The 72089-nt window shown below is 33.0% G+C and overlaps 1 long non-coding RNA gene across 1 annotated transcript; it reads right to left on the reverse strand.

Moving 5' to 3' along the window:
- Positions 1–23188: 23188 nt before the first annotated feature.
- Positions 23189–56034, reverse strand: LOC116668305. Its single transcript, XR_004325427.1, has 3 exons — positions 56025–56034; positions 39134–39262; positions 23189–23199 (listed from the first exon to the last, which is right to left on the reverse strand). It is a non-coding gene; the product is annotated as an uncharacterized LOC116668305 (long non-coding RNA).
- Between the last annotated feature and the right edge of the window lie 16055 nt (positions 56035–72089).

The following is a 72089-nucleotide window of genomic DNA, read 5'->3' on the forward strand; positions in this document are numbered from 1 at the left end:
GAAAAATTGTGCTGAACACTGGAATTTGACACAACATTGTAAAATGATTATAAATCAATAAAAAATGTTAAAAAAAAAAAAAAAGTCCAGATGAAAAGTGTTTAGGGTTCTGAGCCATTTTTCTTTTTCACAACTCTCCAACTCCACCATTGTAGTGTGAAAACAATCATAGGTGACATACAAAGAAATATGTGTGACTATTTTCCAATAAAAAAATCTGTTAACACTTAAATTTGAATTTTATATAATTTTTATTAGTCATAAATATCAATCTTCTTTTGATTCATTTTCAACTATTCAAAATGTGGACACCATTCTTAGTTTGTGAGCTATATGTACAAGCGATGGCCTGGATTTTATCCTCAAATTGTAGTTTGCTAACAGTATAGACATGTAAGTAATAGAAATATGAAAACAGTTACATAATTTAATATGTACATGAGATTATAATATAAAATGCAGAAATTTTTAACCATTGTTTGAGTTAGTCAGAGATCGATTACTGGAAAAAGTGAGATGATAGGCACTTAAAGTAAGTCTAATTAGGGATAGAGGACAAGGAATTGGAAAGCAATAGAGATAGAAACAAGTTGTTAAGTAAGGGATCCAAAGCAGAAATGAATGAAGTGTGTCTTGGTGATTTGGAACTTAACATTTTATCATTGATTTGGATATTGGTAGTGCTTACCAATGATCTCTTTCATCTGTTATTCTATAAATTTCTATTTTTTAAGCTTATGCTGACTGATATAGTGCTCATTTTAATGATTTAATATTATATACAGTCTTTCAATATAAATATAGTTAATAATTTAAAAATATCTGACTTCAATATTCATATTAAATGTGGACATTTCATTTCTTTTATGGAAATCTTTGTAGAAAGTTGTCTTTTTTTAACCATGATTTGATTGCATCTGTCTTTTTTATGGTTCTTAACTCTAAAATTGAAAAAAGAGACTATTTAAATCAAACATGCAAATAAACAGTATGAAAGTAGTACCTCTTCTAAGGTAGAATTCTCGGGCCAATGATCCCTTCTTGGTGCTGGCTTCAAAGATACTGAATTTCTATTATAACTTGTAAGATGAGAACATGACGACTTAGCAGACAGAATCCCTCTTTAAGTACTGTATCTCCACATAAAAACTGTGTGTTTAAGCCTCCAAACTAAGTAATTTTATTGAAAGAAAAACACATAACTTGTGTGGCAAGGATAAAATTAATTAACCAATTAAGAGAAGTCTTCTCAAAAACTGATTACAGTATCATGTGAGCAAATCAAATCATGAATCTCCTCAAGATACCAGCATTTAAATTTGTATATTACAGATAGTCATGATGATAGATTTTTATTTTCAAAGAAGTTAAACTTCTTGGTGCAGGATGCGGAAAATATTTTCTCAACCTATTAGCAACACTAACTTCAGTATTATAAAAATGGTTTGGTAGTATCATACTTGAACAGATGTCCCCAGGCCAATATATACTGAAGGCAAAGGAAAGCAAATTATTCATAGTTTGAAAGGTATCAGCTAAAGAGTAATAATGAATCAAATCCCTGCTCTCAAAAAACATTTCATTTAAGACAAGGCTGTGCACAGAGTGTTAAATTGTCATGCCAGGTTTCCAAGCCATACAGCCTGATCCAAGAGTCCACACTCTTCACCACTATATAAAATATTCATTACTCCAGAGTGAGTTATACCAAGTTGTTAATTCATTGTAAATTTTTCTAGTGAAATATTCACATAGCAGACATTCTGGCAATTAGCGGCAAACACTACTGAATCTGATTAATTTCTGCTTCATTTGCATTTCAAAATTTATTTACATTGAGGTAGAAATATTTTGATGTCAAAATAATATGGTAAGAGTGTGAAAGTTGAAAAAATGGTCTTACCAGAAAGAACAAATAATAATACGTTGAGAAATGAAGAGGGACACAATCTTGTCAGAACATTTTTCAGTCATCCAAGTATTTTTACTAGTCATCTAGTATATTTTACTAGAGGGTGGGAAACACTGAAAATTCCATGATGGCTTAGTTGTCTTAGTATCAGTAAACTCTCTGTAACATTAGGGTTCTGAGTCAGAGAACGCCGAAATATCCTCCATTGGTGCCAAAGTGGTTATGAAACTATTACTGCCTGGTGACCAAGCAGGTTTACTGGCTTATAAAAATAAGCCCAGCTTGAGGCAAAGAATAAAGACGCTCTTAGATTTTGCTTCTTCATACTAATGTAGCTATTAATGTACTGGCCTGAATGATTTTTCTTACTTACCTTCTTATACCAATATATTACTTTCTTAAGAAAATTATAAATATCCTAGAAATACTAATTTAATTTTGGTCACAAGCTTCATGTGTAGTGAATATTCATTCATTCAAGCATACTTTGATTCATTCTGTGGTGCTTCAGTGATATCTATGAATGTATCTGACTGATATATCTGAATGAATTTAAATTATAGAAAAATGACCTCATATAATTACCACCTTCAATTCCAAACCATTCTGGGATTATTTTTCAAGACTTCTAGATTTCTGGGTAGGACTTCAGGGAGATAACATACATTTTAGATGAGTCCTATATCCCTCTATATTTAATGCTTCATACTCTCCTTTTTTAAAAATTTGTTTTTATTGAGATATAATTGATAAATAACATTATATAAGTTTAAGATATGCAATGTGTTGATTTAATACATTTATATATCACAGTGTGATTAACACCATAGCATTAGCCAACACCTCTCTCGCATCACATAATTATCATTTCTTTTTTTGTGCTGGTAACAATTAAGATCTAGTCTCTTACCAACTTTGAAGTTGATAATACAGTATTGTTGACTGTATAATCACTGTGCTGTGCATTAGACCTCCAGGGCTTATTTATCTGCAATTTGCACCCTTAAACAATGTCTCCCCAGTTCTCCCACCCTGTAGCCTCTGGTAACCACCATCCCACTCTGTTTTCACGAGTTTGAGTTATTTTAGATTCCACATATAAGGGATGTCGGGCAGTGTTTGTCTTTCTCTTTCTGACTTAAATTACTTCATAATGTCTGTCTTAAGTCTGCTTCTCCCTATATATTATATGTACTATATAAAATGAATAAAATTATTACATTGTATATTTTTAAAATTATATGTTTTATGAAAACACATTATATAATTACACATATAATATGAAAATTAGCTCATACTGAATTGCTAGATTGTTCATCTACTGGTTCACTTAAGTACATTTTAGAAAGTTCTTTAACAGCCTACCCTTTTCTGAAAGCACTCTAAATATGGAATTTTCATCGAGTACTCTGAAGAGATCTCTCTGATGTGCCTAATTGAGTGCCAGCTGGGCATGAAGTGGGTCTAATTGTTCTTTATAGCATTTAGTGCATTGTTGATGCTCAAAGCATCTTTAAATGATGACAATAGAAACAGTGTTCCCTGGCCTCTGGATAGAATGTTTCCTCCCTTGCTATTTTCTCTCTACTGGGTGTATTACAAGACCCAGTCTCACAGTCCAAATTGCTTGGATTGTGATCGTTTGTTTCCATGCTTTGGCATTGTTCTTTCACTGTATTTATTGGTATTTTGGCATTTCTTCCACTCAGGAGATACGGGAATTGGCTTGTCTCTATGTCTTCCTTAACCTGTGAAAAATACCTCATAGAAAACCCATCTAAAAGTTCTTAATTTTTATTATTTTGATCAGGGAATTCATAATTTGAAGTAAAAGTATAAATTTTCTTTTTCTCCAAGGAGGAAAAAAGTCACCAAATGAAACTTGGAGATTTTATTCAACTCCAGTATCTTGAGATGTTACTCAATTTCTATGCCCAGTGTTATACATCACAAATACACTTATCTTTGCATTCCAATGGATCAGCAGAAAACTGAAGGGAAGCTTTTAAATTATTGCAAATTCCCGATAGTTTCACCATTATAAACCTTTGTCCACTAAAAATCTCTATTGCTTTCTTCCACAGTCTGACATGGTTGCATTATCTAATTCACGCAGTGGTTGGAACAGGCCCTCCTCACACCCCACATCCATTTTTCCTGCATCAGTTCTTGAGATGTGGCAGTAGCATTATTTTATTTTATTACTTAAGAATAATATAATAGCTTGCATTCCTAGAAAGCTCATTTTTATTTCAAAATTAAAATATTTTCCTTTTATTTTAAATGTTACTAATATATAAATGCACCTTTTGGAAAACATAAAGAAAATAATATATATGTGTATATGTTTCATAAGTAACACATGCGCACCCCTCCCACCAAAGTTCTAGTAATAAGCTAGAAGTCTTCTAATATTTCCATACTTAAGTCATGCAATTCAGTCTTCTAATCATGTGAGAACAAAAACTTACTCCATGAACTCAACTTGCAGATCTGTAAGAAGGCCTGTGTATGGATTAAGAAAAATTAGGCCTTGTCTCATTCTGTGTAGATGATTGAAATTCTGTGTAGATGATTGAATAATGTATTTTGTGTAACTCAAAGCATTGTTACAGTCACTGGTATTTAGTTTGTTCGTAGGATTCCCAAACAAATCTCATTCATAGTCTCCTGACATCTTTTTAAATAATGGAAAAAATTAACATGCAGAAAATGCATTTAGTGAAATGAAACTATTATTTCTGGCAGATACTTAAACTCTAAGCCCCACTGTAATCCTCTGGTGGCATAAAATGAAGAAAGTGGAAAACTAAGTTAGATTAATTGTAATGAGCATAACTAATATTTATTGAGTGTTACAGACACTATACTTGGACATTTTACATCTTATTTAATCTTTATAGCAACTGCAAGAAGTGTTACTGTCACCAGTTTACAGGTAAAGAAAATAAGCATAGAGAGATTTGTAGACTTGGGCAAGGTCATTTTGCTAACAGGAAATAAATGCAAAGTTCTAATTCATGTAGTCAGATAGAGAATGCATAGAAATGGTTTAAGTGATTTCCAATACCTAAAAAGAGTTAGCAGTTTCCTTTATTTATTTATTTTTCCTGTGCAAGTCTGTATCACTATTGGAATCCTCTGTATCTTACTCCTGTGATGGCAGGAAAAGTCCCAGGTAACTCAGGGTAACAGCAAATCAAAAGGCATTTACTCCAATAAAAGATAGTTGGTTCTCATTCCGCCATTACTCTTTTACCAAGTCTTGGTGTCCAGATAGTATCTTTGCATATGACACGTTCTTTCATGCATTCTTTTTATGTGGATATGGAGTTAGAAAAGGAAAATGCTAGATAATGGGCTGGGACAGTAAAGATGGGGTGACTTAAGCTGTTCCAAGTGACCAATAGCTGTTAAATATGTTATGCATTTATTAATTTATTGAGTCAATACATATTTATTGAATTTCAACTAGGAATTGAAGTCTGGGGTAGATACTGTGGCACATAAGTAAGAAATATGTAGTTGAAATAATTGAGCAAAAATACAAGGAATTGTGCTACACCATGGGACCCAACACATCAACTTTATCACACAATCCTTTTTTGAGATATTGATATATATATATATGCATATATATGTAAACAAATTTAAATTCTCATTCCCCAAAGTATCAGAAACATTGGTAAGTATTATTATTATTATTATTATTATTATTATTATTATTATTATTATTATTATTTTAATTTTTAAACTGTATATTTGATCATGGGAAGTAGGTATGGCCTACTTATTCTAATTTCAATAAAACATCTTACAGAGTCTTTCTCACATCAATTAAGAGATTATTTCCATGAATCCAGTTTTAAAAACTAAATTAGGGCAATCTGGTGTATGAATTTTGTTACAGAGCTTTTTGGCTCTCTCCACAAGCATATTGTATTGCAGTCTTCCCAAAATATTCCATTTGAAAACTAAGAAAATAGTAAGTAGGATCTGGGAGGAATTCAATTCAGTATAGTTTACTGGATTTTTCTTACAAGAGTGGCTCATTAAGCCTGATTGCAAAGAAGAAAACTAGAAGTGGTTAGAGGAACACCATATCTCAGTATTGTGTGATCTTTAAAATTTCTATTCAACAGACAGACCTGAAGCAGCTGTTTTCTGCTACATTTCCTGGATTCTTGCCCTGCTTTTTCCTAGCTTAGTATATGGTCAATATCTAAGGAAAACCTCTGTGTAACATAAAAACCTGTAAACCTGAATAATTTTTTTAGCTATTTTAGTGGAGTGATAGATTTAAGCTTATAGTCAATGTTATTTACATTTAATATAAAATTGAATTCTATTTGTAAAATACATTAAAAGAGGAATATTGTAATGTTTACAATAAAATAAAATAATTTGAATTTCAGATAATAAAATAGAATTTTTAAGAATATGTTAGAAGTAAAAAGGTGTATACAATTTATGAAAAATAATGAAGTATGTATTAATGATGTTCTTAATTAAAATTTATTGAAGGTTAGCAGTATTATCATTTTATCTCAATAATTCATTTTAAATATTGAAATAGTCTTTGATTTTGACTTTATAATAAATATAACTTTACTTATTTTTGATATAAAAATTATCTCTGTATTAATGACTAACTCTTAGCTAAGATTTCTTATCTCATGGGAATATGTGTAATAAAAGCTGGGTCATTGGTGTTGAATCCTTCAAGTTGCTCTGTGACAATACAAGGGAAAAGAATTGTTGAGTGAAATAAAACATTAGATGGGAAACTTAGGTTTATATCTCACTCTCAGAAAGGCATATTTCAATACCTTCTTTAGTTTAAAATATGCAAAGTAAAATTTGCCTGTACAGATTCTTTTTGTTTCTGTAAGAATAACAATATTAAGAAGAATGAAAAGAGAGAGGTATAAATGTTTCTTGAGGCTTACAGTATATTGATATTTGTTTTGTATTTTTGAATTCTCTTATATTCTTAATGCAGCAAGACAGTGTATTCTACTAAAATATTTGTGAAGAATTAAAAACATCACATAAAACATTATAAAATGTATTTGTTTTGATTGATTTCTGTTGCATTATCCACTTTTTTTTTTTTTTTTTTTTTTTTTTTTTTTAGTATTCTGGCTAGGTTTAAAAAACAATCTTATTCTATTAAGTTGGGAAGAATCTCTGCTTTCCAAAGTGGATTAACTTCAAGGAGTTTGCACAGGAGTGTGTCCAGAATTTACAGTGTGATGTTAAACTAAAACATTTTAATTTCTGTATTTTATAATTTAGTATAATTTGTGGTACCCCACAGCATTACCTAAACCTTAATAGAGAATAAGTCTTTACGATTCGCTTCAAGTGAATGCTTCTAAGCAGGTGAAAATGAGGAATCATTATATGCACTGGTGGAAGCATACTTTTAAGCTGCAGTTTTGTTTAATTCCTGTCACCTTACTCATGACAGCTATAACAAATAAAGAAACTGAGGATGAATTCATAGGGATAATTAAGCAGTGTTGATCTTAGGACAGTTGTCTTTTCAATGAAACACTGATTGCATTGTTCTTAACAAAACTATCTCTGCATGACAGAACTAATTACTGACCATCTGAACTTACTTAGCCAAACGAATAAAGCAATTAAAAACACCATCATCACTGAATCTACCATAGAACAGCTGGTTATATTGATAAGCAATCCAGCAAGTTAAAGCTACTTTAGAACACAATGGAACATAATCTGTTTTCTCAGTAGTAATTAGAGAGCAATAAGAGAATATGAGATTACTGTTGAGAAATTGTAATTGTGATGCAAACCACTTTTAAAATACATTTTTCCTCCTGAATTGACATAATAGGCAAAAAATTTGATGTTCTTCAAAATATTTTATTTTCCCATGGGATTTACAGATCATATTGTAGGATTTATCAATAATTAGTCATCTGTTTAAAACAGGATAAATTTTTATGACATTGCAATTCGATTTACCAGAGCAAGTAAAGACAGTCTTTACATAGGAATCATTGTGACACTTAAGAAATTGGAAGAGAAGTTACATGTCATTGGGATTCAAAATTAGTTTTTGCAGAGGCAGAGAGACCAGTAAGATCTCTTTAAACTCATTAACAAAATTGTCTTTTGATGCAGTTCCTTTGGGTAAACTATTTTTATTCATCACCCAATGAAATAAATTCAACAAAATGTATATAGTACTTCGTTTGTCAGGAATTTTGCTAAGTTTTATTGTCACAGTCAAACAGGACACTCCTTTTCTCTCTGTTTTTGGCTACTAAGTATTTGATCCTTTGCCTTTATTAGTAAAAGTACTTTTTTTTTTCTGGATTTGCTTAAAACAAAAATAACGTTAGATTTACTCTTCTTCAATAAAGGGATGCTAAAACAGTGAAAATGTGTTAGCAGAATATATTTCCTTCTCCTGTAACTTCAGCATCATCTCTTTGCCAAGAACTATACATCTATTGACAGTCTTGATGTGTAAATCACAGAGGAGTGAATAAAGGAGTCTAGAAATTGGTATTCTTATGGTGATGTGACAAAGACTTACAGTGCCTGACTCTTGGCAACTTCAACTACTCCTTCATTTGGGTGGGTTTTATGATTTCAGCTGAACTGCAGGTCCCTCAAAAAGGATCGGCCTTTGTGGGCAGCATAAGCATGAGATAAAAGCTCTTTCGGTTGCTAGCAAGCCAAGATAGGTTAGTGAGATCAGCTTTTGGCTAAACTTCAGTCAGATAGTCTACATCACTGATTGGCATCATAAGCTGATAAAAGGAGCATGGTTTCATGTTGCCAAGGAACAGAGCATTTAGGGGAGAAACACATGCCTACACTTTAATCTGTTCCCCAAGACATTTTCCCAATATCTCTTTGGAATGAAAACCAGGGCCATTTTCCTTACAAATTCAGGGTAATTATGTCAACCAGGGAAATTAGATGAAAATGCTAAGGTTTTTTTAGGATTTGAAATCAGCTCTTGTGGATTGCTTTAGTTTCCACCCTCTTATTGTCTAATAATATTTCTCTTTTACTGTGTATCCTAAGATATTACATTGGTATTTAATTTTACCTATAGTATTTGAGTTTTATTATAAATGCTATCATTAAGTCATTGTTTCCCTACTTAATGCTTGTTTTCTTAGCTATAAAAATTTGTTTTAACCCTAAATGTTCAAAAAAGCATTAAAATTATAAAGTAGAGTGATGGATACTATATTTTAAAATATATAATGAACACATAAGGGTTGAAATAGAATTTATTGTATAAATTATAAATAGCAAATAATAGAACTTGATTATTCAATCCTAATCTAATTAATACTTTTGAGGGAATTTTAGCTGATTTATATGTACATTTACATTTGGCTCTGTGTTTTTTACCTAACAATTTCTGAATGCCTTATGTATTTTAATCATTCTTTATAAGACTCTTGGATGTTATACATTATTACTTCCACATTATAGAGCATTAAATGTAAGTCTTAGGAGTGACAAAGATTTAAGTGTCAAAATGTCGGACAGCCAAATGTATTATTTAGTAGACTATTCTTGATTCTGTAATGAATTTTTTCTTTTTTTCCTGAAGTACTTTTGTAAATGCAGTCATTTAGACTTTTAAAATTTCTATTTAGATGTTTTAAATTTTTAGATTTATAGATATTAAATATCATTATATTAGTTTATTCCTTTCACTATTTGGCATTTATATCATAGTTTTTCCTTAATAAAATGCTCATGTCTCTGTGTGTGTCTGTGTGTATGTGTGTGTCTCTATCCAGTGTATACTCCCTCTCTCCTATATTCTCCCAGTGAATGGAGTAAATTTCTATTTTGCCTCCATTGTCAACCTTTGCCTACTTACTCTCCCTACTATTTTCCTGTGTTGCCCTGTCTTTTACTTACATGTATGTATGCATATTACATGTCTGAACCTATGAAATACTCTTAAGAATTCAAAACAGACATTCGGGAATTAAAGCAAATGAACCATCCAAAAGCAACAGTAGAAAAAGTAGTGAGTTGCCTATGGTTTTACATCAAACTTGTAAACTTATGAGGAAAAGTGTTTCAGACTTTTGATTTCTAGTCCAGTATATAAGGAGCTTGGAAATCATCACTCCCATCCATATAATAATAATAATAATAATAATAATAATAATAATAATAATAATAATAATAATAATAATAATAATAATAAAACTTAAAAATAAAAATTCTTAGATCTATCAGGGAATTGAGGTTGCAGGGCAAACTGCTGGCCCCCAAAATTGGAAAGATAGACAGGCAGATACAGAAAATCACAACTTAGGCAGGTAGAATCCCATGAGCAGAAACCTTGGTGGTAACCTGCATCACAGTAGGAAGGTCTAGATAGTAACTGACAAAATGCTGGAGATACAGTGTGGACAAGTTTGCGAGTTCAAAACTCTGGAGTGACCCAGTCCTCACAGACCACACACTTTTTTGAGTTTTACCTCCTTGAACTGAACTAGATTCTGACACTGAAAATGGGAGAAAAATCTCCTTGTACTTCTGGCAAAGGGAGAAAAATAGTGGATATTTTGAAAAAGCTCCAGATTATTCTATTCTTCTAACAAGCCCTGCCTTCAAAATAAACTATTTCATTGTTGGTTAAAAAAGCTTGGCTTTTACCGGAGTCTAATTGACTTGAGAGAAGGGAAATATTCAGCTCTAGCCCCTCTAGGGTTGTTTTGTTTATTTATTTCTTTTTGTCTCACCTAAGTTGAAGAAAACAGAAGCAAAAACAAAAACTGAAGAGCATTGTGAAGTTTACAGTTTAGAAGGAGCACAGGCTCAGTAAAATACTGAGACCTAATCATAGGACTACAGGACTCTTCCTGCCCATGCACACAGCTTACACCACATTGGCAGGGCTCTTGTATAAAACAAGGGACTACAACAGGGGAGACAGAAATAAGACTTAAGAGGAAATTTTAGCCGGTAAATACAGCTTCTCTTCAGAAACCATGCAGATATGAAAAGAGGGGACTGAAATGTTTAAAGTGTTGAAAAGAAAAAAAAAAAAAGCCTCATCAACCTAGAATTCTGTATCTAGTAAAATTAACTTTTGAAAGTGAAGGGGAAATGAAAACTTTCAAAGAGAAGCAAAAATTGAAGAAAATTGTCACAAGTAGATCTGTCTTGTAAGAAATATTAAAATAAATTATTCAGAAAGAATGATATAGGTCAGAAACTCAAATCTGCATAAAGAAGAGAAAAAATTAGAGAAGGAGTAAATGAAGGTAAAATAAAATATTTTATTTTTCTTTATTCTTAATTGATCTGCACAGATAGAACTTTCCTAAAAATAATAATACCAACAATTATTAGGTGATTGTAGCTTATGGATAAGTGAAGTGAATGGTAAGTGTTATAAAGGTTAGGAAAGAAGAATTGGTATTACCATGTTAATATGGTGTTTGCATTACCTATGAAGTAATATAGTCTTATTTGAAATAGGACTTGAATTAGTTATAAATGTATACTACAAACTTAGGGCAACCACCAAAAGAAGTAGTTAAAAATTTGGTATGCTAAGAGAAGAGGAAAAAAATAGAATCATATAAAATGCTCAATTAAAACCAAAGCAGAAATAGAGTAGAAGACATTAATTAATTAATTAAAAGATACTAAAGACAAGGGCAATGAATAGAAAACAGTAACAAATATGGTAGACATTAATCAAACTGTATCCATAACCACTTTAAATAATCTAAATATACCACTTAAAAGAAACCATCAGAGTGGAAATTTCAAAAAAAAGGACCAGTTATATGACATTGTAAAAAAAGCAAAACTATGGAGGCAATAAGATCAGTGGTTGACAAGGGAACTGGGGAGAGGTGGGGATGATTAGGTGGAGAAATGATGTCTTGAGAGCAAACTATTCTGTATGATACTATAATGGTGAATATGTGTTGTTATACATTTAATAAGACCCATCTAATGTACAATGCAAAGAGTGTACCCTAATATAAACTATGGACTTTCATTAATAATGATGTATTAATATTGTCTTATCAATTGTAATGAATTAACACAGCAATGCAAAACATTAATAATAGGGGAGACTGGGAGAGGAAAAGAAAAAATATATGGGAACTCTGTACTTTCCACGTATTTTTCTGTAAAGCCAAAACTGCTTTAAAAAAAAAAAAAAAGATCATTTTAAAACGTTTTACTTAATTTTTTTTTTTTTTTTTGCAGCTGAATAGTCTGTAAGGGATGTAAAACTTTTTTTTTCTTTTTAAATTCCCCACTCTCACTATCCCTTATCTGAGTGTTTGCTTTCTGAGATCTGAGCTTTCTTGAGTCAAGTGATTGCTTACAACATTCTTGCTGGGAGGACAGCTCTTAGTCCATTGAGGTGAAGTCATGTAAACTACCTCTGGAATACAGAAAGCGAAATTCAGATCTTTGAACTGAAGAGAGGGAATGCTTTACTGAGAGATGAGAGCTGTCTTCAAGAGTTAGAAAATCACCCGTAATTAAAAGAATTAGAGCATACTTAAAAATCCATGGCATTTCCACTTTTCTAGACCACCACACTCATCAGTGTGGAAAGTTGTTGAGAACATATCAATCAAAGAGCACAGTTTGGGGGCATTTTAAAAACAAGCCCAAATAGCCATCCCTTGGTTATTGATCTTTAAGCGCTTGATACAATTTGTTATGTTTTACTTTAAATAGTGATTTAATATTCTTGTGAATCTTTATAGGACTTTCTTTTTCTTTCTTTCTCATATCTTCCTGCATTAAGAAATGGAAAGAGTGATCAGAAATTTAATTATTTTACCTGATAATACATCCTACATAAAGAGGGCTTGAGTTTTCTTTCAACAACTTTCTCTTTTGCTTCAGACGCTTCATATTGACTTGCGGTCACATATAAAACAATTAATGGCACCCTGGCCTTTGGGTGGTATTGTACTTAGGTATCTAGTAAATGTGAATGTCTTCTAAATTGCTGATATTTTTCATACTTTTCTCTCTTTAAACAGTGAAGTATTTAACTTGAAAATTGCCAATGAATAGATCACTCTGAACTGTTGTTTTTCTAAAGAAGAATCACGTTGATTTATGATCAGCTTATGATATCTGAGTATAAACAAAAGGTCATTGATGCAGCTCTGACCTTAATCCTTCAGGCAGGTTTTCTGATTAACACCTGCCTACTCTGATGTCTCCCCTTTCTGATCTCCATAGCAATCACCATCTGCCTAATGCTTCAGCATTTGCTTAATTACTATTTTGTACCTATATTACTATCAATAATTGTTTTTGAATTTTAAAATAATTTTTTGTCCAAATTTTATGTCCTCAAGCAGATTGTTACTATTGAAATGAAAATTCTATATACCTATTGTGACATGTAAGAATGTTGTTAAAGCCCCTTGATGTTTAGAAAACCCATTAAATTTAGGTCCTGTTTCACTGAACTTCAATTACCAGCTTCTCCATGTTTTAACTGTGTGTTCTTAGGAAAGTAACTTAACTGTTCTTTGCCTCAATATCCACATATGTCCAATAACAACATAGATACCAAATTAACCTTTGTCTTGTGAGAACTAAATCAGATGAAACATGCAAAGTGATTGACTCATAGTATGCACTCAAAAATTCTTGTTTTTCTTTAGCAAAAATTTAGAATTTACTATTCTAATAAATGCTGTATTTTAACTGGTGTGTTGAATTTTAATATTATTGTAGTGAACATACTTGCAAAGGTGAGATTTATATTGTAGAACTTTGTTTATTTGTTTGTTTTGCTCTTTTAAAACAAGGAAATGAAATTAGGAAGTAATTTTAAAGTTACCTAGTTTAAAAAATTTACTTAAAGCAGAAATTTCTATAACCTTTCGAAAAACCTCAAACTAAAAGTCTCTAAGTGACTTCTTTTACAACTAGGAAATCTTGGCTTTTCAAAACATCCCACCCTGCTCTTTGATGACTCTAATTGTTGGAATGTTCTTTTTCATTTTGAACTAAGAAAGACTTTTTCTCCCTTTACCTTCAAATAGTAGCATAGTATTCTGCTTTCTTAAGCCACGTAAAATAAGTCCATGTCCAATTGTAAATGATAGCCTTCCGTGAAACTGCAAGAGAAATTTATCAAACATCTGTGGATAAAGATACTTAACTAGATAAGAATATCTCTAATTCTGCTGCCATTGACCCATATCTCTTCAGCTTAAATCCTAAATAATTTGAGAGTCTGTGAAATGAATTACCAAAGGTAAACATATCTCAAGTACATTATGAAAAAAATGCTTTGTCACATTAGGTAAATATCTGTAGCATCACCATATTATTCTAGCTAATAGCACTATCACAAATTAAAATGAGGTTAGCTTGGGCTGACTTATTTTTAGAATATACAAATTGAATTTTAATAATATTTTCCATTCATTGTTGTTTCTTAATGGTATTTCAAAGACCTTTGACAACAGTTCTGAGATTACATTGTAAATTTGTTGCAGAATAATAGGTGGAGAATTCCATCTAAACAAGTGAAGATGATTACCTTGAGGCATCATTCATCTTAAATATTCTTATTTTCCCTCTTTTTTTCCACTTCAGTTTATATTACTCAGTTCCAGTTCAAAGACTGTTTGGCAGGTAAGAGTTGAGTCATTTTCCTAGTGCTTTTGGAGGGAAGATGGAAATAATTCATTTTGATATAAACACAATTCTAATTGAGCTAACAATTCCTTTCCCCTATTAGAGTATAGACATTTGGATGGCTCTGAAAGAGGATCAAAAATGGAAACTTTTATTTGCCAAACCAACAGAAAGAAAGGATGAATAATGATTTACAGGCAAAATTATAAAATTTTCAAAAATTGTATACAGCAACAAGAATTAGTTTTAGTATCTTCTGACTTTAGAAGTTTTGTATATGCAGATTGATACTTTTATGTATTTATAATTTATGTTATTTTTTTCTCCTTAGTTTAACACTGAATTTTAACATCTAGAGTGATAAGGATGTTGACTCATACTTAATATATTCAACAGGGTCAACTAGAATGGATACACTTTTAAAAATGTCTTTATTTTGTATTTGTTTTTATATTGAAGTAACATTATTTAATATGCACTGGCCAATTGTTAAAACTTTTGCTTATATTGTTTACTAATTTTTTTGTTCCAGATGTATATTTAAAAATTTAATTTTAATATCTGTTTTCTTGCTCTGCTTCAAACAGGGCACAATTACTGCTTCATAGGTAATGTGAGATAGAATTAAAATAATTATAAAATGGATTTCTTTCTCTCTGCTCCATCTCTCAATTACCAATGTCTACTAGACTTCACGTTAAGTCTTATCAGTCAGACCCCTGATATCTGATAAAACATAGATTTTTACATTGCTGGTGCTCAATAGAAGGTTATTACATTGAAATAATATTTAATGTAGTGTATTTAGTAGGTACTTCAGCTATTGAAAATTTTGGTTGTTTTATTTTATAATGCTCTTTATGAATAAATGAAAAGTAGGCAACTTTATTCAACTCAGCAATATTTGTTGAATGTTTACTCTGGGACTGCAGTAGGCATTACTTGGGATATTTAACTCAGTAAGATTTGTACCTTCTTGCCTCAAAGATTTCTGTTCTATATCCAGGAAAATTATGTTGGCCAAAGGTTTCTTGTTGGGTTTCTACACTGTTAATCAGCCATTTCACGAAAAAAGAGCACTCACTGACTTCTTTAAATGGAACTTCCTTTTTTTCTTTGCCTAAGACCATTTAACTTGCCCCAGACCCTACCGATTCTATACAAGGCATCTTTCATGTCATTCTCTCATCCTCTGGTACCCTCCTATTCTCCGGTAACTAGGTTAGTGTCTCTTGTTATATATTTTCATAGCACTCCCTACTCATTGTGATTTCCATAGTTTTGTTTGTTTGTTTAATGTTTGTCTTGCCTACTGGAGTGTATGTTACCAGAAGGCAGGACCCATTTTCATTTACCTCCATATCTCCAGTGACTAGTGAATGTCTTACTCAATGATAATGGTTAAATAAATAAGGAGGAGGGATTGGTTAAGACTCATAGATAATACTATTTTTGTGAATTCTTTATTTGGAGAAAATTGAAAGTTAAAGAAAAGCTATACTGCATCCTTTTACTAGATTCAACATATTATTAATATTCACCATGTTTGCTTTTCTCTCTCCCTCACCCCTCCTTTCCATATCACCAATAAACAAGGACACCCTTCTACCAAACCACAATATGATAATTTCCCCAGTGAACTTAACACTGATGATATAGTGTTATCTTTCTAGATCCGTATTCAGATTTACCCCACTTGTTCCTATAATCCTTGATCCAATCAGGTATCATAGATGTTTTAAGTTCTCAAGCTACATTTATTTTAAGTATTATTACTTAGTATAATAATTTTACTTGATTTTTTTTTGAAACGTAACACTCAGCTTACTTTTACTTTCAAAAAACATGGCTTACTTAAAACTTTTGAACTATTTTAGGTTTTCTGGTATACAAATTATCAAATGAATGAGTGGCCTGAGGGCAAAATTTACATATGTCTTTATTTATCCTGCATGAGTAGGAGTATTTTAAATCTAGGCTCTTAAAAAGCCATTACCAATGGTATAGCATGTCAATATTAAAATGTGATTTCAAAAAACAGGACTCTCAATGCTGAACATTTACATAGTTCTGAAGAACAGATTAGAAAATTTTTCAGTCTTTAATTTTCTCCTTGAATTACCTTCTTCATGAATTTATGTTTACCCACAGAGCCCTAAAGAAAATGAAAAAAAAAAAAAACCCTGCCAGAAAAACATATAATATTAAAAAGTATTACTTTTTAATGTTTTATTTTCAATACCATGGAGCTTTCTGAGAGAAATCAGTGTTAGAGAAGAGATATAACAGGGACTGCAAAGAACTTATGCTTTCTAAACTCAGCACCATCTTTTTAAAAGCTACGAGAATAAACATTGTTGCACTGAAGAAGAGTCTGTAAGAAGTGTGAATAGATGTTTCAGTCTAGGCCCATTTCGCTTTCACTGTGAACAGTTGGGTATTATTGAACAGGCTTTGCCCTTTACTAGTAAATTCTGCAGCTAATCTTATTAGAACCAGTGGAAGCAGAAGTTATATAGAAATCAGAAGTCTCCTCTGCAGTAGAAGGTTCAAAGAGGTTCTCTGTCTCTCTCTCTCTTTTTTTTTTTTATTAAATGCTTTTTCTGTGTTTGTTTATGGAAGTTATCTTATTGAATTAATTAAATTTTGAACATTTTCCAGTATAATCAGGTGGGTTCCACACTGCAGTCCCTCCTTATGAACACATTCAAACACAGACCAATTTGTCTGGATCATTCTTTTAGAAGGCACTTTGGAGATTCTTTGAAGAATATAGACTATTTCTTTAAAATGATTTCTCTTTACCTGTTAAATAAGTCTGATAGAGGAGGAATGACTATGTAGATTCTCAATAAGCTTTAAAGTCCCCTAAAGTATAATATCTAAAGGATGTGACCATTGTGGTTTTGTCACCAAGTAATTTATGCCAAGTTACTAATGGTTGGAAGATAACAGATTGCAGACTGTTGTTTTGTTTGGGAGCAAATTATGTGCAGAAACTGAGATTGCCTTTGCCAATAGTTTATTTAGCACAAATAGGTTCACTGTGAGATTTATCATAATTTCACGAGCCAGTAGTATATAGGGTAATGTCTCTTAAGCCAATAAAAATTAACATACTCATAACAATAGATTAATCATACTGTTGTTTCAGGCAATGGGAGATGACAGAAATAAAGTTCAAATTTAGTTTGAGCTGTACCTTTTCTACAAGTTTTGGTTTCTTGGGAGAAATGGCTTTGCCAACTGGGTGAAGCCTTTCAGTTGCCAGTGTAGAAGTAAAAGTTCCTTGTTGCTCCATGGTGCTGGAGAATGATGGTGCCAGTGTTGGTGACCAGGCTGGGATTCTCCAAGGGTCTTCAGGGATCTGTACATGGTTTGTGCCACTGTCTACGAGGAATACCTTGCTCAGGCAGGAATAGTTAGATGTCCCTTCTCTTCCTGAGGCTGGTGCACAGTTTAACACCACTGCCAACCAAGAGTAGCCTGGTCATGGCAGGAGCACGTACCTTGAAATCTCTGGAGTTCCCCTGACTGAAACTCTCAGATACTCTTCACAAACTCTCAGTATTATCAGCATCTAAATATCCCCTTGCCATAGTTGCTTCTCCACATATTCTTACTGATAAGGTTCCGGGGTTCCCTTAGCAGCTGAACTACAAGTCCTTATTAAGGACAACAAATAAGATGATGACATCCTGACACAACTTGCTTCATTTTATGTCAAAACAACTGTGCCTCTAAAAATAACATTTTGTCTTTATCATAAACAAGTGGAATATAATAACTCTACTTGTTATTAACAAGTGGATTTGAAATAGTGTCAAACCAAAACAACAACTGTATTCTGTTTATGACTCTGACACTGGTCATTCTTGTAACTTGGACCCACCCATTAATCATTGACATTTTACAAGCCTTGGTTATATGCTAAGGATAGACTAGGATGATTTGGTAAAATGTAAAGGATTATATTATATCGGATTATATCAAATTCTTCTTTTGCTTATGACCTTTCAAAGTTTCTCCTTTGCATTCAGAATAGAATAAAATGATCATAAAACAGCTCCCAGGGCCCTTTGTGATATGACCCCATTTACATATCAAAACTTGTCTGCATCTACTACACCCCTTTAGCTACTGTCACTTCTGTGTTTCAACTTCTGCACTTCTCCAAAGCTTTTCCTTAAATGCTGCATTCTCACTGAGGGCTAGCTATGCAAACATCCTTCTTTAAACTTATAGTTGTTGCCATCTGCTCTGTTTTTCCCCAGAGCATGCATTGTATCTGTGATACATAAATAAGAGTAGATTAAGACAAAGATGGTGACTGAAGTAGTTAATTAACTTGATGGTCATTTCTACTATCTTATTTTTGAATACATCACACATAGTGGGAAAAGTTGGAAAATTGCTGGTTTGATCATCATCAAAAGGATAACAATTTGAGAAAGAAATACTGATAAAGAGATAGATTGGCAAGTTGAATATGGTGTAGAAAAATTATATAATTACCAATAAATTCAATTCAATTACTGTTTAACATTGGAATGGTAATTGGATTTATGTATTGTTCTTGCATAATGCAGATGCATATCACTAAAAAGGTACTTAGAGTAACTTGGAGGAAAACCCTTCTCAATAAATTGTACATGATGTCTCGAAACAGAAAGTCTCACTCAGCATTTGGATAAACTGCTCACCCTAACTTAAAATAGTTATTCATATCTGAAGGTTCTAATAATTCCCTTGGTAAACTAGATAATAAGTGTGCCTACAGATAAATTATTTAAATGACAGCTATGAAAATAAAATTGGGCTATTAGGAAACATATTTTGTTGATATTGTAGATTGGTCCTTAGGGGTGGTTAAGAAAAAAGGATGAATATAATAGTAGGCATTATCATTAAAATAACTAAAGTTAAAATTAAAGGTATAGTTTTACCTAATTTAGAAATACAGCTTATTTGTCCCTAAAATGTGCTATACAGTGTAGTAGAAACTAAAATATGCCTAAAATTATTTAAATTTTGGGAGGTAAAATCTACTTTCTGCTAATACTTTGCAAGGAGGAAGATTAACTATGATGAATTTATAATACCATGAGAATTACTGTTCTAAGGGAAGAGGTACAGAATTAAAAAGTTAAACTACACTTAGTGGCAAAATCCAGAAATTCTGGAAAAATTGAGCAGTCTATATATATCATTAAGGATGAGTAAAAAATGCTTATTCATTAATTTCTGAATTTCTGCAACATTTGAATAGAAGGTCCATTAATACTGATTAGAAGGACCATTTTGGGGACTCTGTGTGTCTGTGCTTGTGTGAATGGGAATTTTGGAGGGAGAGAATTCAACAGTGAGGTAGGACTATTGTAAAAGGTCTACCATTTATATTGCAAGCATACCTCAAGTTGAACCTACAAATGGAGTCTAACAGTATCATAAATATCTCAAGAAGTATTATAATTTGCTAAATGACTAAAGAAGAAAGGATCTCCCAGAATATTTTCAAAATTCAGGTTTCTACTTTGAGTGCTCCCCAGTTTATTAAGTATGAAAACTGTCATGGTTCTTCCCTATTTTGTGAACTTAAAATCAATATATATTCTGAATTATTTAGTTTTAAGTAACAACTTTGGTGTTTTTATTATACTTACAATAATATATTCATGTACACACATTTTCTGTGAAGTATTTCTTCTTTGAGTGCCTTGGGTGCTTATATTTACCATTTTTTTTTTTATCACAGCCTTCTTGTTAAAACTTCATATCACCTACCAAAAAGTCCTGACCTCAAGCATTGAATCGCAAAGACCACACTCCATCTGGTTCATAACAAGAATTCAGTTAAGGTTTAGTTAAAGCAGACGGTAAGTACAAGAAACTATCTACATTTCTCTATATGGAGACAACATATTCATATTTTGCCTTAACAGGCTTCTTTGACTTCCTCAAATTGACCTTCTCAACCTCAGTCAAACCACTCTCTTCCTCGTAAGTCCTCTGAGCACATCTTTGCCTTGGTGTTCAGGTTCGATTGCCCTAAAAAGAGAAGAATATTTACCCTACATTAAATCCTTGTTTCCATCTTCATTTCCTTCCTCAAAATGGAATTCTTTGAAATGATTTATAGTAGGAATACCAGTTGCTTCATGAAAAATTGAATCTCCTAATGAAAATTTTAGAATTTTCTTATGGCTCAAAATAGGTCAATTATATCACATGTAGTTTAACAATAATCTAATCTCTCCAGTTTGAGCTGAGACGCTCCCAATTTGAGATTATTATTAGTACCTGAAGTTTCATCCTACAATCTTCTATTTCAATTCACTTCACTTGAGCAGCTATTCAAATAAAAAATATGTACATCCTCAAGTATACACAATTATTTTAGAGCCATAGGAAAAACTAAATGCATGGAGGTAAGAGAAATCTTCCCTTTTTACTGCATTGTTACACAAAGACTCAGAGATGTCGCTACTACTCAAGTAAAAAGAATTAATAATGTGATCGAACTGTGATTTAACTTCATCTAAGTCTCTATTGATTACTTACCATTTCAAATAAGAAAAAAAATGTTTATTTTTGTGGGAATAATGACCTTATTTGCAATTTCTATAAAAGAAAAAAAAAGGAAAAAAATAATCTGTCCCCAAAACACACTCTTGTAGGATTAGAGGGAAAAAAGAGGCGTTAGCTGTGATTTTTGTTAAAATTTCAGAAATCTTAAGGCACACTTGTAGATTCTTATGTTCATGATGTTATTACTGAGATTTCTAAAATATATCTTCTCCAAATATTCTTTATTTTTTATAGGCCTTATTGTTTATTTGGCTCATAATTTATAATTATATCAAGATAATCTCTAGTTTCATATATATGTGTATGTTTATTAACGAAGAAAAATTTCTAAGAATTCAAATTTGAATTTCCATTAATAAAAGAGAAGATTAACATTATATTGTATACTCTACTTTTTTCTGTAATATATGAATTTGTTTCTGTAAGCATAAGTATATAATCACATTAGACAGCTTATAATTTTGTATTTATTACTTAACAAATGATGAAAAATTTGAGTAATAGATCATAAACAATTTATTATGTATATTAGGTGCAATTTTGAATATTGTACAGAATTTTATAATTTTGATTTTGTTCATTATTAGTTGCTGTTATGAATTACTATAGTACATAAGCCTTTTATAAATTCTCATAATTTCCACAGATTAAGTTACTTAAAGAGAGTTGACTGGATTAAAAAGTACACAAAGAATTAAAGTTTCAGCTCCTTTAACACTCTGTACAGTTACAGCTTCATCAGCAGCACATGGCAGTGCCTATTTCCCCATAAGTACTTTACATGGAGAATTATATGGTTGTATTTGGTTATGTTAACATGATTAGAAAAAAAGATAAGCTGTCACATTTCAGCTTAAGTGTGGAATCTTATGCTAGTTTTATGTGAAGTTAGGTCAATTCAGTGAAGAAACTGATTTGAGTAAAGCTGTGTTTCCACCCCTTTCTCAACCTTTTTTTCCTACCATCAGTCCTCTCCTGCCCCTACACATGTGTGTATGCACACACACACACACACTCATATATGAAAGAAATATGCTCCATTCTACTAGATAATTCACTTGAAAATGGTTGTACTGGAAATGGGTAAACCTACGTCTGACAAAATTGGAAAACTTCCTGATAATTTATCTAGGAAGAGTGAGTTATATATTCTTTTGTTTGTTTTCTATTTCTGTTTAAAACATGATTATTAAAGGTTTCTATTAAGCCTTTTCATACTTGTGCAGTGCTCTATAATTCATCTTATTGTTTATTCTTTACCACATTTGAAGTCTAGCTTTTAACTCTAGCTTTATACTGAAGTTCCCTCGGTAACACCAAAAACAAAAAATGGCTACACTCAGATTCCTCAGAGATTTAAATATACGTATGTATACGTCGTATCATTAATTTTATGTTGTATGTAAGTTTTTAGATGATGGTTAAAATCCCCACAGGTCCGAAAGATATCCTTCAATTAGCTTGTGAAAAGGTAACAAAACAATAGAACAAAAGCAACACTGAATATTAAAACTAGAAAAGAAACTTGAATATCTGCCAGTATTGCCTTTTTTATTTTGAAAAGGAAGGAAAAAGGTACTAAGAAGTTAATTATACTGACCTATAAAACCAGGAGGAAACTAGCCCTTACATATATTTCTTCTAACTTGAGTCTAAATACCCTTACTATATACTGCATACAATGTACTAGTTTATAGAAAAAAAATTGGCATGTATAGTATTAAAGTCTAAACCCATATATATCTCTACATAGGAGCAATAAATTAATCTAGGTAGCATTTTAAAGATTGTGTTTAAAAAAACAAAAGTTAAATAATAATCTCAAAAAATCTTCTCATTTGAGTATTTTTAAAGACCTCCATTTGGCTTGAAAATATAACGATGTTCTCATGTTTTTAAAATCATATCACATATTTAAATTTTGCTGCCATAAAGATAGCGTTCCATTGCCTAGAGAATTATATTAATTACCAAGTTTCAATTGATCATATGCTAATACATTTTAATGCTATAAGGAAAGCCAGTTGATCCTGAATATTTTCAGCTGAGTTTTCTGTCTTAGCTTTCCTCCTCTAATGCCTAATAAGAGGGTATTTGTTATTAAGAAATAAGGAATCTGGGAAAGATATGTAAGAATGGAAGTGTCATGCTCAGAATCATCTTCTATCTTCTGCTTCTATCAGTTTTTGATTTTATTCTAAGTATCCTAGGGTAACTTTCTTTTCCTCCGTTCTCTGCTTAATAACAAATAGGCAAAAGCCAAATGGGAATGAGAAATATGAGTCCTGGGTATAAATGCTGCCTTAACCCAAAATCAAATAGATCTCTTTGGAAGTATCATTTACCAAATCAGGACTTGAATCTCATCTAGATGTAAGTTACAGTCATAGACAAGCTGATTATTATATAGGAAATAGGCTAATGGTTTTAAATGATTAATATTTAATCCACTATTTAAGTGATTAATATTTAATCCACTATTATCTTTTTGAGAACAAGTCCTTTGACCCAGTTGGCCAGAGGCAATCATCTTTCTGGAGAGTGTGGCAGACTAGGATTTATTACAGAATGAATTTTTTAAAAGTTACATTCAGTTTTTGATATATATAATTAATGCAACAAGACTATAGATGTGAGGAGAATCATATAATTTGGAAGATTTTTTTTTCCAAGTTAACTTAGCTCTCTTACCTCCTCCAAACTGGAAGACTCTTGCCCACAGAGATGATACCCTTTATATTCATGACATTGAGGCCTTGAGGCTGTGTTACTGTATAGAATGGAAAGTTTTAACAAGAGCAAAAAAAAATTTTTCTAAGCATTTATCTTTTCCTTCCCTTGAGAAATAGTGCAAAGAAAGAAAAATATAAACAATCAGAAATAATTATCCAATACCACATGGGGAATATAGCCAATACTTTGTATAACTGTAAATGGAGTGTAACCTTTAAAATTGTATCAAAAAATAAATAATTATCCATTTTCTCTTTTAAGGCATTTGTTTGGTAAGAAGGATATGTATTATATATTGACGGTAAGAGAATGAGCAGAAGGAAACGTAACATCTTCTTTAATGTTCAGGTGGTAAACAGTAAACTCTTGGGTCTTTTCTGAATGAAGCTGAAACGTAGCAAAAATGATTTGGTAAAATTCCTTGGACCCAAGGTTAATTTCCCCAAGTTACCTTCAGTTTTCACAAGGTATAGATGCTGAATTACTAGGCAGTTACCTTTCATAGGACCTTTTGTCAGGGAATATTACCTTACAAAGCAGGGAGAAGACTGCCCAGCAGGAATAGACGGAGCATTAGGAATATGCTCTCCAGCCTGAGTCAGGGGGGACTGAAATGGAACATCAGCCAGAGGAAGTCATTGGGCTCTGTCTGAGCCATGAGTCATGTCTGCTACAGAGCTCAGCCATGTCTATGGCAGTTAAGATGGCAAATGCATGAAAGGAATCAAGATTAGTTTAGTCATAGGTCACAGTATAAGTCTCCACTGCTGCTTTCTCCCAAAGAAGAAGATGAGAGGAGGCAAGCTGCCCATTTTAAATTCACACCAAATTTAGCAAGAAATATGGCATTGTTTATCTGAACCTAGGTTACAGCCCTTTCCACCGTGCTTCAGTTAATTATAAGAACCTAGATTATCTCAAAATGTTTGTTTTACTTCAAATGTCTAATAAATATTTTATGTAAATTTGTTAGGGTTAAAATGAAGTATTAGATATAACTCTTGTTCTTATCAGTTTACAGGTTATTTAGGAAAAAGCTAAAGGCAAAAGTAAAATGCAAAGTAAAATATCCATAAGCATCATAATCAATGAAACTTGAGATAGTAAAGTGTAATTGTTTAACATGAAACACAAAAATGGGTTTTAATATTTTAATATAGAAATACTTTATTAACATTTGAAATTACTATATAAGGCATTTTGGGGAGAATAGTCTTAAGATACATCTTGATATATTTGTTCATTTATGTAACCAAATACTATATAATAGAAAAATCTGTTTTGCCATGAGGGTACAGAAGTAAATAAAACAAAAGTCTGATCCTCAAGAAGCTTACAGTATAAATTTAAGAAATAATAAATAAGACAAATACAAAATAGAAGGATTAGTTTGTTTGAGGAGACTTCATTACAGAAAAATGTCTTAAGCTAAATAGTAATAGATAAGTCTGGAAGTTTGGGAGACTAATAATGAATACTAGGACAAAAGAGAGTTTTTGAGTGGCAACATTGTGAGAAATTAAACTGCAAATATTGATGATGGCCACATTTTGCAATGTGTTGATTATCATGCTCTGTAGCTTGGATTTTGTATGATAGGTAGACTGGAACTGCTGAAAATTTCCAATCATGGGAGTGTCGTTTAAAGTTTTTCTTTAGGAAGTAAAATCCATCAAGGCCAACAGAGTGGAAATAGAAGCCTGTGTAAATGACTGGAGTCCTGTGACTCAGTTGAAGTTGCATAGCAGTACACATGTTAGATAAAGATCTTTGGGTGCTTGGCATTATCAGGAGGCCCCTTAAAAAGTTGCTATAGAAGAGGAACTTGCTCTGTTTGACCCCAGTTCTTGCAGAGGTGCTTGCAGTTTGGGCAGATGAGTAAAAATAAGGTAGATAAGGAACCTCACTGGTCCCCTATTTATTCATTCATTTCATTCACTTATTCATTTATAAATTTACTCACACAGTCCTTTTTGAGTACCTTTAATGCACCAGGGATATAGTCCATGGTAAGTATACATGACTAAAAAAACATGATGCCTTGTACTAGAGGCATAGAATGGACACAGTTTTTGTTGTTGTTGTTGTTTTTAAGTGGGATAAAGAAAAAGGAGAAGGATGTGTGGAAGCAAAGGAGGCAGAGAAAAGACGTGATTCACTGTGCCTCTGGAAGGGAAAGGAGAACAAGAATCTTCTCTCCTAGGAATTCAGATTAAACTGAGTCTTTAAAAACTATTTTTTCAAAAAGTAGTAAAAGTGAGGGGATAAAAAGAACCCCTGGGGGAAAGAGATCAGGTAGGTAGGGAACCAAGGGGTTAGGAGAGGGCCTAACAGGTGAAAGGAACCATGAAGACAGAGCTTTGTAGGTTTATATCCCAGGTGTGAGAAGGTAACAGGTTTGTCTAAGATAGTTGTTGAGGGAATGGAAAAGATAGCCTTTCCAAGAAAGCACTGATAACACGTGATGACTGACTCCTACCTAAACACATTGAAGTAAAATTTATGGCATACCTATCTAAGTGAAGGCCTTCAGCCTACACTTGAAGTACAAAGACTGAATCATGGAAGAGGGATCAGGCATAGAGATTTAAATGTAAAAGTCAATCATGCATGGAAAGAACAAAAGAAAGAACATTTTTCTTTATGTTTAGAATTAAGTATTTTTAAACTCTTTCGTTCCTTCTACAGTCAAAAGAACGGAATTAAAATTATGTGAAACTCCTAATTAGACTTGACAATGAAATAAATGAGCTGTATCTCATTTGATATTGTTATATTTTCTTTTACTTTTTTTAATCAGAAAAAAATATGATTATTACTATTTTTTTCTAATTCTACCACCAGGTCTGTTTAAATTATGCTGTTCTCTTTTAGATTATAAATTTATCCCTTTGAAAATCAGTACTTCAGCCCAGAGCTTTCACAGGATGGTAAAGTAGGAAGACTCTAAACTAACCTCCTCTCATGGGCACACCAAAATTACCACTTACAGAGCAACTGTCTATGAGAGTGATCTGAACACTAGCAGAAATGACTTTCCACAACTAAATATTTAAATAAGGAACCAGAACAAGACAAACAGGAGGGGCAGAGATGTGGTATAGTCAGGACCCATACCTCAAGGTTGGTGACCCATAAACAGTAGGAATATTACAAGTACAAAGATACTTTCAAAGGAATGAGGGATCCAAGCCCTATATCAAGCTCTCTGAATCAGGAGACTTGTACTGAGAAAACAAGTCCCCAGAATGTCTGGCTTTGAAAAATCCCTGGGGCTTATGTTCAGAACAGCTGGAGGGTTATAGGAAACAGAATGCTCTCAAGGATATGCACACAACCTCACATGAGCTGAATCCCATTGCATACGCATTAGTTTGAAAGAAGCCTGAGGCAGACCAACTTGCTGATCTTGGAGAGCCTTCTACAAAGATAGAACTTCCACTAGGGATAGAGATGTTGGTAGCAACCATTTTGGGGAGCTCATTCAACTCCAGTGACAACTGTAATGCCATTTTGGAATCCTTCCTGTAGCCTATTAGTCCATAGACATGGCCCTATCCACCAGTGGACCCACAGTAACCACACAAATATCTTTGTTGACAAGGATGTGGAGAAAAGGGGACACTTGTGCATTATTGGTGAGATTGTAAATTGGTGCAGACACTATGGAAAATAAAATGGAGTCTTCTAAAAAATTAAAAAATAGAACCTACCATATGATCCAGCAATTTCACTCCTGGGTTTTTAACCTGAAGAAAACAAAGACACTAATTTGAAAAGTATATGCACCCTGATATTCATTGCAGTATGATTTACAATAGTCAAGATATGGAAGCAACCTAAGTGTTCATCAATAGATGAATGGATAAAGAAAATGAGTCATATACACATGATATTACTCAGCCATAAAAAGATCATATCTTTCCATTTGCAACAATATGGATAACTCTAAAGGGTGTCATGGTTAGTGAAATAAGTCAGAAATAGAAAGACAAATGCTGTATGATCTCACTCTTATGTGGAATTTAAAAAAACAAAACAAAGCAAAATGAAAATAGACTCATAGATACAGAGGAAAAATGAGCAGTTGCCAAGATGGGAGGAGTGTGAAGGATTGGGCATACTAGGTCAAGGGGATTAAGAAATACAGACTTCCATTTATAAAATAAATAAGGATGTAAATGTACAGCATAATGAATATGGTCAGTAATATTATAATAACTTTGTACAAGGACAGATGGTTACTAGACTTATCATGGTGGTCATTTTGTAACATATGCAAATGCCAAATCACTATGCAGTACACCTGAAACTAACATAATATTGTACGTCAACTATATTTCAATAAAAATAAAATAGTTGATTTCATATTTGATCACAAAGAAAATTTTGATGCATCTTGTTGCTTCAGTTTTTGTAATAATCATGTATTACTTTTATAATGCAAAAAACACTAAAATAAAGGAAAAACTTTAAATTAGTACTTCAGAATATCCTGTAATATGAAGTAGCCAAGATGAGATTTTTTCCTAGATATTTTTGACTTAAATTTATATTTTACAATTCAATATTTTCCTTGGCAGTAATCCTTTTAACATTGAATGAAATTATGCTTTCTTAACATAAGAAATAGAAGACTAAAGGAGGTCTCTTAAAGATGTTTATACTGGAAGAAAACTTGAATAGCTTTTAAAGTCTTCATATTATGATCATAAGATTGTCCAGAGTGCATTCTATGGGTTAGAACTGTTCAAAGGTGGAATTGGGATTCTTCAGAAGGCAGTGAGTTACACTGCAGGGAGAAACAAGATGAATTTAAAACATATGGTTACATTTAATAGAGGAGAGCTCTAAGTGAAATTATTTGCTCAGCATAGGTAAAGTGTCTTGGACTTAGGTCTTTTAACTACCTGAACTCTTGTCTTTTATCTCTTAAATCTTTTATATTCATCAAAGTTGTCATGCCATTTTTCATTAGACAATGCTTAGCAAGCAAAGGTGAATATCCACCCTCAAATAAACAAAATAGTCATCTTTCTTATCAAGGGGTTCTGCGAAGTTTGAAATAAGGCATAATTGTTGACTGAACATCCCATTTGTCTTTATGCTAGAACCTGTTTTGTGTCTAGGAGTCAAAGTGCATTAATTAAAACAATCAATCCAAATCTAGATTTTACTCTTGTACCAGGATACTGAGTGACTACAGTTATTCTTTCAGAACTTGGTACCTTGAAGCAGAAGTTTTTGAAACTGACCTGTTCAGAGATGTCCTTGGGCTGACTTATACCTCCTGAGGTTAATGTAATGGGAATGGATCTGCCTCAGGACAGCTAAAAGTGCCACCTCCAGCTGTTTTTTTATTGGTCAACTGCTAGCTTGAGAGCAGAATAAATTGTTCAGCAGATGCTTAGAATCTTTTACCTGCTCTAGTGTAATGAGCAATGCAGGACTGAAACATGCTAGGTCAGTTGATAACTATAGGAGTGGTCTTGAAATATAATTTTCAAAAAATTTTAACCTTTTTTATATTCATCCAGCCAACATATATTTATGGATCCTCTTCCAAGACTGGGGAATACAGTGGTGAAGCATGCCATGCTAAACAGGGATAAACATCTAAAAGCATAGAAACAAAAATTAGTAGTAAGTGATCTGAAGCATGTAAAATAGGGTGACGTGAAAGAGAATGTCTGTGGTTTGCTTTAGCTGGACTATCATGAAAGAATTTCTTGATATTTGATTTGAAACCAGGATAATAAAAAGAAAGCAGCTGTGTGGAGACCTGGGAGAGAAGTGTTGGAGGTTTCCAAGAAATAGGTATATAAAGTTCAAAAACTATAACACAGAAATGCACTTGGTCATTTTCAGAGACAAAAAGGCCAGCTGATCTGTATCTTAGAGAGTTGAAGAGTACTTCTTAGAGAACCTTCTAAAACATGGTAGATAACTTCAAATTTTATTTATATTTTAACAGAACATTTTTTTAAAAATTTGAGCAGTGAAATATGATTTGTATGGTTTAATGAGAGTTTAATTATGTAAGGGATAGAGTGGAGTCAGAGTTTAGTACAGAAGCTCCTGCAGTATTTCAGGGGACAGCTGACGGTAGCTTTGATAGGTAGTATTGTAACATTTAAGAGAGTAAAGGATCTGATTCAGAATATATTTTAGACACTGAGCCAACAGGACTTACAAGTTGAATAAGGAATGTAAAGAATAAAGCAGAATGACTCCAAGATTCTTGGCTTAAAAAATCAGGTAGTGCCAATCTGCAGATAAAGTATGGGTGAGGGCAGGAAAGAATCAACAAATGAAGAGCTGAGATGCTTGTTAGACTTCTCTGTAGTATAAACTGACTCTTGGGTATACTACTCTGGAACTCAGGGGACAGTCCAAACTTGGTCATCTGAAAGTCATCAAAAGCAGAAGACATTCTAATATTTACTTGTTTGATAGTGGAGTAAGGGACTGAAAAGAAACACATGAAATAGAGAATGATTAAGAAGAAACAGGTCTATCATGAAGTCTTAGACAACTAGAAAACACAGTGATCCAAGAAAGAGGGAATGATCAATTATTGATATGTAGTTGATAATTTGAGTAAGAAGAGGAAACAAAAATTGCTCATTTCTCTGGCAAGATGTAGTCATTGGTGACTCATTGACCCTAATCAATAACTCGGCTACACTATTTTGGACTAAATTCACCTTAACCTTTTTATTATTATCAGTGATGTAGTAATAGTAATGTAATCACTAGAATTACTTAAAAAATCTTCCCTGAAGTGACATAAAGATTCTAAGAACAGTACGGTCAAAGAGAATGGCTGTTACCAGGTTCTGACATCCACAGTCACAGATACCAGTTTATCTTCTTTCTAATAGACTCACTATTATTGTGCAAAGCCAGCAATCCAGCAAGTACAACCAGTTGTGGAGCCTCTCTGTCAAGACTAGACATCATATTCGATTTGATTGATGTGAAAGCTTTTGAAATTTGGAACTTAAGATAGCAACTGGCTGCTCTGAATTCAACTTACTGTCCAAAGAGGGGAGACTTGTACTTGTTAGGCTTCTGAATTTTTTTTCCATATTCGTGTTCTATTATTTATTATATCTGATGGTAATTGTAAAGGGCAAAAGAATAAACTTACTTTCTTCCTAAGGTAAGATAGCAAAAACATAGGAGAGTAGATTCAATTCATTCTGAACATCAATCAATACACTATCTGATGTAGAATAAACCCTAAGTAAACATAGCTGTTTCTAACATGAAAAGACATGGTGCCTATCTAACCAACATTACATTGTAACTAAAGAGATTAACCTCTTGGTAGATGCTGATCAAATATTGTTATAGTTAATTACCACTTGTAAAGGATCCTGGAGACCTCTATACAAATGCAGCATAAATAAATGTATTTGTATTTTGGTTTAAATGTTTAATTTAGTTGATTTGCTTTTCAGTTGCTGAATTTTGCTTTCTACTACAGGCTTTTAGTTTCCTTAAGGATGCCACCGTGAATTTAGCATATAGTTCCTGATGCTAAAAAACAAATTTGAAAAGCAGATGGAATTTGTAGCACACTTGTGCTTTGTTCATCAGTGAAGGTTCAAGCTGGCAGCAAAGACAAAAGATAGATGACCAGGAATTCCTGCTGTAATTTTGACTCTTAGTATAATCCATAGTAAGTCACCTAACCTCACTAGAAGTCAGTGTCTGAAGTGGTGAAGTCAAGAGGAAAAGGTATTTTTCTATCTCTCAGAGGCAGGGTGTGATAATAATTGAAGCTTTTGAATAGAAATAGGAAGGGGTTGTTTCATTACAAGTAAAGAAAGCAGATGTCTTTGAGTTTGGAATATTAATCTAACCTAAGAAAATCAAAGCTTTTATTTTCTTCTCGGAACATGTATAGCTCAATCCTTCAGTTAATGTAAAAGGCACAGGTTTCCTCTGAAAGCATTAAAAAAAATCAGCTTTAATCTGAATGTTAGAAATGACTTCAGAGTCAGTGGTTTTCTAATATTTTGTTATTGTTATACAATATTCTTGATAAAATAAAATTTCAGCCTTGTCAATATTTAACTGAGATGAAATGAGAATTGTCTCACTTGCTTTGGAAGCGTGAGCAAGAACCCCATGATTTGACCTCCCTTGGCCTCACTTGTAGCCCCTGATACATTTTTGGATAAGAATATGGATGTACTCAATTAGAAATTTGAGGAAGGAAGTGTTTTTAATTAAAACATTGATGTATGTATATAAACTATTTACCATTCTTGCCCCCTTCTATCCTGAATCTATCTTAAAGAGAATCAGACTATTTTGCCAAAAAACTAACATTTGCTTTTTGGTCACCCGTTCCCTGCTTTGTATTCCTTATATTTTTGTTCATTCTAAAATATTCAGTGGTTTCTTTATGTCTCTTAATCTTTCTCCTCATCATTATTAGTTTTCTTACTTTCACAGGTAAAAATCTCCCTTGATCTGGACATGTAATTCTTCCCACTCTATCAGGCTTACCTAATTTTTGACCCATTTCCTCACAGTCTGTCAAGTGGTGAATTCACTCATCTTTCCAATAATGATCCACTGGCTCTTTGCAAGGAATGGGACACTGACTCTAACACAAACATAAATAGAATGTAGTTTCTTCTCTCAAGGAAAGTGTAGTTTAGGGAAGCAAACAAGAAAGTCAGTAGAAACTTTAATAAAAGTTATGTTTGAGGTATTTTGTTACTTAAACCCAGATCATGGAGCAAATCAGGTTTATTGGTTTATTGTTTACCGATGACCATAATGTGATTCTGTGGAATATGAATATGGATGCATTTTGAAATATCAAGACCCTTACAAGGTAAAGTGGTAATAAAATAATTATCATATGTAAAGTTTTAGTGTACAGGCCTATTAGGTCAAGTTGTCAAAAACTACAACATAAGACAAATAAGTGCAATTAAGATGACTCATTTCTATTATTTCCCTCTTGCTTTCACTTAAAAGAAAAATTCTCCCACCAATGACATCCCTCTTCACAGAAGCAGAAAATACAAATATCTTGATTTCTGCTTTAGGCCCAGCCATAGGACTAAAGTAGAATTCTTGGAAGGATAATAGGTAGAAACATTATTTTTTTCTCAATTTTTGCTCTTTAACAAGTACCTCAATACAAAATGTGAGTAACTTGGTTATTTCAATCATTATGCCTACGAGAGTGGGAGAGACAGAGGGAGAGAGGAAGAAAAGAAGAGAGGAGGCACAAGTGGGATTTGGTATCCTGCAAATTTTATTTCATTTTTTGAGTGCTGTGTTTTTAGATGTGACCATCAGTATTTTGAATAGCAATCCTTATACTAAGTGGTTATTGTATAAGTTAAGGAAAGAATGGATCTGCTTGTTGAAAGGGCAAGCAATAAAGATCCTCAGCAATACAAAACCTAACAAATCTTGAAAGTAACAACTGCCATTACCCAACAAAAGATTATTTTTAGTAAATCTCAGCGTGAGGATTTTTGATCACATACAGTCTTTTCAATAACAGCCTAATACATTAATCATGATAATATTTATCATCTGTTACGAAACATAGCGGTAAAAATATGGGCATGGTGAAATAAAAAAGGCTATTGAATGTCTAGGAGCAAATTGTGGCCTAATAATCTTCATATTTTAAAGCGGAAAGCAATCCCCTTGTCAACATTTCCTTTATATAATTCATATCACACCATCTATAGAATATCGAGAATAATACATATGGAATAATTTAGAAAAGAGTATATCAGGGACCCTTACTATAGAATACAGTTTGAGGAGAATTATATTCTTCTACTTAATGAGTTTTGAAATTGATTTTATAAAGAATATATTCCATTTTTATTTAATGTTAAAGTTAAAGGAATACTAATCTTTTTGTGAAAGAAAAATTTTAAGGTATTTATATAAGCAGCCATCTTTAAACTTTATATTTTTAAACCTTTATACTTTATACTGTTACATATTTATTCTTTGATATACTCTGGGCTTTCGTTTTAAAGATTAATGTTTATGACTTTATAGTTTGTTGCATTTTACAAATTGGTTCATAGTCTAAATTATGGTAAAGATGCTTGCTTTCCGAGCCTTGAAGACTTGTTCCAGTTTATAGAACAAACCTGTTTTCATGCCTCTAGAACACTGTATTACTTTGCATTTTTATTCAATGTTTAGAATTTTACCAAATTTCAGAGTATGATTTTAAAGTGTTTCACCACTTGGTTATTCTTCATATAACATAACTAGCTAAATACAAATTTGGATTTGGGTTTCTAAAATTAGAAGACCACTCCTGAACATATTACAAATAATATTTACCCTGTGTTGATTACTAGAGCAAGAAAAATATAAAATATGGATGTTTTTTCATATATGAAAATAACCTAATATTTGTGTATTTTCCACCAAACTATTGAAATTTTAAGTATATTTATTTTTGAAATCATACTGTGTAAATAATCCTCTGTTCTGCTTGTTTCACTTGACATTACTGAATTTCCTCATTGTATTATTTCAAAATCTATGTATAATCATTTATTGATGAGAAGAATTCTAATACATGGAGAAAAATAATGAAAATGTTTCCTGCTATTGAGAATTTAATATGCATCTAATTTTTTCATTGTTTTACAAATTATGTTAAAAGAACATCTTTTTTGCATGAACACTTTTTACACTAAAGGAAGTATTTTCAGAATTCATATATGTCTTAGTCTTGGTTCTTTAGGAAAAGAATAACTCTGTTGCATAGCTTAGTGCTAATGCTTTAAATGAAGGTATAATCCTCCAGGACAGCAAATTACGGAAACTGAGAAGTGATTCTGAGTAAAAGTAAAGGTAAATAAGGGTAACATATTACTTCATATGAAAAAATACAGCTATTATCTTGATTATGTAGTACAATCTACATAGGACAGATGGAACCACTCACTAGGCTTTGAAATAGTCCATCAGAGAGAGGAAGAAAGAGGAAGTTTTTCTTTCTCCTGTCTCTTAATGGCTAATGTTTGCTTTATGAGCTGTTAACTTCGTCACATTTCCAGGATATGTCAAATGCTCCTGAGAGAAGCCCATGAATCCAGGTCTCATGCTCTCTGGTGTACTATATTATTTGGATCCAGAAGTGGTTCAGGCCAGCTCATTCTGGGACTTGTTGAGTGGGCATTCACTACGCTGTAGCTTTCACCATGGTAGACATCATAGAAGCCATACAAAGGATCTAGCACTCATATAAAATGCAGCCTAGGTTACTAAATATGCTATGACATGAGATGGTTACCAGGGATGGCAAACAGCCTATGTGTGAACTGATGCTTAGCAAATAAATCTGATGTGAAACATACATGGGTCCTGAAACATCAATACATCAGATAAAAGGTATGAAAATTTACTTGGCTCTTAATACACACTGAAGTATTACTTTTTTTAAAAGGTATACATTTCTACACATATATCAGTAATAAATAAATATATTCAGTATTTTTATTAAATCAATGTTTATTTCTAAATCAACCCAAAACTTTCCCAAATAGCATTGTTTAATTAAATTTGCATTTTTATTACTAGACAGGTTTAAAGTTACTCATGTTTATTCATCTGGACTTTCAACTTCTCCATATCTATATAAATATTTCCCTAAATTATTTAAACATGCTTTTGTCATCAGTCTAAAAAAATACAAAATTGAAGCCAAAGGGAAAAAAAAAATTCAGACACATACAAGTCTGTGTAAATCAACTTTCTTCTTTTTTTGAAACAACTTTCTGTAAAAAGTTTTATATCAATATCAAATACCATAACAACAAGCATGATTAAAGATTAAAACCTAGGCCTATACTTTTAAAATATTGTGTACAGTAACAATATGAAAAAAAATTGCTATCAAGGCACTCCAAAGGAAACGAACTTATGGAAAGCTCAACCATATTCTTGAATTGAAGGTCTCAACATAATAAAGATGGCAACATATTTTCTAATTTATTAAATATTTTTTTATTAAAAATAAATTTCAAATAGCCAGAAACTGCAGTTTTGCATAGTAAATAACCACCAAATCTCAGTGACTTTCAACAATAATTATTTATTTTATACTCATGAGTCTGTAGGTTGGTTGTGGTTTGGTTGCTGTTGGCTTGTCTTAGCTGACTAGGCTGAATTAAGACTGTGGTTAGATCAAGATGTATTCATTTTCATCCTGGGCTGATGAGCTAAGGTTACCTAAGGTATATCTTCACACAGTTGACATCAGAAGCTGAAGAGGGTCTCATATGACTTTGAGACAGAACTTGCCTCTCACTTCCATGTACATTTCATCCATTAAGTCAAGTTATACAGCCAAGCTTAGTGATGGGAGAATTTTACTCCACTCACAGTAAATAATGGTAAAGCAGAGAGGGAAAGAACTCTGGGCAAATAATGTCTTCTGCAACACGTAACTTCTTCATCCTTTGTGTTCCATTTACCCATTTAGTTTTATTTTAATCATCTTATGTCTTCCTTTATTTATAAAGCTTGCAAAGCTAATTCTTGCCCCCAAAAACATTACATGTATCTGCTTGTCTGTACCAACTCCATTTTCTACTTCCTGGTCATTTCTCAAGTTTGTACTTAATATCACTTTCTTAGTACCATTTTTAATAATGGCCAGTATTCTTAGATGATCCTCTTGTCTTCATAGTTAATGTCAGGATGGCATTTAAATAATTTAGTAATTATTTGTTCAATGTATCATTATTGCTACACCGTTTCATGAATGCAAAATGGATTCTGTTTGTCTTTATTACTATATCCTTCAAACTCAACTCAAAATCGGTCATAAAATGAGTACTTTATATGCATATATTGAAATGATACATGAAATGATTTGTACTTTCTTTTGGGAATTATCTTTTTAGATTCATTTCTCCAGCTGTTACTGGGTATTCATATTGTTCTTATTTGCCATTATGTACTCTTTACCCATAGAATATATTATCCCTTTCTCCATTATATAAATATTTTTAATTCCGTCTATTGAAATTTGTTGTTTTTCTTTCATTTTTGTTTATTTGTGTTGCTTTGCTTTTGATAATTAAGAAATTTTATATAGGAGAGATTTTTGAAAGATATGATACTTGAAATAGTAAATCCAAAGAAAATAAGAGAAAACACAAAATAAAGATTCCATAATAGCAAGTATTTACTAGAGGATAACCAGATATCAGAGTAAACCCTATATAGTAATTTAGAATAGAAAGAATAGAAATGAAATAAAAATAAAGAGATTCATTAGCTGGTAGTGAATTCCAAATGGAGATCAATTAAAGGATATTAAATTTGTTAACATTTGGAGAAGATTGATGCTATTGGGTTATAATGCCCATCAAAAGAAAATCATACAGAAATTGGAGGAATCTCTCACAGGCATAAAACTTTTGATTGTTAAACTTCTGCCATTCTTTACAGCCAATTAAAAACTTAAGGGATTTTCTTTTTCCTTTCTTTGTTGATGTAAGTATTTGTTTTAGAGAATATACGTTGTTTCTTATCTTTCTCAGTTAAGAACCTGAACTTCCTTTTTGTAGGACAAGGTAGGCCTGATGCCAGGGAATCTGCCCAGGAATGTTACAGAAAGTACAGCCCTTAGGAATGATGAGCATCAAAGCCTGTATTTCTACCACTTTTTTTACACTTCATTTTGTTCCTCAGTGGTGATGGGACGGGGGTTAAGACTGGGAAGAGCAGGAGGTAACAATGGAATTCATACAATCTTTGGGAATATGTCTCCCTTTGACTAAAATTCGGATTGGAATTCTATTAATTTCCAAAGAGAACATTTTATAATGTGATCAATAAATTCTTCCAATGACTGGAGTGAGTCTCATCACTTTTCTTTTACAGAGTTATTCCAGAACAATGAGGAGACATGCATATCCAGGGAGTGAACACAAATTGTCTTCCCTAAGTATTGCACATAATATAACACAAACAAAAAGTATGTCCATGAACCTGACACAACTATGAATTGTGATGACATTATAGATTTTATCTTTTTGGGATCTTGAAAGAACCATACTTTTTTTGTTCTTTTTAACTCTAGTATTGCATAAAAGTTTATAAAGTTACAAATCTGGTTGTTCTACTTCTCCCAGTAAAATATTTCATTGATTACTTGTCCCTTTCAAAAAAAATCATTAATACAATATATAAAATCTTTCATATCTAGAAAACCTCCGTATCTGCCTGTCTTATGTCTTTTTATGCCATTGGTCATAAATATTTACAATTTCTATGTTCCCTCACAAAAATGAACTAAAGTAGTCATAGGTTCCCTAACAACTACACATCTCTTGACCCCATATTCCATCAGAAGAAATGTAGAGGTGTTCCTCATGAAAAACAGACAGTGCTATAGTCTTACCAATTTGGCAAGCAGCAGAACTACCAGTGGTGTGCTGGTTCACCAAATGGGGCAAAAATTCTCCCACTTGCAGCTTTTGCTAATTTCCATAGTATTTACAGCATACTCCCACCATAATGGATTTCCATTAATCCCCTAGTCTCTCATCCTTCTAGGGCTTCTATATCTCTTACTGTACCCTTTTTTTCTAACCTTGCCAACTCCTTAAACCTTTTCACTTAGACTTTTAAAAAATAGCAGTCATCATCAGCAGAATTTACTATATCCTTAACCTTAGCTATGATAATCATTTCACCTTTTTCTCTGATCAAAACCTGGTGAGAAAACTGCTCCTCCTGCAGTTCTCTGAACTGCTTTTTGTGTTTCCTACCTCTGAGCCAAGTGGGATGATAGAGGTCCTTCTTTCTCTTCATTGACATTTCAAAAATTTTGCCACTTCCTATTTAGAACACTGTGGCATTTCCAGAACATGACCTTTTACCTCATTCAATTGTTCCAGTGGTCTGTTAAAAAAAAAATGTCTGTAATATTTGTTCTGTCTCTTCACTGTCCAATAGTGTGGCCATTAGCCACATATGGCTGTTGAGCATTTGAAATGTGACTAGTGTATCTGAGATAATGTTTTTTAGTTTTATTCAGTTTTAATTAGAGGCATACCTAATTTTATGGTGCTTCACAGATACTGCATTTTTATAAATTGTAACCATATATAAACTTTACATAATTGCAGGTTTGCACGTTGTTTTTTAGACATAATGCTATTGCACACTTAATGGACTACAATATATTGTAAACATAACTTTTTTGGGTTTTTTTGCCGGGGGAGGTAATTAGGTTTATTTATTTATTTTTACAGGAGGTACTGCGGCTTGAACCCAGGCTCATTCATGCTAAACATGTGCACTACCTCTTGAGTTATACCCTCCCCACTGTAAACATGATTTTATATGCACTAGGAGACGAAAAAATTCATGTGACTCATTTTATTGCAATATTTACTTGTTTGCAGTGGGCTGGAACCAAACGTTAATATCTTCAAGGTACATACTTAATTTTCATTTAAAAACACATGTAGCTAGTGCCTACCATATTAAACAATACAGATTTACCTAGAACATATCATTTGCAATTTGTATTATTTTCAATAATTGCATCTCCTTTACAATATCAATTTCATGTATCCCATTTTCTGACAACACCTTCATTCTTTTCAGTTTACTGTCTCTTCTGTCACAGTGTCAACATCTCACAACACCAGTTTGTTGATCCAAAGACTTTTGCCTTCTTTCCTCTGCTTTCTGTTCTCTTTACTCTCCTGTCTCAGTTTAGACTCCATGGTCTGTTACTGAAACTGCTCCATTGAATACATTTTAGAATCCTTTGGCACAATCTTGCTTCATCATACTTGCCTGATAATTTTAGTTAAATCCAACTTTTCATTACTCTCAATATGTCCCAACATAGCTGAATACAGTTGTCAAAATTCACATGGACATGCTGATTGATCTCACTTTAAATCCATGGAAACTGGTCTCAAGAACTCCCTCATGCTATACAGCCATTCCCTTTACTGTTTACTCTCTCCTGTTTTCTTGGATGACAGTTTCATCACTTTGTTTCCTTTCTCCAATTTCTAGTACCTGTTCCCTCACCCTTATTTTCAGCATATGGCTTTGTCTTTCCTTTCACTGAGTAGATAGAAGCAATCAAAAGAGAACTTGCATGTCTATCTGCCTACTTATTTTTCTCCATTATATATTGCCTTCCTTCTGTTGCCACATCTGAGTTCTCTTAAACTCTTCATTCACCCTATCTATCCCCTAACTCAAAAACAAAACAAAACAAAACAAAACAAACAAACAAAAAAACCTCATCACACTTAGTCTTTCCAATATCAAAAAACCACATTTGTTGCCTTTGACTTTTTCCATATGGTATTTTTTCTCTCTCTTTCTGGCTTACTTAGAATGACAATCTCCAGGTCCATCCATGTTGCTGCAAATGGCTTTTTTTAAAATTATTTTTTATGGCTGAGTAGTATTCCATTGTATAAATATACCACAACTTCTTTATCCAGTCATCTGTTCATGGGCATTTAGGTTGTTTCCATATCGTGACTATTGTAAATAGTGCTGCTATGAACATTGGGGTGCATGTGTCTTTTTGAATTAAGGTTCCCTGCCCCCACCCAGGCTTTTTTTCTCACTCAGAGGAAAAAAAAAGATGTAGGCTTTTCCATCCCTAAGACCCTATATATTCTGTCCCTTGTGACAGTACTCCCCAACTCTCTGAATTTAACTGCTGTTAATCAGTCTGCTTCAGTTAAAAGGGCTTTATTGCTATTTTTGTAAAATACTGAGCAGGCTTTCCCCTTAGGGCTTTCACATTGACTTTTCCTTTGCCTGAGGCATAGTTACATGATTGGTCCCTTTCTTTCTTTGTATTGCTTTTCAAATTCCACCTTATCATTTAAGGCTCCTTTTGATCATCCAGTACAAAATATCAATGTGCACTGTAGCTAATTACCCTTTCTATCCCTCTTACTTTGCTTCATATATCTCAGTAAAATTTATTACCTTATGTCAATTCACATATTGTCTTGCTAACTTGTTTATTTTTAGCTCTATTAGACTGAGACATTTATCCTCTTATTCACTGGTATGAGACTAGCAACTAGACTATGCCTTGGAATCTTGTAGATGCTAAATAAATATTTATTGAATGAGTGAATGAATGAATGAATAATGAATGAATCTAAGTCTTTTCTGGCAATCGCAGTATGTATTTGGTACCAAACTATAAGCTCTGAAAGGAGCTGATATATTGCTTACTCATGCTCATCATGATTTATTAGTTTTCCTTTTAATGTATTATTTTCACCCATTTCTTCCCCAAGGATTCTAAGTTTGTCATTGATGCACCATCAGGAGCCACTCTTTTAACACGTCTGTAAATTGTCACATGCTATTCCTACTACCTGGAATTCATATAATCCTTTTCAACTCCCTGGTGATTGCATACTCATGCTTCAATACTTTCTTGATTATACACCACTCTGTGTGGCCTTTCATATTTTCCTTGTCAGTTAATCATCCCTTTCCCTGTGCTGCTATAGAAATAGCACATTGTTATAGGATAATTAATGCGATATGGTGATAGATTTTATTATAGGTTGAATTATGTCCCCCAAAATTCATAGGCTGGAATCCTAACCTTCAGTACCTTAGAATAATACCTTATTTAGAAACATTACATAGTAGATGTAATTAGTTATGATGAAATCATACTGCAGTAAGATGAGCACCTAATCCAATGACTGATGTCTTTTAAAAAGGGGACATTTGAACAGACACATGCTCATAGGGAGAATGCCATGTAAATATGAAGGCAGAAGTTGGAGTGATGAAGGAGATGCCAAAGAATACCAAAGATTTCCAGGAGATCAGTAGAAGCTAGGAGAGAGGCATGTGACAGGTCGTCATAGTCGTCAGAAGGAATGGGCTGTGCCAACATCCTGATTGTAGATTTCTAACCTGCAGGCTGTGAGACTATATACGTGTGTTTTTAAGCCCTCTAAGTTGTAGTACGTTGTTCCACCACCACAAGCAACGTAGCAGGCTTCTTTTTACTTACAAATTAAAAATTCTTCTTTTCTGTCATTGATCTTTGTATAAATCTTTCCTCTTAACTCTAGCAAATCTCCAAATCAGACACAGGATCAATGGAATAAACAAGTAAGTAAAGGAATGAGTAAATGAATGATACCATAATGAAGAAAAAAGAGAATCCTAGCTAATCACTGAAGCTTGACTTTGTAAGACAAGTATAAGAAATTGTTGAAGATGTCATTTCAAAAAAAATCTTAAAAAGAGTAAAATGAAGTGTCAGTGGTTCTACTGAGTATTTATATAGATATTTAAATTTATGGGCTCTTTTAATCCTGCAAATTTTTATCTCTATTTAGATTTTATGCACATAAAATCCTTTCATTTTTACATTTGTTTCAGCATAACTCTTCTGTACGAAAACTTATTTTTAAATAATTACTTCCTGAATCATTACCTCCAATTCAGTTCCCTATATCCAATTTCTTATGTAAACGTCTGTGAAAATACCCAGACACTTCTGTCTCTTCACATCTTCACATTGATTAAATTTCCTTATTTATAAATTTTCATTTACCACAAGCCTTGAACTGTGGGATAATGCCTTCTGGATATTTTTCTTTGTGCCTCTAATTTTGGGAAGAACTAAAAATTTATTCTGATTTCCCTCTACCTTCAAGAAGAAGGTGGAAAAATTTTTAAAGTGGTCAAGAACAAAATGGTATTTAAAAATAAAATAACACCACATGCTAGACTGAAAAGCTTCTAAGGAGAAATAAAAACACATTAAGTGGCATTGCTTTGTGCTGGATTTTTGTTAGGCAACATTTGGATAACTTTTCAGACTTTGCTCTCTGTAGGAACATGGGCAAAATTATTTGCAGGGGAAGCATCCCAATCATCTGGGAGTAGTAAAGAAGAATTAGGTTGCACTAAGGTAAATCATCAAACAAGCTGATTGCTTGGAACTGTTTCCATACTAGGACAAGGGAATGCCCGTGCCTTACAAATCCCGTTTTATTCAGTAAGACACTAGGTAGGGATTTAAAGTTAGATTCCCTCACTGATCATAATGGGTATATTTTCCCTGAACTCTGGCAGACATGCACTTGAAATCCTTAGCAACAGTAGGAAACTGATAGAGTGAATGGACTGTGGGGATCATGGTAATTTTCATTTATTTCCATCAAAGGGACATTGCTGACAAATGGTATCTGGATTTAAAACTTTAGTATGAGTTCACTGTGTTCCTCTATTGCCTCTGATAGATCCTGCTTAGTTCATTTTATAATTCCTGACTCACAAAGCGTGTGGTGAACAATAGTGGTATTGATTTCCTTTCATTTTTATCATGAATTTATAAATTAGGAAGTACACTTATGATCATAACAGGAACATAAATTAGGTAGATTAGATGTTATTAAATACTTTTTTGAGTTTATATTTTAAGGAAATCAAATATGAATATAACAACATTTTAAGAAATGCCTTTGTTTTACTTATTATACTTTATTAAACACTTGAGGATTATATTTCTTATAGAAATCTATCTCCTAAGTTAACTGAGAGGCCATGATGAAAAGATATATTAAAAGAAAATTATTAGATTTTTTTTCTTGTCTTTATAGTTATTACGCCACAAGACTAGCATAGACTTCACTGGTTCCCTTTACTTTTTATTGCATTCTGTATCAACACAAAGTTTTATTTTTTTAAAAAACAACAGAAATATATAGGCTTATTGAAAGATAGTTGTGAAATACAGTTAGAGACTAAATGTAGCTATAATATATTGTACAGGATTCTATAAACTAGTAATAGTATAAAACTGCAGTAATATGTAAAAGCAAAGTAGTACTGGGAGAAATTAACCAAGATACAAGTGACAGTTACTTTTAAAAGGCAGTAGTAGTCTGTTGTTTGTCTACATACCATGTTAAAAGACACAAATAGCATCTGTAGAAAGAAGCAACTCTCAAGGCTGTGCTAGGCTAAATATATCCTGCTTTCTTTTTTCTTTTTTTGTTTTTTTTTTTTAGTAAAGGTAGATTCATTTAGAGAGTGCATAGAGTGTAGGCTGTTTCAGAAGGCAAAAGAAAGGCCACATGTGGGGGTTGGGTGCTCAGGTTAAAGAAAAAGTAGGTAAACACTCATCATAGACAAAGTGCAGGCCATCTTCAAAGAGGAGGGAGCAAAAAGTGCAGCCAGTATATCCTGTTTTCTAAAAAAAGTTGGTAACATATGAAATAGGTTTTTAATGAAAAAAAAAAAAAACCCACACAAATAAAATATACTTGTCACAGAGGATGGTCTAGTTACGGCAATTTCTGTGCAAGACAACACAGCTACCCAACCAAACACACTGTTGGCACCCATTTCCTAGTAGAACAGGCTCACCAACTTGTAAACAGGCAACATGCCATCCTAACAGATGGCTGTGAGTATTTGCAGCCAAGAGACCATGAATGAACATCAGATGTGTTTGCTGAGGGCAGGATTCCCAAACAAAAACACCCAAACAGCTGTCTTTCCTGAGGTTATGAACCCAGGGTTAAAGGCACCTACCGCTCTTACTCTACCTTTTGTGAGACCAAGTTTCCTCAAACCCTTAAATTGTCTACTTTTCATGGAAGATAAACCATCAGAAATATTCTTACTGGACTAAATGTGTATATGTTTAATTATATTCAAAGTAGTGTTTTACTGGTAAATGTGTTAATTTCAGTTAATATCTTGAATGTGTGCCCAAAGGAAATAGCACATACACACTGGAATCTGATATTGGTTGGTATATATTGCCTCCATTGTTCTAATTATTGCTTGTAGTCTCAAGTCTATTTCTGACCATGAAAGACCTCTACCATTAGGCCTGCTGAGTAGTAAATGGCTCTATACTTTTTGTTGGCAGAAGGAAAAATTGGTCTGTTCTTGTCTAGATCCATTTACCATCATCTATTAGAAAATGCAACACAGTCTGTGAATGGTAATCATCCTTCTATTCCTTAGAAGTTGCAAAAGGCTCATCAACACATGTGATGCATCAGTTAGAAGATTCCTTAGGAAAGCAGAAAAAGAAGGGTAACAAGAAGAAAAATTATAAATAGTTGATAATACATGAAAATATATTCAAGTTCATGTTAGTTAAAAGTACAAAATTAAAGCTATGTAATGAATTATTTTTATCAATTAGATTGGTACAGAATATAATTGCTGGTTACCCAGAATAGAAAACAATTTTCTTCACTTTTTATGAGACCAAATACTAGAAGCTTTTTGGATGGTGATCTAGTCTCAGAGAAAGAGACAGACAGACAGGCAGACAGACAGAGAAGTACACAGAGAGATGTTCATACTCTCATAGCTATTTTTTTTTCAGATTTGCCACTCTTTCTCATAAAGTGTGAGCTTTATGAAAGCACGTATGACACCTCACTTATTCACTCTTGTGCCCCTAATGTCTCACCCAGGTTTGGCACATAATAAATGCTAAAAAATGTTTATTGGATTTGGGGGGGGGTAGTTGAAAGTATGAATAAATGAATGAAGGAACTGCTGTTAATCTCATTATTTCATTTTTACATATGCATTCTAATTCCTTAACTGGAATAATTTTGATTTATATAAAATGTGTATGTTTATAAACCACAATAAATATAAATGTAAATAAAGATTGCTTTAGAGATTGGAAAGAATAACAAAGTACTAAATGTATTATTGGAACTTTTATTTTATTTACTGTTACAGAAAGACAATATGAAGGATGCAGAGATAACAGAGAGTGGTTTAAAAGATAGATTTTTGAATTAGACTTCCAGGGTTTGGATTTTTAGTCTCAACACTTTAGTTTGGTGATACTGGGAAAGTTTTCTAGACCTTCTATGTTTCCATTTACTTTATTTGTAAAATGGAATGGTAATAATACAGTCATAGCAGTTGACTCTGGCGAGGATTAAATGAATTATTTGTAATTCTGCCTGGCCTATATCAAACACTAAATACACAATTGCCAAATAAATTCTGGGTAATATTAACACAGACTCTTTCATATTTATTACCATAATCTGGGTCTAGGAAGTAAAACAATTTCATCAGTTGGGAATCTTACCACGTAATTAATAAACCATTGTACAGCAGATAGCTTGCCATATGATCAACACGATCCTTGCTTTTAGCCAAGTAAGCTGTTAGCTCAGTTGTTGCCTTTTTTTGAGATCCACAGATGCCTTATCTTCCTGTTCTTCCAGTAGGTAATTTTGAGCACTTGTGTCCTGTGTAAATCCCTACCCTTATGGATTTTAAAATTGTGTAAGGTGAGAAACAGAAAAATAAATAAGTGTATAGTAACAAGATTTTATATGTAATATAGAAGATGATACTAAAGAATATTAACAGACAATATACTATCTCTGTAGAAATCCATTCCCCAATTCTAAACTTATATTTCAAATGTTTGCGATGTGTACATGTGTGTGTATGTATCAGTTAGCTATTTGTAATAATTTCCTTTTTTCAATTTCTATAGTAAATATAAGCCTAAGGCAATGCTTGATAATGACATATCTTTGTTAATACCAAAAAAAAAAAAATTGCTAACTGGAATATTTAAGAATATAGCATTTATTCCAAATAAGATCAAATACTGGGTTCATCCCCACAACCACACAGTTATGACAGAGGTAGAGAGGATTGTGTATCAGCATGAGAAAGTGTGTTGTTTCCAACTATGGACAAAAACAAGCACATTTTTCTCATGATTCCTACATTAAGTCTTGAATTTCCTCTGCAATCTTATACCTTCTGCATCTTCCAGCAGCCCCTCCTGCAACTCCTCATCTCACTCTCTTTGGTGCTAAGGCCAAAGGTTTTCAAGTCGAACAGAACTGGGTTAGGAACCACGTGTTTAATGATGGAGAAAGAGGGGCGAGGTGGGTGAGATGATGGCACTCTTTGACATCTAGCCAAGTTTCTCATGAAGTTAGAACCTAAAATAGCTTCATTTGCTTGAATATTTTTAGAGAGTAATTGAGTTCTGGAGACCCATAGTGCCAAGACAAGGTGAAGAAGAAAAGAGCAAAGAAACAAGATAAAGATTCTAAGTGGATTAATTTTTATTATTTTAGTTGTTTCAGTGAGAAAGCCAAGCTAGAGTAGAAACTTACCTTTCAGTTTTAATCTTCTGCCTTTTCTCATGTGGAGTTTTATATATTAATGATTTTTCAAAATTTAAATATTCATAATTTGGGAACCACCCCCCTTAGAAGTATGACTATCCAAACAGAAATGAGAGAAGTGTGGTTTACAAATTGGAATTTTAATTTACTGTTTCTAATATTGTTTGGATCTACCTTTTTTCAGGATGTTTCCTTAGAAATACTTGAAGATGCGTCTGGGTTAAAAACAAGCGAAAAACTGAGGTGATCTCAAAGTGAGTGAGTATTTAAAAAATGTACCATGTAATGTGACTCTTGTGATTAACAGTTATTAATCACTTGGTTATGAATTAATTAGTTCATGGTTGGTATACATATTTGCCTTATTCTTAATACAAATTATGTTCTGTTCATTGTGATTCAGTTACTCTTGTCTTCTAGTTGTATGTTTCTGGTTTTTATTTGTTTTAATATTGGGTACTTTAAGGATAAACAGGCAATTTCTCAGTTCAAAACAATTAGGATAAATTAGCAGGCTTCTCAGTTCCTGTCTTCAGTAACTCAAAGACTAACCTGTATACACTTCCTTTCTTGACAGATCTCAACAAGTATGTGTATATAAGGCCTAGTTTATCTTATTAATTGCATAGATACATACGGTATTTGGTAATATTTTCTGAGATGCAACCCTTATGTTGAAATCTCTTGGATATAAATCCTTATATTAGTATTATGAAAAGTTTTTTAGAACATGCTGTCTTTTAGGTTGAACACTGCCAGAAGACTCTCCTTTAATTATTTTTTCTCCAGAAGGCGATCCATCAGGCTTGTCTTTACTCTGTTTTAGCAATACTGGCTCACCTGGGCTTTGCTGTTTACCAGGATCATGGTGGTTCCCTTGGCGATTGTGATAGATTGTCATTCACCTATGTATGTTCTTGCTCAATAAAAAATTAATATTAATAGGAAGGGTATCTGAGATTGTGAGCTGGAGATAAATTAGCAATCTAAGGCCAGAGAACTGAGCAAAGAATTGACATAAAAACCTTGTGATGAAAATAAAGGCTTCATTAATAATCAGTTGACCTAATTGTTACTTGGCACTTCAAATGTGTTTTCTTGTCAAACATTAGAATGAGAAGATTGTCTCCATCTGACATGTATTTTTTCCATTTCAACTAAGTGTTTTTTAAATAGTATTTTTCATTTGTTGAATTCTTGCTATATACCAGGTTCTGTTCTGTGATACTTACATATATGTGTGTTTGTTAGCTTATGTTGCCTTCAGTTCATTCTGTGAATTTGGTACTATTATTATCTCAGTGGATAAGGATTCTGAGCAGTAGCCCAAGATCTCACTTTCAGCCATAAATTGGTAAGGATAAGTTTCACATTCATGTGTCAGTATCCATATGCCATACTGCAAACCAGTATTCAGCACAGAAATTCCTTATTTATTAAAGGACATCTGTCTATAAAGCATTTTAATGATCCTTTATATGCCACATGACTAGTACAAGTTGATGGCTTTTCTTGAAAAAGATTCCTGTGAAAGATGAGAGCAGAACTCCCTGGTTAAATAATCACAGAACTGTTTATAAAACCATAGCAATGGAGTAATAGATTAAATGAACACTTTATAACTGGGTGAGGGGGATTTGCACATTTAAAATGTAATTTAGGGAAGCAGAATTTATGGTATTACAAGAAGAGTAATATTTAAATGTTAAATATTTTAAGACTTTAAATTTATATTTAATTCAGAAGCAGAAATGACTATCAAGATTAATTACCCTAGCCAAGTGATAGCAATTTATTTCATTATTAAACTAGTAATAACAACACTGCACTTGACATCTTTTTATTCCCTCAACAAATATTTATTGAACCCTACTACATATCAGTCAGTATACAAATTTCTATTGTTTTAACCATGAACAGGACAGAAAATATTCCTGTACCTACAGATTAATCTAAGAAGCAGGCAGAAAACTGACAATCAAAAATAAAAATGAGGAAGAGCATTTTCAATGGGGATGATACTGTCAAAGCCAACTTTTACTGGGTTCTTATTATGTGACAGACATTTTTCTATAATATTTACATGCATAAGTCTATTTGATGTTCACAACCACACTGTCAGATAGGAAATATCACTTACATAATTCAGGTTAAGAAACTTAGACACATATATGTTAAATTGTTGGTGAGCTTCAAGATTGGCAATGTGTTTCTTTCTTTGATTTTTTAATTAATATACTTCATTTTTGGGTTTTAGATTTATAGAAAATCAAGCAGATAATATAGAGAGTTCCTTCCTATATACCTTCTCTCTCATTCATTCATAATTTCCTCTATTATTAACAACTTGCATCAGTGTGGTATATTTGTTATAATTAATTAATCGGTATTGATATACTGTTATTAACTAAAGGCCATAGTTTGCATTAGGGCTCACTCTTTGTGTTGTACAGCTTTATGAGTTTTGAAAAATATATAATGTGCATATACATTATAATATTACAGAATAATTTCCTAAATATCCCCTGAGCTTCACCTCTTTATCCCCCTGTCCCTTTCTTTCTGGCAACCACTGATCTTTTTACTGTCTCTATAATTTTGCCTTTTTCAGAATGTCACGTAATTGAAATTATACAGTATTTTGTTCAGGCAGCTGTAACAAAGATACCACAAACTGGGAGGCTTAAACAAATATTTATTTGTCACAGTTCTGGAGGCTGAGAAATCCGAGATCAAGATGCTGGCAGATTCGGTGTCTACTGAGAGCCCACTTCCTGGTTAATGAACATCTTTTCTCTGTGTCCTCACATGGCAGAAGGGAGCAAGGGATCTCTTTTGTAAGGGATCTAATCCCATTCAAGGGGGCTCCATGCCCATGATATAGTCATCCCCAAAGGCCCTACCTTCAAATATCACCACATTGGGAATTAGGTTTCAATGTATGAATTTTGAGAGGATACATTCAGTCTATAGTATATAGTATATAGCCTTGACAGACTGGCTTTTTTTAAATTATTATTATTACTAAACAACATACATTTACTGTTCCTCTATGTCTTTTCATGCCTTGATAGCTTATTTCTTTCTGTTGCTGAAATAATTGATTAGATGAATGTACCATAGCTTATCTATTTACCTTTTGAATGATAGCTTGGCTGCTTCTAGTTTTTTGTCAGTTTTGAATAGGTTGCTATAAGCATTTGTGTGCAAGTTCTTTTTAATTCATTTGGGAAAGTACTAAGGAGTACAATTGCTGGACTGTATAATAAGACTCATTTAGTTATTTAAGAAATTGCCAAATTAGCTTCCAAAGTGGCTGTATCATTTTGCACTCCCAACAGCAATAAATGAGAGTTCCTTTTGCTCTACATCCTGGCTGGCATTAGATGTTTTTATTATTATTTTTTTTTTAATTTTAGTTTTTCTGAAAGATATGTAGTGGAAACTTGTTTTACTTTGCTATTCCCTAATGACATATAACGATGAACATTTTTTCACATGCAGTTTTTGCCAATTATAGATCCTCTTGGTGAGGTGTGCAGATCATTTGCCCACTTTTTAATTACATTGTTTGTTTTCCAATTTGTTTCTTGTGGCTAAAATCTTAACCATTATGTTATATTGTCTTGTAGAGTGTTGAGCAGACAATGGAACAGGGCAAAGGAATAGAAAGAATTTGGAGGATGAAGAGTAAGCTCTATATTTTACATAGGAATGTCAGGGAAGACCTTTTTAAGGAGGGAACATTTGAGTTGCGATCTGAATGAGAAAATTCAGACGTGAAAATATTGGGGAATCAAAGGGGTTTTTATTAAACATTTTGAGTTACAGTTTCCTAAATTATGAAAAAAGGTATCTTGGTTAAGATATACTCTCTGTTTGCTTTATCAATTGGGTAGAAGGATGAATAAATAATTATCTTTCAATGGAGCATATGGTAAGTTCGCTACTCATGCATCTTCTATGGCAGCATTTGGACTTTAGATAGGCATCATTATAGGTCTGTTATGAGTGGAATATACAAAATTTATTTATACTGTGTGTCTTTTGTATCTCTATGAGTATTTTTCTGATAAAATTTCAATAGAGAGCAAAATGCTATTCAATTTATATATACATAGAGAGAGACGTTTTGCCAATTAATGCTTAATTTGCACAATAATCACATCATGTATATTATTTAGCATTTTAGTTGCAAACCACCAAACTTCACCCAGGCCAACTCAAGCAGATAAGAAATGTGTTAAGTGATGGATATTAGATAGATTATAGACATTTCAAAAGGGTCAAAAAATATTATGTAGTCTGGAATATTCCCTCTAAATCCCACAACCTCACTATTCAGTGAAAATAATACTGCCACCACTCTGGTGACACTGTGCATTGAAAACCAGCAATAGAGTCCTTGTCACTGCTGCCCCTGGAAACTGGCTGTTGTAGATGCACTTGTTCCTTTTTTTTTTTTTTCCCTGCACATCTTTTGCTTTGTCTTCTAAGCTTCAAACTGCACATCTTTTGCTTTGTCTTCTAAGCTTCAAACTAGGGAGGCAGGTATTTCTAATTGGTGGAGCCTAGGTCATGTGACCACATTACGGCTACAAGGGAGGCTCAGTAAATGAATCAATTATTTGGCATTTGAAGCTTCATTAACATGACAAATGCAGATAAGGCAGAATATTCTCTGAACTTTCAGGAGTTTAGGTGTTAGTGACCTGAAAGAATAGCAACTTTATTTGGCAGCCTGTATTTCAGAATGCATTTTCTTCTAGAAAAATATATTCTTTCTGTCTGTAATGTTGTTGTATTATCTTAGAATTTTTAGTATGATAGATAGAAAAATGCCCACCATTTTTCCTATCATGTGTATCCCCTTTTTTAATGCAGCATTCCAGTTCTTCAACTAAGAGTCCATTTCTCCAGCAGTGTGAGTCTGTTACTTGTTTTGGACAATAGGAAATCAGAAATGTAAGCAGAACTTTGAAAAGTACCTGTATATATTAAGTCTTGCTCTCTGATAATCTTGAGAACCCTTAAGAACCACAGCATAATGTGAACAAGCCTGGGAAGTCAGCTTTGAAACAAGTGACACACACTGTAGCCTTCCCATTATCTTCCAAATGACGGCACATGTGTTAGCGAGATTTGTTGACATCATAAGAAGCAAATGAAGACTAATTCAAATTACTCAATCATAGAAATGAGGAATAAATAGAGTATTTATTGTTTTAATCTACTAAATTTTAGGATGGTTTGTTCTCATCAAATTTAGTAGGATTTAGTAGGATTCTCTAAAATTTAGTAGGATTCTCATCAAATGCTATTACATTTAGTCTTTACTCCATTATCTGTACCATACAGTTGTTTTCTCCCCCTTTTTAAATTGATAATCATCTGACACACTTAAAAGTAAATATCTAAAAATTAACTAATTATTATATGTAAATGTATAGTGACATTGTTTATAATGTAGCTTCATGGAAGACCATGTATTTATTTTTCCATATGAGATATCATTTAAATTTGTTCTGAATTTTTTAACAGCATGGCATCTTGGCATAGTTAAAGCTTTTCAATATAGATGATGGTGTGAAAAACTTTTATTTTTGGTCTGCTGTTCACATATCAATCGCTTTCTAAAGTCAAAGTCCATTATACCAAAAAGAGAATAAGTGGTGATTTTAGATCAGAAACAAATTGATTATTCCTAACTAGAGAAGTAGAAAAATGACATGGGCTCTAAATGTTTGACAGATGAGTAATTCAAAGTTTTCATAGCACTCAGTGACTAGAGATTGTGACATATAAAGCTCTGTGGGCATTGTATCATATAGTTTCACTAGGGAATACTGGTCAACTCATTTGCTGTCAGTAAAAGACACTTTAAGCTCTAATGAAATGATATTTCTAATATATTTTAATATCCCAGTGAATCAGTTTCTAAACTGAATTTATATGTGATACGTGGATGACTTGTTCAGTTCTATTGTTGTCATGGAAAAGGCTAAAGCATTTTTTCACAAATGATTTTCTTCCAAACTATACATATTGAATGAAGACAACTGTTCATTATACCAAACTTCCAATTATTTCATATATATGAAAGACATTTCCTTAAAGTAAAAAAATATAAACACATGTTTTCTGAATTTTCTGTGTTGCAATTATAGAGACTAATTTTAGATAAATAGAAAGATTATTGTGACTTTGTTTCTATCATGTTATTGATCTCATATCCTTATATTTGATTGTGTTCATAATCTTTCAATCAAGTTATCTTGTACAATTTAATTTTAAATGGATTATGGAAATTTGTTTAGTGTTTGAAGGCTGTTAACACAAATCTATATGCATAACAGAAAGTAACATTTAAAGAAAGTCAGTTCAAGTCAGTAAAAATTTTTAAGGATAGTATGTATAGACTGATGTAAGCTTGTGCAAATCCAAAGAAATGTCTGCATATTAAGTTAAAGAAGTCAAGAAAAGTAGGAATTTAAATTATTATCACAGATAAATATTATAAAAATATGATTTGAAATATTTCACTAGCTGACATTTGTTTTTGCTTCTCTATATCATAGCACAGTGATAGAAACTAAATGAAATATCAAATGAGAGAGACAAACTAACTTAGATTTGTCTAAGAACTGGAGTAGTGAAAAAGTGAGTGTTAATGGCCAAAATCTCAAAGAGCAAATTGACAATAATTATTATATTTATAAATCATAATATAATATTTATAGCTAAAATATTATTTAATTATTTTATTCTGTTAGAACAGTACACATTTTACCATATTTAGTCTTCAAATATGCCCTTGTAAGATTCAATGTTTAATATAAATTCATTGTTTGGAGTTTTAATCTTGTCTCATCTTCCATTTTTTTTTAACATTTTTTTATTGATTTATAATCATTTTACAATGTGTAAAATTCCAGTGTAGAGCACAATTTTTCAGTTATAAGTGAACATATATATATTTACTGTCACATTTTTTTCTCTTAGCTACCAGAAGATCTTGTGTATATTTCCCTGTGCTATACAGTATAATCTTGTTTATCTATTCTACAATTTTGAAATCCTGTCTATCCCTTCCCACCCTCCGCCCTCTTGGCAACGACAAGTTTGTATTCTATGTCTATGAGTCTGTTTCTGTTTTGTATTTATGCTATGTTTGTTAGTTTGTTTTTTTAGATTCCACATATGAGCGATCTCATATGGTAGTTTTCTTTCTCTTTCTGGCTTACTTCACTTAGAATGACATTCTTCAGGAGCATCCATGTTCCTGCAAATGGTGTTATGTTGTCGGTTTTTATGGCTGAGTAGTATTCCATTGTATAAATATACCACTACTTCTTTATCCAGTCATCCATTGATGGACATTTAGGCTGTCTCCATGTCTTGGCTGTTGTAAATAGTGCTGCTGTGAACATTGGGGTGCAGGTGTCATTTTGGATTAGGGTTCCTTCTGTATATAAGCCCAGGAGCGGGATTCCTGGGTCATACAGTAAGTCTATTCCTAGTCTTTTGGGGAATCTCCATACTGTTTTCCACAGTGGCTGCACCAAACTGCATTCCCACCAGCAGTGTAGGAAGGTTCCCCTTTCTCCACAGCCTCTCCAGCATTTGTCATTTGTGGATTTTTGAATGATGGCCATTCTGACTGATGTGAAGTGATACCTCATTGTAGTTTTGATTTGCATTTCTCTGATAATTAGTGATATTGAGCATATTTTCATGTGCCTAGTGATCATTTGTATGTCTTCCTTGGAGAATTGCTTGTTTAGGTCTTCTGCCCATTTTTGGATTGGGTTGTTTGGTTGTTTCTTATTAAGTCATAAGAGCTGCTTATATATCCTGGAGATCAAGCCTTTGTCGGTTTCATTTGCAAAGATTTTCTCCCATTCCATAGGTTGTCTTTTTATTTTACTTATGGTTTCCTTTGCTGTGCAGAAGCTTGTAAGTTTCATTAGGTCCCATTTGTTTATTCTTTCTTTTATTTCTATTGCTTGAGTAGACTGTTGTAGGAGAACATTTTTGAGATGTATGTCAGATAATGTTTTGCCTATATTTTCTTCTAGGAGGTTTATTGTACCTTGTCTTATGTTTAAGTCTTTGATCCATTTTGAGTTGATTTTTGTGTATGGTGTAAGGGAGTGTTCTAGCTTCATTGCTTTACAAGCTGCTGTCCAGTTTTCCCAACACCGTTTGCTGAAGAGACTGTCTTTATTCCATTGTATATTCTTGCCTCCTTTCTCAAAGATTAGTTGACCAAAAGTTTGTGGGTTCATTTCTGGGCTCTCTATTCTGTTCCATTGGTCTATATGTCTGTTTTTGTACCAATACCATGCTGTCTTGTTGCCTATGGCTCTGTAGTATTGTCTGAAGTCTGGGAAAGTTATTCCTCCAGCCTCTTTCTTTCTCTTCAGTAATGCTTTGGCAGTTCTAGGTCTTTGATGGTTCTATATGAATTTTATTATGATTTGTTCTAGTCTGTGAAATATGTCCTGGGTAATTGGATAGGGATTGCATTAAATCTGTAGATTGCCTTGGGCAGTGTGACCATTTTAACAATATTGATTCTTCCAATCCAAGAGCATGGGATATCTTTCCACTTTTTAAAGTCCTCTTTAATTTCCTTCATCAGTGTTTTATAGTTTTCTGTGTATAATTCTTTCACCTCCTTGGTTAGATTTATTCCCAGATATTTTATTACTTCGCCTGCTATTTTGAAAGGGGTTGTTTCTTTACTTTCTTTTTCTGTTGATTCATCGTTAGTGTAAAGAAATGCCACTGATTTTTGAACGTTAATCTTGTAACCTGCTACCTTGCTGAATTCTTCAATCAGCTCTAGTAGCTTTTGTGTGGACCTTTTAGGGTTTTCTATATATAGTAACATGTCATCGGCATATAGTGACACTTTTACATCTTCTTTTCCAATTTGGATCCCTTTTATTTCTCTCTCTTGCCTGATTGCTGTGGCTAGGACTTCCAGAACTATGCTGAATAGGAGTGGTGATAGTGGGCATCCTTGTCTTGTCCCAGATTTTAGTGGGAAGCTTTTGAGTTTTTCACTGTTGAGTACTATGCTGGCTGTAGGTTTGTCATATATAGCTTTTATGATGTTGAGATATGTTCCCTCTATACCCACTTTGGTGAGAGTTTGTATCAAAAATGGGTGTTGAATTTTATCAAATTCTTTTTCTGCATCTGTTGAGATGATCATGTGGTTTTTGTCCTTTCTCTTGTTGATGTGATGTATTACACTGATTGATTTGCGTATGTTGACCCACCCTTGTGTCCCTGGGATAAACCCCACTTTGTCATGATGTATAATGTTTTTTATGTGTTGTTGGATTCTGTTTGCTAAAATTTTGGTGAGGATTTTGGCGTCTATGTTCATCAGTGACATAGGCCTATAATTCTATTTTTTGATAGTATCTTTGCCTGGTTTTGGTATCAGGGTGATGGTGGCTTCATAGAATGAGTTTGGGAGTATTCCCTCTTTTTCAATATTCTGGAAGAGTTTAAGAAGGACTGGTATGAGTTCCTTGTATGTTTGGTAGAATTCCCCAGTGAAGCCGTCCAGTCCTGGACGTTTATTTGTACGGAGGTTTTTTGTTGCTATTTCGATTTCATTTCTAGTGATCGGTTTGTTCAAGTGGTCAGTTTCTCTTGATTCAGTCTTGGTGGACTGTATGTTTCCAGAAACTTGTCCATCTCCTCTATGTTATCCAGTTTGGTTCCATATAGTTTTTCATAATATTCTCGTATGCTATACTGTATTTCTATTTTGTTTGTTGTAATTTCTCCATTTTCCTTTCTTATTTTGCTGATTTGTGCTCTCTCTTTTTTCTTTGTGAGTTTGGCCAGAGGTTTGTCTATTTTATTTACTTTTTCAAAAAACCAGCTTTTGGTTTGATTGATTTTTTCTATGGTTTTTTTAATCTCTATTTTATTTATTTCCTCCCTGATCTTTATAATTTCTTTCCTTCTGCTGCCTTTTGGGGCTTTTTGTTCTTCTTTTTCTAGTTCTTTTAGTTGGTGGGTTAAATTGTTTATTTGAGATTGTTCTTCTTTTTTGAGGAAGGTCTGTATCGCTATAAACTTCCCTCTTAGCACTGCCTTTGCTGTGTCCTGTAAATTTTGTGTGGTTGTGCTTTCATTTTCATTTGTCTCAAGGTATTTTTTAATTTTGGCTTTGATTTCCTCATTGACCCATTGTTTTTTTAATAGCATATTGTTTAATCTCCATGCTTTCCTTTCTTTCTCCTTTGTTTCTCTGTTGTTGATTTCTAGTTTCATGGCATTGTGGTCAGTAAAGATGCTTGAGATAATTTCTATCTTCTTAAAATCGTTGAGGTTTCTTTTCTACATGATCAATCCTAGAAAATGTTCCATGTGCACTTGAAAAGAATGTATATCCTATTTTGTGGGGATGTAATGCTCTGAAGATATCCACCAAATCTAATTTTTCTATAGTATTATTTAATTTCTCTGTTGCCTTGTTTATTTTCTGTCTGGAAGATCTGTCTAGTGATGTTAAAGCAGTGTTAAAATCTCCAACTATAGTTGTATTCCCATCAATATCCCCCTTTATCTCTGTTAGTAATTATTTTATGTACTTAGGTGCTCCTATATTGGGTGCATATATATTAACAAGTGTAATATCCTCATCTTGTATCACTCCTTTAATCATTATAAAATGTCCTTCTTTATCTTTCTTTATGGCCTTTGTTTTAAAGTCTATTTTCTCTGAAATCAGTACTGCAGCACCTGCTTTTTTGGCTTTTCCATTTGCATGGAATATCCTTTTCCATCCTTTCACTCTCAAGCTATATATGTCCTTCTTGCTAAAGTGGGTCTCTTGTATGCAGCATATTGAAGGTTATTGCTTTATTATCCAGTCTGCCACTCTATGTCTTTTGACTGGAGTATTTAGTCCATTAACATTTACAGTAATTAATGATAGATGTGTGTTTATTACCATTTTGAACTTATTTTTGCAGTTGATTTGGTATTTCCTCTTTGTTCCTTTCTTCTTCCTTTTGTGGTTTGGTAACTTTCCTTTGTATTATCATGGATTTTATTTAGTTTTTGTGACTCCCTTGTAAGTTTTTGTCTTGTGGTTACCCTTTTCTCTAAGTCTGTTAGCCCATTACTATATCTCAAACCCATCCTACCGAAAACAAAAAATTGAAAAAAAAAAAGAAAAAAATACTCTTTATTTTTTTTGCTTCCCTCTCCCAGTCTTAATGATTTAGATGTCTTCTTTTACAATTTCGTGTTTATTTTATTTATAATTCATGAGTTACCACCTTTCCAGTTATGAGTTTCTAATTTCTGTAGCATCCTACTGCTTTTCTATTTAGAGTAGACCTTTCAATATTTCTTTTAGCATGGGTTTAGTGTTGCTAAACTCTTTTAGTTTTTGCTTGTCTGTGAAATTCTTTATCTCTCCTTCTATCCTAAAGGATAGCCTTGCTGGATAAAGTATCCTAGGCTGCATCTTTTTTTCATTCAGGACTTTGAATATATCTTGCCACTCCCTTTTGGTCTGTAGTGTTTGTGTAGAGAAATCAGCTGAGAGCCTTATGGAGGTTCCCTTGTAACTCACTCTTTGATTTTCTCTTGCTGCCTTTAGGATCATTGCTTTATCCTTGACTGTGGCCATCTTGATTATGATATGTCTTGGTGTAGGTCTGTTTGGGTTTTTCCTGTTTGGGACCCTTTGAACTTCCTATACTAGGATATCTGATTCCTTCTTTAAGTTTGGGAAGTTTTCAGTCATGATTTCTTCAAATACTTTTTCAGTCCCTTTGTTCTTTCTTCCCCTTCTGGGACCACTATTATGTGAAGATTGGCATGCTTTATATTATCCCATAGGTCCCTTATGTTGCTTTCATTTGTTTTTATTTGTTTATCTTGCAGGTGTTCTGATTGGGTGCTTTCTGTTGTCCTGTCTTCTAGGTCATGAATTCGTTTCTCTGCATTATCTACTCTGTTTTGCACAGCCTTTAGATCCTTTCTCATCTCAGCCAATGAGTTTACCATTTCTACTTGGCTCTTCTTTATAGCTTCGATTTCATTTTTGACATATTTTATATCTCTAAACACTATCTCTTTTAGTTCCTTCAGTACTTTGATCACTCCTTTTTTGAAATCTTGATCTAGTAGGCTATCGATGTCTATTTCATTGATCGTTCTTTCAGGGGATTTCTCTAGTTCTTTTAATTGGGAATGGTTTCTCTGCTTCTTCATCTTGCTCATACCTCTCTGGCACTGTGGCTTATGGAGTATCAGTTATCTATTGTGGTCCTTAAGGAGTTTATTTATTTATGTATCTAATGCCTATGTAGAAGTCAAACTTAAAAAAAAAAAAGGAGAGAGAAAGAGAATTTTAAAAGAAGGGAGAAAAAAAGGTTTGAACAGTGTATAATCAGTTATGGAAGCGCAGTTTGAATCAAGACTAGCATTCGAGTTGAGACGTCTTTTTTTAATAACCCTTAATAAGAAAAAAGGGAACACAGATCAAAAAACGATATTTGAAACCTATTTGTAATCAATAACAGGAGATCAAACCCAAAAGAAATGAAAATGAAATAAGGTGTTTTTTTAAAAAAAATAATAATATAACTACTTTAAAAGATAAATTTAAAAGAAATTAAAACTAGAAGGATATATAATTGTTTAGAGAGAAAAATTTAAAAAGGAATTAAACTTAGAAGCATATACAATTGTTTAGAAAGTAGAAATTAAAAAGGTAATAAAAATAGGACAGATAAAAAAAGATATGATAAAGAGAGAATTTTGAAAAAGGGGAGAAAAAAAGGTTTGAAAACAGTGTATAATGAATAATTGAAGAGCAGGTTGAAGCAAAATAGCAAACGGGTTGAGACGTCTCTTAAAAATCTTTAAAAAGGAGAAAAGAGGAAAAAATATATTTGAAACCTGTGTATAATCAGTAACAGGAGATCAAAACCATGAGAGATAGAAATGACATCACATGGATTTTTTAAAATAATAATATTATTTAAAAAGAAAATTTTAAAGGAATTAAAACTGGGAGGATATATAATTGTTTAAAAAGTAAAAATTAAAAAGGTAATAGAAAATACAACAGAGAAGAACAGATTAAAAAAAAAAAAAAAAAAGGGAGAGGTTGTTCACCTGGAGACTGTGGGCTCTTAATGAGAAGTCTTTCTGTTTTCGCCCTGTTTCGTGAACTCAGCTTGCTGTTTACAGAGGCCCTCTGTTGGTGCCCTCCTCTGTGCTGCTCCCAGTGCTTGTTGGCAAGCAGATCGCGCCCCCTCCCAGCACAGCTTTCCTGCCAGAAAGGTGGAGGGGGGGGCCACCCGCCATCTCCTGCTGCAGGTCGCTCCACAGCTCCATGCCGCCACACGCTCCACCTCGGGTCAGTGCTCCACAGGCAGGCACCTGGGAAGACCGCGGAACAGCCCCACCCCTTCTCCGTGTCCAAACTCAGCTCCTTGTTTGTACTGGTGATGTGAACTTTGCAAGGCATCAGGGCGGAAGGATCCTATCTGACTGGGCTGCAAACAAGTCACTGTCTGGCCTTTCAGGCTGCTGAGCCCCCAGGTGCGGATTCAGGTTTCGCCCCCGCCCAACCTGGGTGCCAAGCCCTGGAGGATATGGCAGCCGCACCTGAGCCCTGCCTCTCCTCTCCGAAAACCTTCCGTGGGTTTTCAGAGATGGGTGTATGCACCCTTCCCCACCAAGGCACATCAGCCATGCTGTTTTATGGAGGGCCCAGGTTGTTCTGCCCTGTGCACCCACTCATCCATGTTGTGTAGCACCCTCCAGTCCCCCGGGGCTGTCTTAGTGCAGCCATCCTCGTTCTCCGCCCAGCTCGGGCAGCCCGTCCTGGACCCCAGCTCCTGGCTTGAGTCTCCAGTTGGGTGTCTCAGGGACCCTCTGTGCCTGTTTAACTTAGTTCTGTCAGTCAAGGGCTGCTCCATACAAACCTGAGCCTCCTTCTCCGTCCCTCTGGCCTCTCCATTGGAGAGGGGGAGGACCAGCGAACGAGCGCCAGTCCTCCTTTGCCGCTCCCTCCCCACGGGACCAGTCCCGCACTGTTTTGCCTTTTCATCCTTCTTTTTTTCCCTTCTCCTACCAGATTTTTGGCATCTTTGTCTTTTGAAGGGGACGATGTTCTGTCGGAGTTCTGCAGGTGCTCTGGTTGGCTGAGTGGGTCCGTGGATGTGACTCTTGGTGTATCTGTGGGAGAGGGTGAGCTACAAGCATCCTACTACTCCACCATCTTGGCCTCGTCTCTCTCATCTTCCATTTTCAGCTCTTTCATTCCATGGGCTTAATGATTTATTAAATGGACACACAGAATAGCCCTTCTTATACATGAAGATATAAATAGTATCCTTCTTTAGGCTTTCCAATTTAATTTTCCCTTTAAAAATTTGATCTTTTTTGATTATCTTCTACATTTTTTAATTGAAAAGTCTAGTTGTTGACACTACTTCATATAATTATATATGTTATAATGATTTACAATACACAGTTTAAATTCTGAAATTTGCAAACTATGACCTATATCATGTGCAAAGTGGATCAGTGATCAATAATCCCATTGGGGATTTTTATTCCTATTTGTACCGATGCCAAAATTGATATCCAGATTTACCAAGGTGCTTATCAAATTACAGCACCAAAAGCTGCAATCCATGTCTTTTGATCAAGTAGATTTCTTCTTGTTCTAACAAGATTTTAAGGCTCCTACAGAACAGAATTTATCGATATTTTACCTTACATTGTCCCATTCCAGTGGGCAATTAAATTTAAAAATTGAAATATGAGTCATTATGTTAATAAGTGGAGAAGCCTTACAAAAGTTATACTTTTGTGATTTTTCATGATAACTCAGCAATTTGATGCTTAAAATGTCCCCCAAAGACAATGAGTTTTTCCAATTAAAAAATAAATCCTAGAAAAGAAAGGTAGGATTAAAATAATATAGCATTAAAACAAAACAGAACAATGCAGCATAAAAAAGTTGTTAGGTCTAATTAATATGTAATAGTTTCAAAAATGATTGCCTATTAAGCAACCCAGACAGGACTTTCATAAGAAATTAAAATAAATATAATAAATTTATTTAGAGTAGTACAAAAATCTTAGTTTTAATACCTTGAAAACATTAAATCAATATTCAGAGAATAATGCATTCTTTGTATTTAATGGCTACTATGCACTATAGATACATAAGGACACATGCAATATGTTAATCTGAAAGAGCTCTTAGGAGTAAATAAACATGGAGGAAAATGCAAATATTTCACTGTTTATATTGAGCAATTTCCAATGACTTCTTATAGCTAACCTCATTATCTAAGGTGCCTCATATCTTAATCCCCAAATTGTGCTTTTTGCATTTTATGCCACCCAAACTTTTGGATGTTCATATTTTCCTGGGATCTTATTGATAACGATCATTAGAACTAGAATGTTTAAATATGTTCAATCTGTATACTAATAGGTAATTGACATTTAACCACACCCTAATTAACTGCAAGACATCGTTGACCAAACATTAGAATAGACTAGATTGTAATTTAACCTAAAAGACACTCAAAACTATGATGTCGAGAGATAGCAGAATTCTGTGGTGTTTCCTGGGACTTACAAAAAATTTAAAAATTACTGCTTTATTATAGCAACGAAGTTCTTAACTCAAATAATGAATTTACCAGCATATCCCACTTTTCAAAAACTTGTATGCCTGCATTATGCCATATAAAGCAAGTTAATGGACTATGTTTCTCTTGTGAATTTTCATATGAAAGTTACCTTATTTTAATATCTGTAATTATTTAATATTACCATCAAAAAGAAAATTACTTAGATTTGAGGCCTCTTTTCTTACTCAAATTATTTTCCAGGATCCCACGACAGCAAGGTGATTGACTTTCCAGGTAGGCACACAGTAGGTCTGGCTGGTGTTGATGGACACTTATAAGCATCTGCCTAAGACCCAAGAATGGTAATAATTTACCGCTAGACTCCCAAAAGTAATTTCTGAGATTCATATCAAGTACATGATTATTATAAAGTAATTTCTCCAGCACTTTACGTTTTTAAATAATCTAGATAAATTCAGTCCACTAAAATTCCACTTGAGCCTATTTAATTTCCTGTGATTTGGTTACATTAGCAAAAGGATTTTGTTTGGGTTTGGGGGTTATGCTTGAATAAGGCTCAAGTTAATCATTTAGGTACTTAAATGTTCTTAACTCAAGGATTTCCCCTGACAGTCATTTCAAGAATAGCTTTATACTATTATTCAATTCATCTATTACACAAGAAATAAATGCAGAAAAATTCCATTCTGCTCAGATTTTTCTGTCTTGTCACCAAAATGCATTCCTTGGGGCCATTTTCATTTACAAAAGGCCTATATAGTGCATCAATTGAAGCATCTATAGTTCTAAGCTAAAGGTCAAAGGGTGTTAATCACAGCTCCACAATTGTTCTCAACTGTCATTAAGAAACACCATATTAAACGATGGAAAGCCCCGGTTAATCAGGCTTTGCTAAAATTACTCAGGTATGTCATCAGAATGAGAGAGCAGGGAAGCTAGATAGATGCCTGAGGGAGAATGTGCTCTGATGTTATCTGTCTTTCTGACTCTGAAGCCTAGGTAGCACTGATGGATCTTTGAAAAGAGAAAGTTCAGACTTACTATTAAATTTTATTTTTAAACATTTGAGTTTGGTGGTTTCAGTTATTGAAAATAAATGAAAACAACCTGTTCCAAGAGGACTTCAGGAAGGATGTTCCACTTCTTCAAATACAGTTTTAAACTTCCTATCCAATATTTGAAATGTCTAATGCCATTCAGATTTGTGTTGATCACACTTTCTGGTATTAATCTTTTAAAAATCTATTTGTGAGATATAGCAGAGTGCGTATATTATAAAGCAGGCTTTGCATTATATATGTAGTAATGTAACATGAACCACTTAACCCCTGTCCCGTTAACATAGTCATGTTCTAGCCACTTGGATTATTATGAAACAAAAAGAAGAAAGCTTAAAAATTTCAAGTACCTTATATCTGACATAAGTATATGTACATACACACATATATACACATTTCACATTTGTCAAACGGAGATTTTTGTTAAGGAAAATTTTACATGTGTGTGCACATGAGTATGTGTGTACATATGAATATGAACGTATGTACAGATTAATAATCATTCAAGTTAAAAACATCTCTTCATTGTTATACTACAAAAGTGACTAAACTCTAGGAGGTTGTAAACATGTATTAAAATACAGCTCTCTTTTAAGTTGATTACATGTAGTATAAAAGCAGGCAGAATATGATGCATTATTTTGGTGCTATAAAATTTTGTGGAGCTGCAGAGAAATGTGTAGTTAATTTTTGCTGGGGTCATAAACTTTTAGGTAATTCTTGGAGGAGACAGTATTTGAGTGAAGTCTTAAAAAACAAGTAAAAAAATCCTACTGATGTCATTTGGCAGCAACATATCTTCCTTCATTAAAAGAAAAGCATGAGTATGGGAAGATATTTGATAGTAGGTATATGTAGTTAGATGTATGTGGGCATCCTTGCAAACCAACAGGACAGTGATGATTCTCACTATATAGGAAATAAGGAAAGTAAAATCAAGAGTAAGGCATAATGGAGCTGATATTTCACTAACAACAAGAGAACAGTAATTCATTCAGTAATTCAAGCATAAGTTTTTCGTCATGGAAGTTATTAGGAGATATTGAAATACTTTATGCTGGGGAGTGGCATGATCCCATTTTAGTCCTAAAATAATCACTGAGGCTGCAGTTTTATAGCGTGTATGGGACGGAGATGAAAGTGAAGACTGGAAGATCCACTTGGATATTGTTGCTGCGTTCAGTTGAAAAATAAAGGTAACTTGATCTAAGGTCGTGGCAATGGGAACTGACAATATGGACTGTTGAGAAGAAGGAAATTAGGAAGATAAGACTCGGAAATTGATTACATGTGTGATCACAAATAATGGAAAGACATCATTCCAAATTATCATGCTTTATTATTTGTTACTATTTCTTGTGTGAAGCACTCTTCCTCTCCCCTTTCCTCCACCCCTTCACTAATCTTACATTCCTAAAGTAGAAATCTCATAAACTCAGAATTAAAGAAGAACAAAAGGAAGACAGTAAAATTGAATTCTTGATACTTTGATCATGGAAATAGATTTTTAAAATTCTGTTCCTATCCTGTTAAAACCATGGGCCCACAGTGACATTAATGAGAGTTCTGTACATGAAAGTGGAAAGTAAGATTGTTAATTACTTTAATTCCAAAGATCTTTTTTTTTCAAATTTAGATGAATATCCACGTCAGAAATTACATTACGGATTTGCCTTAGGTTATAATGTGATATTAATTCAACATCAATATATTCATCAACCTGTCCTTACCAGTTAACAGTAAAAAAGCCACTCAACATTTGAAACTAATACTTTTTTTGAAATCCCATGGAAATTGCCTGTGAAATTCATAGGAAAATACTCTTTGTCACAAAGTTGAATGTGCAAGGATAAGTTTTGATATGGTGTCAATGTATCAAAATAACACATTTCATGCTGCGTGATAAAATTTTCACCACCGTCAACCTCAAGAAAAATAATACTTTAACAGGTTTACAAGAAGGCAAAACATGCTTCATTATCGCCTTGAATATTTCATGAGATCAAAGGAAGGATGTTTTTTTCCTAGAGAAAAATCTGTTTCGTTACTGAGAAAAACTTGTTTGGGTATAAAAAGGTCAACATTTCTGAGATAGATGTTACATTTTTTTACTTAAAATAAGTAAGAATTTCCAAATTTTTCTAGCATTAAACCCCTACATTCCTATAGTTCCAATAAAATTATGTTTGTATTCATTTTGAATTTATATTTTGAATGAAAAATGCACATTTTTAAAAATAGTAAAGAAAAAAACTAATGTTATGATAAAAATTAATTTTAGTGTCTTGGGCGACATAATGTATACAAAGCCATTAGAGTATGCTCTATCTCCATCGGCATCTAAGAGCTCCTTCTCACTAACTGGTCTTAGACAAATGATTTCACTTTTCTAGGCTGTTGTATTAATATACTGGAGTACCATAACTAAATATCACAGACTGGGTGGCTTAAACACCAAAAATTTATTTTCCCATAATTCTGGAGGTTGAATGTCCAAGATAAAGGTGCTGGCAGGGTTCGTTTTCTTGAAACCTCTCTCCTTGGCTTGCAGATGGCCACCTTCTCTTTGTGTCCTCACATAGTCTTTCCTCTGTATGCACACCTCTGGTGTTTCTCCCTGTATTCTAATTTCTTCTTACAAGAATACCAGTGAAATTAGATTAGGGCCCACCATCATGGCCTCACTTTATCTTAATTACCTCTTTAAGGGTCTCTCTCCAACTATAGTCATATTCTGAGGTACTGAGGGTTAGGACATCAACATGAGTTTTGAGGGGAGCACAGTTCTGTTCATAATAGCCCCAGTTTTTTTCAGAATGAAATGAAGCAGAAACATTAATTTAAAAGTCACATTAGTATAAGCACTGAACAGAAATTCATTTAACTAATCAATCCAACTTGACAACTAGTAAAATTAAACCAGACTTTCACATAACTACAAATATAATTTTTGAGAAATTATTGAGGCATAACAATTTTCTTTTTTCATTTGTAATGCTCAAAAAACAATTATTTAATTAACCCCAAATATATCCAGAATCATTCATAGCAGCATAATATTATATTGAGACAAATTTTCAATATCAAATAACAGCCAAATTAACAAGACCAAAATTCTGTCTTACCGAAACATATCTCTACTTCTCTTTCAGTTGATCTACACTTGGTCAATTTCTCACCTCATCTGTAAACTTATCTCTATAATCCCCATTTTGTTAGCAATGTGTATACTACTTTGGAGAAGGATTGCATCTATTTTAGTGTCTGGAAAAAATTAAATTTTAGTAGCAGAAAAGTGTCTTTTAAATAACTGAAATGTTATAAAGCTTCGTATGTTGAAGATAATCTATATCAAGCTTGTTGCCAGTATAATCTTAAATGATGATTTAATAGAAGCACTTATGCCCAATATTACTAATATTCTTTAAAATTATTCAAGGACAGATTGGTCAGTGCATGAACAATAACAGCAACGAAGGAGGTACACCTATGTAAAAATGTTAGAAATTTCCTTATTTGAAGATATGATTTTTTTAAAAAATCTAGGCAGCTGGGGAAAACAAAGGAGATATGCACTATAATTTAAAAAAATGAATAAAAGATTTTACAAAATTCAACATCCATTTATTATAAAAACTCTCCAGAATATGGGCAGAGAGGGACTATACCTCAACATAATAAAGGCTGTATATGACAGACACAGCTAACATCATGCTCAATGATAAAAAGCTGAAAGCATTTCCTCTAAGATCAGGAATGTCCACTCTTGCCACTTTTATTCAACTTAGTTTTGGAAGTTCTAAAGTCACAGCAATTGGAAAAGAAATCTAAATTAATAAAAGGAATACAGATTGAAAAGGAAGAAGTAAAACGGTCACTGTTTGTAGATGACATGATACTATACATAGAAAATCCTAAAGATGCCACCAGGAAACTACCAGAGCTCATCAATGAATTCAGTAAAGTTGAAGAATACAAAATTAACATACAGAAATCTGTTTCATTTCTATGCACTAAGAACAAAATATCAGAAAGATTAATTAAGGAAACAATCCCATTTACCATCACATCCAAACTAGTAGAGTACCTAGGAATAAACCTACCTGTAGAGGTAAAAGACCTGTACTTGGTAAAGTAGAAAAATCTCATGAAAGAAATTGAAGATCAAACAAACAAATGAAAATATATACTATGTTCTTGGATATGAAGAATTAACATTGTTAAAATGACCATACCACCTGAGGCAATCTACAGAGTCAGTGCAATCCCTGTCAAAATACCAATGGCGTTTTTCACAGAACTAAAATAAATAATTGTAAAATTTGTATTGAAATACAAAAGAGCCAAATAGCCAAAAGAATCTTGAGAAAGAAGAGAGCTGGAGGAATCCTGCTTCCTGACTCCAGTGTAAAATAAGCTTCAAGGATATATTGTACAATAAGAGGAATATAGCAAATATTTTATAATAGCTAAAAATAGAGTATATCTTTAAAATTGTGAATCACTACATTGTACACATAACTTATATAATATTGTATATCAACTATTCTTTAATTTAAAAAAATTAATAAATGAAATATTATTTCTATAGACAATAAAAATGTAAAGTATCTCACAGGTAATATGTAGGATATTCTTTGTGTTACCTACATGATATGTCAGATAGATGATAGATAAATAGAAAGACAGATAAATAGACAAAAGGACACAGAAAACAACATGGATTTTAACTGTGAGTATCCACTTACTGGGGAATTTTTTTTCAATAAATATAGGCAGTACTACACAATCTGCAGTTGATTGAAGCCAGGGATGCAGAAACTCCGATACAGAGGGCCAGCTATGGAATTTGAGCATCTGAGAATTTTGTAATACACAGAGGCTCCTGGAACCAATCCCCTGCAAATATCAATGGACAACTGTATATTTTAAATATATCCCATACATACATACATACATTTTTCTTAAGAACTACAAAATAAATCTGAGCAAATGTAGAGAAAATTCTACATTGTATCTGGATGTTAGATGTTATAAAGATGTCAGTTTCTCCCAAAATAAATATATGCTCAATATGATGATAACCAAATGTGAGTTATTTTTAAAAGTTCAAATGAAGAAGTCAATTGATAAGAAAGTAGAAACTTCAGAGGAAAAAAAGGCAACTGAAAGGACTTAGCAGAAATTAAGGCATATATTAAGCTTCCAATGACTAGCCATTTATGGTCTTTTTTCCAGAGTAGAGAGCCTGATTTATATACAAAATGGGAGCCTAGAATCTGAATAATTTAATGTATGTTGAAGAAAACTAAATAACCTAAGGTAATGAAATGTTTAATGAATAGTACTTGGCAAGATTCTAGATGTAAAAAGACTTTAATAACAAAAAATGCAAGGGGAAATATAATCTAGGGAAACATCAGTGGTCCTATTTCCTCATCTCCACATTTCCACTCTTACACAAATCCTGTTGATTTGACCATAAAAACATATTCCCGAAGAGCGATAAGACAAAATTTATACTCAAACAGTTACAACCACAGCCTACACTGTAACCTCTATACTGCACTGTCTTGTAAAACATCTTTGGAATTTATCTAGAATTGAAAGAATAACTTTCAGCCTCTTCCTATGACATATAAAGGCCTACATAAACTTCCTGCCTCCATCCTATCCCATTTATATGACTGCCACTACTCTTTCACAAGCCTTCAGTCATACCAGTCTTCCTTTGAATTCCTTGCACTTGCCAAGGTGATTCTCAACAAACACCTTTTGCTTTTTTATTCTCTTCTGCCTGGCTTTTCTCAGCATCCTTCCAGTATTAACTCAGAAAATGATTTCAGAAGTATTTCTTCTGCAGTTTTTTGGAATACTTTGAAAAGAATAGATGTTAACTCTTCTCTAACTGTTTGATGCAGTTTACCTGTGACATCAACTGATCCTGGACTTCTGTTTGTTGGGAGGTCTTTTTTTGTTTTTTTGTTTTATTTTGTTGAATTAATGATTCAATTTCATTACTAGTAATTGGTCTGTTAATATTTCCTATTTCTTCCTGGTTCAACCTTGGGTTACTGTATATTTCTAGGAATTTGCCCATTCTTCTAGACTGTACATTTTATTGGTGTATAATTGTTTGCAATAATCTCTTATGATCCTCTGTATTTCTGTGGTATCAGTTGTAACTTCTTTTTCACTTCTGATTTTGTTGATTTGGCCCTTCTTCTTTTATTCTTGAATACCCTAGCTAAAGTTTTATCAATTTTGTTGATCATTTCAAAAGACCAGCCTTTAATTTTATTGATCTTTTCTTTTTTTGAGTCTCTATTTTATTTATTTCTGTTCTGATCTTTATTTAATTCCTTCTTCTAAGTTCAGGTTTTGTTTTTTCCTTCTTTTTCTAGTTCCTTTAGGTATAAGTTTAGGTTGCTTAATTGAGGTTTTTCTTGTTTCCTGTGATAGGCCTATGTCACTGTAAGCTTCCCTCTTAGGTGCTTTTGCTATGTCCCATAGATTTTGGGTGGTTCTGTCTTTATTTGTTTTCATTTGTTACAAGGTTTTTGTGTCTGTGTGTGTGTGTTTTAGTTTCTTCTTTGATTTCTTCAGTGATCCATTGGTTGTTTAGTAGCATATTGTTTAGCTTCCACATGTTTATGTTTTTTTCTTGTAGTTGATTTCTAGTCTCAAAGTGTTGTGGTCAGAAAAGTTGCTTGATATGATTTCAGTTGTCTTAAATTTAGTCTAACTTGTTTTGTGGCCTAGAATGTGATCTAGCACGTGATCTATCCTGGAGACTATTCCATGTGCACTTGAAAAGAATGTGTTTTCTGTTGCTTTTGGATGGAATGTTCTATACAATCTTTTAAGTCAGTTTGGTCAAGTGTGGCATTTAAGGTGGGCATTTACTTATTTATTTTCTGTCAGAATGATCTAAGACCTCAAGTTTTAATATGTGAAAAAGACACTGAAGATTCATATATTTGGAAATGCAAATGTTAAATAAGTGTATGAAATGATTTAAATTGCAAACTCATTCCCTTTGGGAATTTATATTATCCTGGTGAGATGTGCAAAAAACATGTAAATAAATAAATTGGTGTCAGCATTGATAAATACATGTATAACAGGTAAACTAGTAAGAATTGATAAGAAGAGTTAATTAAAGCACAGTAAGGATATAGAATGCATAGACTTTCACTGAAATCACTGTTAATATTTATTAAGCTTTTATATAAAAGCATGCATCTAAGTTTTTTACAAAACTGTTGTATTAAACATAAACAGCACTTATGATGAACTATCAAATACCCTAAAATTTTCCTAAAACACGTAGAAACTAAGAAATAAAGAGGTTAAGATACTTGCCCAAGACACACACACCATCAAAACACAAAGTCTGACTCCAAGATATTCAAGCCCATGCTTTTAAGAAATAAGTTACTATCTCAATGAATATTTTGTACTAACTATTAATAAACAAGTGAGTAAGTGTTTGTATATTTTCTGTTTGGCCAAATTCATCAAATTATATTCAAAATTACTAAGTTGTGTTTCAATTACTTTTATTTGCAAACATAAGAAAATCATATCCCTATGACCTAATCTTAACTTTGACCTCAAAGTATGTGAACTCACATTTTTCTGTTAGCATGAACATCTGACAGATAAGATACTTATTTTCATTTATTTAATTGTTCTTCTTAAAATGTTGTGATGAAAATTTTATATCCTAACTACAAAATTATCACAGAAACTATCAAATTAAGAATTTTTGTTGAAATATTGTATTTATAATTCAGGGTAGAATAAAGCAGAGTCACAAGCACTCCTCAGTTTCTTCAGTGTTTCACTGATTTATTCATTAGTTCATTCTGTCAGTCATTCATTATGAGAAAGGATTGTGGGATTATGGCTTATAGTGAGAAAAATAGTTGAATTCTATTTTAGATTTTCTTGCCCTCAAAATTATAAATTTTTCACATTATAATCAAAGGAAATAGAAAGAAAAAGAAGATGGAAGGTATACAAACACTGTTACCTTTGGAGATGAGAGGCTTGAGAGGCTTTTTTCCCACCTTTTCTTGAATATCTAGCTTTTTCTCATACAACTTTTTCCCTACTAGATCCAGAAACATCTATTTGTAGAAACAAAAGTAGAGAAAAATTTGGATTGCATCTCTTTGTGTTGGTTTTCACTGAATGAGTAAATACAATGTAAAAATAATAGGGTTATCTGTAAATAAAAAACAGA

This window comes from Camelus ferus, chromosome 2, assembly GCF_009834535.1.
Source record: "Camelus ferus isolate YT-003-E chromosome 2, BCGSAC_Cfer_1.0, whole genome shotgun sequence".
Lineage (NCBI taxonomy): Eukaryota > Metazoa > Chordata > Mammalia > Artiodactyla > Camelidae > Camelus > Camelus ferus.